Source organism: Pteropus vampyrus, unplaced genomic scaffold (genome assembly GCF_000151845.1).
Source record: "Pteropus vampyrus isolate Shadow unplaced genomic scaffold, Pvam_2.0 Scaffold53, whole genome shotgun sequence".
Classification (NCBI taxonomy): Eukaryota; Metazoa; Chordata; class Mammalia; order Chiroptera; family Pteropodidae; genus Pteropus; species Pteropus vampyrus.
Genome location: NW_011888834.1, coordinates 232,551 through 304,639, shown reverse-complemented (window position 1 = coordinate 304,639; position 72,089 = coordinate 232,551). Strand labels below are relative to the sequence as shown.

General features: G+C 35.4%; 1 protein-coding gene and 1 pseudogene across 1 annotated transcript; both read right to left on the bottom strand.

Annotated features, from left to right (window-relative positions):
• Positions 1–14,913: 14,913 nt before the first annotated feature.
• Positions 14,914–42,171, bottom strand: HPGD (15-hydroxyprostaglandin dehydrogenase). Its single transcript, XM_011360252.2, has 7 exons — positions 42,053–42,171; positions 41,629–41,752; positions 38,398–38,504; positions 31,135–31,231; positions 19,596–19,672; positions 17,139–17,302; positions 14,914–15,867 (listed from the first exon to the last, which is right to left on the bottom strand). Exons 1-7 carry the CDS (start codon positions 42,143–42,145, stop codon positions 15,729–15,731), a joined length of 801 nt encoding a protein of 266 aa, XP_011358554.1. The 5' UTR covers positions 42,146–42,171; the 3' UTR covers positions 14,914–15,728.
• LOC111739769 lies at positions 24,119–24,237 on the bottom strand (annotated as a pseudogene).
• Positions 42,172–72,089: the final 29,918 nt, after the last annotated feature.

Sequence of the window (72,089 nt, the reverse complement as noted above, 5' to 3'; positions counted from 1 at the left end):
TTTAGTATTTTTAAAGCCTCTTGACTTTATCTTTTTAAAAAAGTATATATAGTATATATAGTATATATAGTTAGACCAACAGGCAACAGGTCACACAGTTCTTTCCTTAGGTGATAATTATGGAAAGGAAAAGCAAGGATCTGATTTTCAAAATCAAAATTATCCCTATTACGAAGAAACAAATCACTCTCAGAGGGAAAGTAACCTTAATTGGTGCAACCTTCTGCTGTTATTCAGAGGCCTTTGAACTCTGTTGCTGAGGTCGGTACCTTATGAATTGGCCAATATGTAATCTAGTGGAATGAACATTAGATGTTAGTGGGAGACTTAGGTTCTAGCCTTACCTCTAGTCTAGGCTTTAAGTATGTCACGGGAACATTGGGTAATCTATTAACAATAAAAACAAAAACAATATGCAGAAATGCTTTAAAAAAAAAGACTTTTAAACTCAAGATATTATCATTATTATTACTAGAATAAGAAAATAAAACCCACTGCTATGATCTCAAAATATTTCCTCTGGAGCTTGATTTTCCCCAATGTTTAATGAATGTTTTGGTCCATTTCCCTAAAAACGTGTGGGAGAGGCAGGAGAGAAATAGAAGAAGGTAGGTCCGTAGGCCATCCAAAGTAGGAAAATAAAAAATCGTGTGTCTACTTTGTTTCTCTTATACTTACATTCAAAATCTAAAGCTTGCAGCTGAGCCACATAAACTATTTATAATTTTTTTTTTAGATTTAGAAGTTGTTTACAGATGCTTGTGTAGCTAGAAAGGTAACAACAATAAATTGTGGTGAATCCTTTAATGTTGAAAATATTGGTTTTATAAAATATAAATATATTCAGTATTTTTTCCACATAGAATCTGGTGACTTCTGTAGTTTTGTTTTGGTTGTTTTTCCTCTTGGAAATATGCTAGTACATGGAAGATTAGAAAATATACTGAGAATTTATTTCTTTAAGATTTTAACTAGACTTTGGGTGGTGAACACACAATGGAATGGACAGATGATGTATTATAAAGATGCACACCTGAAACTTATATAATGTTATTAACCAATGTCATCCCAAGCAACTTAAAAAAAAGACTGTTAGCAAATATAGCCATATTCCTAAGCTATCATTTAGACAAAGCTTCTGTCTTTGAGGAGAACCCTTCAGAAGGAATTAAAAAATAAGTTCCTGAGTTTGCCCCATGCCATTTTTTAAAGTTCTTTCTGATAAGTACTTCACATATTTTCCAGAAATAGGATTCAGATTCAGCTGTAAGAATGAAATATAATTATCAGCTGGTCATGAGGGCAATTGAGAATGGTGCGCAAGTAGACTTACTTAATTTTAATTTTTTGGCATTATGCTTCTAAATGTTTTTTTTAGAGGTTTATAAACAAATTTAAATTGATCTGTCTTCTGAGTCTAGGATTCTCCATTACACTCCATTTGATATAGTGACTCTAAGTTTCCTTTCTGGATTACGTTATTGATTTCTAGGGTAGGAGTGGATGTGTGGGATAGGGAGTAATGAGAAAAATTAAGACATTGCATATCCTGTGATTTGATAAATTTTAATATTTCACCAGGCTTGGTCTACTTCTGCCAGAACCCTATGAAGGAAGACAGGTTGCTGGCAAATGAGCTTATGTGAAACTTAGAAGCCTAAAATAAATAATGTAATTTTCAAATTTCCTGATTAAACAAAATAAAAACAAAAGGTTAGAATCTCAAAACTAGGAATATTTGATATTGATCTACTGGTATATCGGTACTATGGGAATGGGGGAAAAAAAACCTCTCTTTTTTTTTTCTCCTCTGGTTCTTTTGACTGGCTGGATAATCAAATCAAGACACATATTAACAATAGAAAAGTCAAATTTAATTTTGTTTGTGCACAAGAACCCTACATACTCAAGAGTCAGAGATCCCACACACATGAGAGGTTCTGAGACAGAAAGGGAAATTGGATATACATGACATTCTGGGGTAGGGATGAGGTCAGGTACTCGGGTCTTCAGAAGATCATCGCAAGGAGAGCATATGTTTAATAATTGGTAGTCCTCCTGCCATATAGGTATGACGAAAAAGATTCTCTCTGTTAATCTCTTATTTAGGGCAAGGCTCCTCCTTCCAATTCTTCTAGATAGACAAGGGGGCAGAGCAACAGTATTTTCTCTTGAGCCTACTGTTGCCTTTATTTGAGAATAATCCTCATATTACTGAGACACATCTTGGGATGGCTCATTGTAAACCCCCACAGTACCATGGTTCAAATGAGGCTTGAAAGGTGTTGTTTTTTTGCTTTTTTTGTTTTTTTTACCTGAGAGTAGATCAGAACCAGATAAACAGATCAGAATTTTTCACTTCAAAATGATCGTACATGGCATTAGTTTTTCTTAATATTGCACACTAAAGAGTTTTGTTGATATTATACATTTTTATAAAATGTTAACTCAAAACCAAATGGTCAAGTGGCAGTTTTACATCTTAATATAATATCTTCTCTCTTTCTCTCTCCTTCTCTGTTAGAAAAAAAAATTTAAAACATATTTTTAAGATTTTTATTTTTTTAGGGAAAAAATATTTTTCCCAAGGTGATTTTCTAAAGCTTTTTTTTTCCTTTCAAATATTTGGAAACCTCCCTCAAATCAAATAACTTTTTATTCAATATCTTAGAAAAAAAGGTAAAGATGTAGTTCATAGATAGCAGAATGGAAGGGAAAAAAAGGACCCCATTTCTTTTAGAAATGCAAAGTTTATTAAATAAGAGCTGAACCAACTTTAGTTATATCTGGATGCAATTCTAATAGTTAGTCACTGCTTTCTTGCAGTGAGACAATTAGAAATTTTTCACAAAGCTGATTCATTTCCAGTTTGGATGGAAAATGCAGCAGAGAGATCATGCAAATATCTTGTAAGGATAGATTGCCAAGAAACCCATCGACCGGCAGGATAAGAGAGAGGGAGGAGGGTAGGGAAAGGGATTAGGAAGGCAAATGACGAGGTTTAAAATGTGGCACCTATTCAGTTTGTTTATGACAAGTTTCTGGCTTGAACTCTCTTCTAGCTCTAGGTTATGTTCTTCGTCAATTGTTGGTGTCAGCGTTCATACTCATAAATAAGTAGCCCAAACATTAGGATGTGTTTTATCAACATTCCCTACATCGACTGGCTCTGGAGGAAATTAAAATGAGTGGGGTTAGTTTCTGAATAACGTTTATTACTTTACTCCTTTTTCCTCACCCTAAGCCGTTCTTACGATCTCCACTCAGATCTGCCTTCTTCTGGAGGTTTTCGTGGTCTAGAACTCTTTCTCCCACGCCTTTTCTCCACCTAATAAAGTTCGTATTCCATTTTCTGAGGGTTATGTCTCTGCTGGAGTTAATCTGCTAAACTAATGCCTGCTCATTTGTTTAAGAATAAATGATTGTTCTGTCCTTGCCCATCTAAGATTATAATTTTGATTATTAAGATCTTTCAAAGCCTTATCTTATGAGTATACCTAATGTTGGATATTTTGTGTAATAAGGCAGCTCCTTAGTAGAGAGAAAATTTTAGACTAAACAACCCCCAAATGGTTCAATTTCCTTTCTGGGCATAGTTTTTTAACAGGACTTTCAAAGTTGACATCAAACATTTATAAAAAAGCACTTGATTGACGACTACATATATACAATATCAAAGCATGCTTAGTTCTAATTATCTTTCTGGTTTTTCCATCCAATATTCTTGAATCCATGAAATGCTACAGTGAATGAAAATAAAAAGTAATGATCAATTTAACCTTCACTATGTTCTTATATTCATTTCCTGGATAAGTCCACCTTCCCGGATGCTTTATATATTAGTTGGGATTTTTTGTTGCAAATAACAGACCTTCGACTCAAATTAGAATAAATAATAAACCAGATTTATTGGCTCACATATCTGAAAAGTCCAGACATGTTTTGATTAAGGCAGTCTCCCCGTTTTCTGTGATTCTCTTGGCTATGCCCTCTTCTGTATTCTGGCTTCATCCCCAGGTTGGCTTTCATCACATTCACAAAATGGCTGCCAGTAGCAACGAGGAAAACGTGTTACTTGACTCATATCCAAGGGGAGAGGTCAACTGGATTCTTTTTAAAAGTTTTAGAATAAAAGTCAATATCTTTTAACATCCCATGAATGTAGATACAAAGGTAGAAGTGTGGGAGCAATTAGTGGCTGTGTATTTTACTCTGTATACAGAAGCCAGAATGTAGTCATTAGCATGATATTCGAATCAAACAAAGTCATAAAAGATATAAAGCTCTAATAGATGTAACTTAAATCTCAAATATAAAAAAAAGTACAAAACCAATTAAGTGGTGAGAATGTTAGCTAAAGTCTCATGTGGCAAATTCCGTTTATTCAGATCAGATGGAAATATTAAACAATGCCTTGAGCCTGGTGTCACTGGCAGGAACAGTATCGACCTAACGTCCACTGTCTCAGGTCTTTCATGTGGGCTCCAAATCAGGTCAATAGCAATTTTAACACACTGAGGTGGCAATACCAGTTCTTCTTTGAGTAACACGATTGTCTTGTAAGGTTTAAAATGAAATATAGAGATGGTCAAGCACATCATATTAATACTTTATTACAGTCAGTCCTCACTTAACACCATTGAAAAGGTTCTTGGAGACTGCAACTTCAAGCAAAACAATGGATAAAAAAACCAACTTTACCGTAGGCTAGTTGATGTAAACAAGAGTTAAATTTCTAAAATATCTCTAATCACGAAAACATTATCAAACTTCTAAATAAATACCTGAAACACTTTTAATACTAAACATTGACATAAATGTGTGCTGCACATGCATTTAAGAAAGATTAATAAAAACGAGTAAAATCATGATTTTCCAACTTTATTACTATGGTTCAGGGTCATGGGCGGCTGGATCCTATCCTGGCAGCTTAGGGCATGAGGCGGGCACCCTCCTTGGGCAGGATGCCCTTCCATTGCTGGGTGCATACACGCCACACTCACACTCACTCAGACTGGGACAATGTGGACATGCCAGTTAACGTGACTTGCACATCTTTGGGATGTGGGGGGAATTGAAGTCCACGAAGAGAAAATTCAAATAAATAACAAGAAACGGCAATGCTGATGCTTTTGGAGGTCCAGGGACCAGTTGTTTTTCCACTCGATGCAGTTCTGTAAGATATCTTGTTGTCCTTATAATTTCTTTCACTTGTAATAAGAGCCCGAGTTTTACTTTTTTTTTTCCTCTAGAATCTCTTCTGCAGAAATGTGGAATACAAACTAGAGATAATATCTTTTCTAGTAATAGTAATTCTAGGAGAGCCAGAAAAAGCCCTCCTGCATGGGCATGATAACACCCAGAGTTTCATTCCTGAGCTGCCATCATTATTTTCCAGATCTGTCAACTTACCTATTTATTAAAATAAAGTGGATTTCATATTTGATGCCTGCCTCATGTGGATGTGAAGAAAATAAATAATAAGCTTCATAATTTTTTGAAAAGAATGATTCTAGTTTGAGGTTACTGGAATTATAGATATGTTTCAATAATCTCCCCAAGGTAGTTTAAACTTCATTTATTTTCCAGTATTGGGATAATAATGGTATCTGTCTTATAAGATTGTTGCAGGATTTGAAAGGAAGTTCATGGTGTCTGGGACAGAGTAAGCCCTCAATAAATATTATCTAGGATCCTGCTGATGCTTTTTAAAACTTTGTATGTGGCATCTAGAACACCTGTGAGTTGCTCTTCCTCCTTCCCATGTGACACTGCTAATTCTGATCCTGACTGTGCTCCGTCTGTGCTCACCTCTATATCTCCATTGTTACTGCATTTAATGAGGACTCTGTCCTCTCTCCTACAGAATTTTGCAATATTTCCCCACTTAGTTACCCAGACTTTTAGGCCAGCTCTCCCCTATTCCATTCTGAACCCACCTCAAGATTATCTTCTCAAACACAAACCTGTTCATATTACTTCATATTAACATCCATGGAAGGTCTCCTGTCACCAACACAAAATGCAAACCTCTTAAAATGACACACAAGATGCGTCATACAGCTTTCAACCCTAAGTTCTATGCTGAGCTCATAGGGAACTGATTATAATTTGTTGGACTAATTATACTGTTTTCCTCTCTGTGGAACATCTTCCCAAACTCTTAAAAAGCTTTCAAGGCTGGGCTGAAGTGTCTCCTTTTTCATGAAACCTTCTTCTTCCCTGACCCCCTCAAGCAGAGTTTCCGTTGTTACTTCTCATTCAATCTCATGGATAAATCTATTACAATCTTTATAACGTGGAATGGTGACTGCTTTTCCTCTACATGTTTGTTCCCCAAACATGATTGCGAGCTCCTTAAAGGCAGTTATGTCACCATCTTTGGCTCCTTGAAACAAGATGACTATTCAATAAATGTATGAAAAATTGAAGGTAGAGTTATCAATAGTCTTGAAATTTACTATATTAAATGTAATTTAAATTTAAAATTAAATTAAATTTAAAAATTTACTCAGTAAATATCCTGTTTAAGAGCTTTAAGAAAATTAACTTTCCTCACAAATTTCTCTTCTATTGGGAGAAAGGACTGTTTTTGACTATAGCAGAGCACTAAATTAAGGTAAAGTGATTTCGAAAAAAAAAAAATTAAAAAAAAAAGTAAAGCTAGTATCTTTAGATAGTGGGACAGGGAAGAATAGAAAAGTATTTCATGTTTGTTTTAGTTTTTTTACATGCAGGTTAAAACATCATTAAAATATAATGTTGTCTTTGTCACAGCTAAGCTGAAATACAGCAGAGTTGATTGACTACATCTAAATTAAATGAGGGGACTTTAAAGAAGGGCTAGTTTCCCCTTTATTTACTTTTTGTTTCCATGTTATAGTGAAGAACCTCAATAGAGATGGATACAGGGAAGCTTACAATTGAAAATTACTTTGGGGATGGCTCAGCCTCTTCTCTCTACTGTAAAATGCTTAAGTAGACAAGAGGCTACTTAATGAAAAAAGACACTAGCAGTTTGTCTTGGAAACCTCGAAAAATGAGTAGCCTCTTAAAAGACAAAGTTTTATCAGAGATTGCCATTTCTATCCTTTCTGGCTTTCTATTCATCAAGTTGTGTTTTGTGTGTGTGTCCATCTCTGCGTGTGGACAGCTGTCTCAATAGTGTTATTCTGCTTAGTTTTTGGTTTTGTTTTTTAAAGTTTCGAATGTTTTACAGCAATGACAAAAAACACAGAATTGTTTGGCGTTCAGCCTTCTTCATGAATCACTCACCACAAATTGTAATAAGATGAAGCAAGGTAATGGAAAGCAGAGATCATCACTACTCTGTTGCACTGTGTGTGAAATGATACCGGGAGACAGAGCGACCCAGCGACCCAACAACCCTGGGGCCTGGCGTGTGATATTTTAAAACACAAGAAAGAAAAATTGTCCAGGGTAAAGTCCTGGGATGAATGGACATTTTTAGATTCTGACTGAACCCCGCTCCACCCACCCCGCCCCAAACAGTTCAAATCAATCAGCAAGTCATAAGCACTTACTATGTCCCAATGAACTACTGAAAACTACAGAAAGGCCTGCTTTTCTTAGGCGCTATGATTATCATATAAAAACTTATTCATTGTTTCACTGAATCTGAATCGACGATTACAAACTTCTGTATGCATACAATTAAATTTAGAAATCTATTCTTTATGTTTTTATACTAGGCTAAATATGAAAAACATATTTCTCTGAAATTCATTCAAGTCCCTTTCTTGTATCTTTACCCGAAAATGCCCATCATCCCTGATTTTAATTTTCTTCCATTTGCAGGATTCTAGTCTATCCATCCCCGTTGTACTCTCCCCTACTCCCTCCCAAGAAGACTTACAGATGAAGATAAAAAGAAAATAGAGTAAGCAAAAAGTAAGGGTGGCATCTGGAGAAGACTGTAACTCGATCAGGATTGCTGGTGAATCGAGATCTGATTGTGAAAGGCCTGGAATGTCTGTCTGGAGGTCTGGACTTCAAGCCTTTGGATAAGGAAGCTGAAGGTTTTGAGGTGAGGAGTGACCTGATCAGAAGTATGTGTTAGATTACACCAACATGGTAATTAGGGTTAACTGACAAGGACAGACACTGAAGGCTGGAGACTAGTTATGAGAAAAAATCAAACTACATTAGCACATGTAAGATGTTATAAGAACTTGACTTTGGGCAGTAGAAGTGGATCAGAGAAAAAGGAATGGGAAAAACAAAACATCCTAGGCTAGAAAGATCCAATTTTCTGACTCAGTTTTACAAAAGGCGGCACATTCCCCCATAAACCCTAGATGTCTGCTCGTGTGACTCCTCTAAATTTATGAAATTTTCTCACTGATAAGATGTAGGAAGAGTAGACAACAAAAAAGATCAATTTTATGGTAATGCTTTAGTGGCCGTCAGATAAAGATGATAAAATTTACTTAAAACCTACACTTGAAACATTCTTCTTACCAAGAAAATCTCCCACCTCCATCCCTGTGGACGGAAAGAAGAGAGCAGACCACTAATCAACTAACATTTTGTCAGCTCTTTGGCACAAAATTTGAATAAAATAAGCCCTGGATTGATCCAAAATTAGGTGGCCATTGCGACTTGTTTAAAAAGGTCCTTGCCAGAAACTGAAAGTAGGCACCTAGCTTGCTGTAAGATGAGGTAGCAACGAAGTAGGGCCACACAGTCTGGAAACTCTCCTATCAAAATACTCCCAATAATAAAAAATAAGAGAAACTGGACATGAACAAAAATTAGGAAAAAGCAAAATAGCGAATGAAAATCATAATGACCCTTTACAATTCAGGAAAGTAATACCATGAGTGTTTTTCACTTGGTATAAACTTAACTGCAAAGACCATTACGTAGTATTGTTGGGTAGAAACACAGTTCAAAGAGATTTAAAGCTCTTTTGGTCCAACTTCCCACTTATGCAGAAATTCTGTGTACAAGATCCTTAATAGGTGGCTATCAGCCTCACCCATTTCAGTGATCAACTAATTTTCTGCTTGAAGAGCAAATGTATTTCATTTGGAGTATCCTAAGTCTGATGGTACCTTATATCACATCCCTGGTACCTCTGCTTATTCATAGTTCTAGCTCCTGGAGAAAACTATGTCTATTCCATCTTCCTTACAACCACTCCAATATGTGCAGTTTTGTATACTTCTCCCATTACACTTAAGGTAGAATCCAAGTCCTCTTAAAATGTACTTAGACTCAAATACAGTATCATAGAAGTTGTCTGGTTAATACAAAAAAGAGTGGAAATATTCGAGTGTTTGGGGAAACTTACATTTTTTAACACAGCTTAGGATGTGTTAGCCATTTAACAGGTATTTCATTCATTCATTCATTCAGTGATATCTACTTGATGCACACTAAGCTCTATGCACTGTTTTACATACCGCGAGTAGATGGAGAACAGAAACACAAAGTTCTGTTTCTATAGAGCTTATATTGCGGTAGAGTAGAAAAACCACAATGAAGTAAACAAATAAACAACCAAGATAAATTCACAGAGAATCAACCATATGAAGGTAAAAATAAAAACAAGGGTGATATGATAACCTAGGTGGGATAGCTAAATGGTTAATTTAAAGTGGTGGTCTTGGGAGGCCATGTTGAGGAGGTAATATTAGAGCCCAGCCATGTTGAGGAGGTAATATTAGAGCCCAGCCATGTTGAGGAGGTAATATTAGAGCCCAGCCAATAACATGCGAGAAGAGAGCCATCTGGGCAGAGAGAGTGCAAGGGCCCAGAGGGGAGAGAAAGTTTGACACATTCAAGGGTCAGAGAAACCAGTGAGCCTGGAGGGATGTCAGAAAGGCGGGGAGGGAAACCAGGTGAGAGCGCAGCAAGATTTCGTTTTAACTGCAGGGAGAAACCATTGAGGCTTGTGAAGAGAAGTATGGGGTGATTTATTTACAATTTTATCACCCGCTCGCCCATTTGTTTTCTAGTGGGTCTCTCATTACATGTACTGTTTTTTCTTTTTTCTTTCCTTTAGACTCATCAACTAATGATTATTATTCAAATGTCTTCTCTATTAGCTTGTTAGTCATACATTATTTACTAAGCAGTCTCGATTTATTAGTATCTAATTTTAGTGATTTTTACCAAATCCTAGAAAATATAAATAACTTGGAACACTTTAACTATTCACTCCTTGATTTTTGTGCTTTCATATATTTTTAATCCCAGAAGTCATTATTTTCATTGCTTAATAAATTAAATATTTTTATTTCCTCACAGTTTTTCCTTTTTCATTACCTTTTATACCTCCCTGTATTTCTCTTCCTCCATCTGGGGATCCTTTTTGGTGCCTGAAAAACTCCTTGTTTGTATTTCTTTGAATGTAGATGTGTTATGACAAATTCTGTTGTGTTTTTTTTTTTCCCTGAAAATATCTTGTTTATTGCACTTTTAATTTGGAATGTCTTCTTTTCTTTTCTTTCTTTTTTTTTTTTACTGTCTATATAGAACTCTGGATTTTTTTGTTTTAGAACTTTAAAATATTATTTTATTGTCTTCTGACTTATGTAGCTTCTGTTAAGAAGACAGTTGCCAATTTTATTTCTGCTACTTTGAAGACATTTTGTCTCTCTTTCCCTCTGGCTGGTTTTCAGATTTTTTCATCACTGGTTTTCAATGGTTTTTACTATCATTTGGCAAAGTGTGCTTTTCTTCTTGTTGTCATTTGTATTGTTTCTTAAATCAGAAGCTTAAATTACTTTTGAAAAATTTTTGAACATTACTTTAAAATTTTGTTTTTGCCTTGATTTCTTTTTCTTCTTTTCTAGAACTCTAATAATGCCTGTTAGACTGTTCTAAAGTCCATATTTTTCCCATGCTGTTTTGTTTCCTCTTTTTTTGTTTTAGTCTATTTTATGTTTATTTTTAATTGAATGCTAGCAATTGTGTATGAAAAATTACAGAAGCTTTGGCTGATAATTTTTCTCCAGAGAAGGTTTTCACTAACTTACAGCAGACAAGTAGAATAATAGTACATCAGTTAAATTTAATAAGGAATTAAACTCATTTGCATCTGAGTTTTAGTGTTTGTAAGGCTTGGTCTCTATTTCTGGTTTGCCCTTATAAAGTGTAGATAATATTTTGGAGGCCTCGAATGAAAGCCTGAGAGATTTTCTATTACCTCACCACTGTAAAGGGCATCGGTTTGTTTTTTTCTACCCCACATACAATACTGATGAGAGCTATGCTTAGCTTTTCAACCTGTTAGTAGCCACTTTATACTTAGTTTGTCTACTACTCAAGCCAAGCTGCTTGTGAATTGTTGAATGGCTTGTGGTGAAACTGGCTCAGATCTTTGGGCTTTCTTTTCCCTACTTCTTTTCTCTGTATAATCTTTTCCTCTCAAATTCTGGAGTATTGATAGTCCTAAATTCCATTTTTTCCCCTAGCCATGTAATTTTAATTCTGTTCTATTTTACTTATCTGCAGCTTAGTGGCCATGCTCTGCTGAGTTTTTCAGCATCTCTGTGATTTTAAAAATTGACCTGTGCTTCAGTGGAAAAGTAGTGAAGCACCACACTCATTTTAGCGAGTTTATTGTCTCTCCAGCATCTTAGTCTTTCAAATTCTGATTGCACTGGTAGCTTTCCTATGCCAACAATGAGATGATTGTTTGGGGTTTTTTTTTTTTTTGCAATTATATTTTTATCTGTCCCTTCCCTGCTTTCTTCCTTCCCACTTCGCTTTTTTTCTTTCCTTCCCTCATCCCTTCCTTCCTTCCTTCCTTTCTTCTTCCTTCCCTCATCCCTTCCTTCCTTCCTTCCTTCCTTCCTTCCTTCCTTCCTTCCTTCCTTCCTTCCTTCCTTCCTTCCTTCCTCTCTCCCTCCCCCTCCCTCAACTTGTTTTAGACTCTACAAAAAGATAAGACTCAGAAATGTTTTCTGCATTAAAGATTCATTTAAGAATAGTTCTGCCACAAATCACAAGTATAGTATTTCATCTCAAGCCTGCTTATCTCGATGTACTGCCCTTACATTGAAAAGGAAAAGACGGGGAAGAAGAAGTGCAAAATAATATATATCAGGCTTAAGAATTACGATTACTGACTATTAATTATGATTATTAAAGACATTTGGGTGTTTTTCAGGCAAATGAAATTGACCTCTCTTCTTTCTTCTCCAGTCCACTGGCCGGAAGTGAATGCTTCCAAAGCTGTAGACGGTGAAGATACGAGGCAGAAGGATCCAGAAAGAACCCCTTTATGGAAAGCTGCTTGCTGAGTAGCAGCATTGGATTCTTGTGTGAGCAAAGAAAAAAAAATTCTATTGTTTCAAGACATGAATTTCAAGGTTTATCCAAATCCTTTGCTACTCTTATCCAATGATTACAAAGGATACATAGTTATAAAAATCATTTGGTGGGTACAGGAGCAAAACATTTGAAAGTCACTTATCTATTCCAATTCTTATATGTATATACATATATATCATACATATATATGAATTTAAGGGCAATGAAATAAAAATTTACTTAAGTTTATACATTTAGATTTTAGATAATGGTGACCGCTTAGAATGCAATTGCTTTAGGGCTACTTAAATCCAGGTATTTACCAATTTATTCTCTGAACATTTAAACTTAGCAGTTGAACCCAAAGATCTGATAGAATTTAATAAGACTGGCGACATGTTCTGATATTATTGTATCCTCTATAGCCTCTGTACAATGATGGTGAGATAATATTTCTTGAGTACATATCTAAAGTCACAGTATAAGACAAATATAACAAATGATCTTAAGGATTAGTGATAGGAATTAGTAATAAATTCCTACATCTCTACACTTAAAAACATAAGCTGTTACGTGCAAAATGACTGCAGGGTCATTAGCTATTGTGGAACTAGACTCCAGAAAAATCACAGCATTCGGATGGACTTAGAGCGATACCTTTATTCCTGTCTCTTAAAAATAAGTTTTAATAGGTGCTATGTAGCAAGCTCAAATATATGATTGTAGCAGAGAAAATATCAAATGTATGTCATGCCTGGCATTTCTGGTCTGTTTCCAAATCCATTCCCTGTCATTACGCTGCCAGCTCTGTATCACAAGGGGCTGACCCTGCAAACTACATTTTCCCAACTCCCATCTCAACTGAAACACGCTGACAGGATACTGAAGGGCAAGCAGATGGAAGATATCAGGGTAGTCCTTCCTCTTATTCTCATTTCTGGCAGTGGCTGCCTCCTTCAGGGTCCAACTCCCACCAGACAGCCCTGCTCTGTGGTCTCAGCTTTGCCTGGCAGCCTCCCCTAATGGTTCCTGGGTGTTTGGTAATCTCCTGAGTCCCACTGATTTGGAAGTGATGGTGCCTTCCTGCCGCTGGTGATAAAAATCATGACAGAGACTTTAACCAGACATAATCAATTAGGAGGGTCTGTGGGAGGAGGTAGGGCTTATGGTAGGGGTCCCCACAGTCTGTGTTATCACAAGAACCCTATAGGAAAAACTTTTATGTTTACAACAGAGCTCTATCATTGTAACCATCTCTTCCCTTCTTTAAGTTCCTTCTTCATCTTTGTTCGAGGTCAATGTGTGCATGTGGCTCACCATGTCTGCATACATTGAATTGCAATCCTTTCTGGTTCCTGAAAAAATCCTTTTTGGTGGTGGACTACCTAGTTAATTCTGTTCTGCAGTTGACACTGGGTTGGATCATTATCTCACGTATAGCTCTTTAGTTCTTCCAATAGTTTTGTAAGCAGTTCCCCTTATTAGATTCCTTCAGACTTCACTGCTGTCTTCTGGACCAGACCTTAATCAGTAAATGTCTGCGCTAGTATCTATGTAGATTACAACATATTGAAACGTGTGTATAAACTTTACCAAAAAAATTGTTCAGCAATTATTTGTCGAATGAGTGAGTATATGTGGAAATGTTACTTGAAAACTGAAGGTGGGGGTATTTTAATGGTTCAAAGTTAAACTTACAAATTCCTATTTAAATTTAGTGTAATTATATGCTGCTAATGACACATTAGTATGAAGAATTAGAAAAGGTGTGAATATATTCGAAGAGAAATGTAGGATTGAGATAGTAACAGCCAGAAATTCAGAACTGAAGGGAGTCTAGAAGCAATGACTGTAGTCAATGTTAAAGCAAGTAGTTTTTGAACCTTTTTCACTTTGACTCACAATAAGAAATATATTTTATACTGAGAACAAACACAATCATACACGCATGTGATCCCTACTGTATTCTTTATTCATTTTCTTCTCTTTTCTTCTTCTATCATATCCTATCCAATGTGTCGTGACGTATACAGTTTGAAAAACATGAATCTAGGCATGTTAAAGGAACCATGATAGTCTCTGAAAATTTATCTAAAGGATTAAGGCATAATTAATCCTTTATGCACTCTTTGTTTCCTCTACAGTAGCTGTCCCTTGTTTTGTTAGTTCAGTCTGTAATCGCCCACTTTGCAGCAATGACAGCATAACTTTCCTCTTGGAAACTTTCCCTTTCCTTTTCTTAGTCCACAAGGTTCAGGACAATTTCCTGCACCTCTCATGTCCCCTGCCATTCTCCAATTCTACCAGCTCTGGGAGAGGCATGTCATTTGGTTCTGGTCAAGCCATCTCTCTGACTATAAGGAATGTCTCAGTAATTGCCACCTAAGCTAAGAAAGGTCAATGACCCCTGTTGCTGAAAACAAGTTCTTGTTTTGGCTGGTGAGAATCAGACAGTGGACGCTGGAAGCATCACGTGGGGGAGAGCTGCCTAGGAGGGAACCCAATAAGAGGAACGAGATGGAGGACTAATGACAACATCTGTGACTTTGGATCCAGTCACCTCTTCTCATGTACCAGTATATGTGACTTTTGAAATACTAATGTAAGAAAATAGCTATCCGTCAAATATTTAGTATATGAAATGACTTAAATTTTATTAAAAATTTACATTTTCAGATCTCTTCAGTATTCTAAATTTATTAACAGAGGAAAAACAGACAGAAATCATCACATAATTATTTGCATCTTAAATGGTACTACAAGATGGGAAAAATAAGTTTGTTGGACATTTCAATGTCGTTATCAAGTCTCAGTCTTTTTTCAGTGTTCACATATGTTTAGTTTTGCTTCTCTGGGTGCCCTACTTCATTTATTAAGAAAAATACATTAGAAAAGAATACATATTATTTACATTAGGATTTTCACTGGAAAATACAGTTAAGGAAACTAAGACTCCCCCACCAAATTTAATACTTATTTTTTTTTATCATCCAGTATATAGAGATCTCATATAACATTCTAGATTTTTAAAAGATATTTATAGAAGATAAATTTAATGTAAATAACTTTTGAAAATATAAATCATATTTTTTTCAGTTCTACTCAGTATTCCATTTTAAATGCTTGCATAGTTTATTGAAAAAATTAGTTCAAAGCACAAAGAGTATTAAAGGCAAAGCAGAATATTCCTTGAATATCCTTTATTTTAATCCTTACTTAGACTCTGAGTATCAAAATTTAGCTTTGGCCAACATCATATTTTTATAGTTCCTAATTTTGTATCCATAGACTTAACTAATCATTTAGAAAGAAATTAACATCAAATGCATAAAGGGAAGCTTCGAATGATAACATTTCATTTAAAAAGCTATATTCGAATGAAGATATGGTCTGCATATAAGTCACGTGTGCTTATTTTCAGTTATGGCTGATATATAAGATGTTCACTGAGCTTTTACATGACATGGAATTACATCGTAGTCTTGAAAATGAATTCCCTCAGAAACTGTGATCTTCATAATAGCACCATTTAAAGCATCATCTTCGATGAGTGTTATTAAGCCGTTGGCAATCATCGATGGGCTAAAAGTAAAAAAAACATTGGTGTTTTAAAACTAAAGATGAGGCATAATTATCACTTCGTTTTGATTATTTTTGAATAATCTATTACTTTTAACATGTCATAGGAAAATGTATATCATGAAACTATTGCTACTTCCATTTTTATTTAATTAGGTATTAATTAAATCACATGATAAATTCAGTGGTAGATTTCCATGCCCAATCTTCTGTCATTTTGATGGGAAGGATTTATGAATTTATATTTATTACTTACATTGCGAAAATGACTATTTTCTCATCTTTATCCTATCAGTAGATCTTAGACTTATCAGAAATATTATTAGAGTAGAAATAGGAAGAAGTATAGCTAACATTTATTAAATGTCTATTATTTGTCTGTTGGCCATTTTAAGTACTTTATGTGTGTCAACTTGTTCGTGGACTTTCAAAAGTCCCCTAAGTTTATTTTAGTATTATCCCTATTTTACGCATGAAAAAATTGAGTTTGACAAACAAGTGCATGGTCAGTGGTGGAGCCAGGGTTTGATCCCAGATGGTCTGGTTCCTTCAACATGACACCAATGAGTTCATACTGTGAAGCTCTTATTACTCTAACTCAGACATCGTTCACTAAACATGTGCGTTGATCAATTGTTTCTTATGTAAATCGTTGAAGCTGGGGAGCCATATGAAATTTCACAAAGCGTATATGTGAATACTGCTTGGAATTTGGCAGATAAGGTAACATTACTGCCATAGGTAACTAAACATCGCCTTTTAAAAAAAAATTCTGATTGACTCATGGACAGGGACAATAGACTAGTGGTTACCAGAGCGGAAGGAGGAGAGGGGAGGGGGGAGGTAGATGGTGTAAAGGGGGTCTAATATTTGGTAACAGAAAGAAATCCAACTATAGGAGGTGAACACGCAGTATAAATATAGATATGCCTTACTGTTAAAGTGTACAGCTGAAATTTATTGAATTTCGTTAACCGATGTCATCATAAAAAAATTTAAAAAGCATAAAAAAATAAAAAATATCTGATATGGCTGAAGGTATTAATGATACATTGTCTATATCTCAAAGCAAAATTCATAATGTTTAAACAAGCACATTCTATTCAGCAGCCCAGAAAAAGTATTTTCTTTCAGAGTTCACCAAAGCAAGACTTTGAAGCTTGCATTAGTTTCTCAAGTTGAAAGCCCTACTTTTCCCCTTTTTATTGCTTATGTCTAAATAGTACTTTGCTTTCTCATATAAAAAAAAAAAAATTTGGAATAGTTTTACTTACTCCAAAATCCCACAGTATTTCATCATATCCTTGATGTGGTCCTTATATTCTATATATTGTCCCATGTTCTCTTCTTTGTCAAGGGATTCGAGGATGGGAGTATTAACAAAGCCTGGGCAAATGGCATTCATTCTCACACCACTGTTCATAAGATTAGCAGCCATCTGCCGATTGGAAGTAGAAGGTTGCAAATTTCAGTAGTTTCGTAAATGTGCAGCATAGGACAAACTGATAATTAAAGCTGTTTAAAAGACTTTTATGTGAAAAATACTAGTCAGATATCCTTCTAACTTTATAACATTGCCAATGTTAAGGTTGGCTGGTAGCAGAAAGTAAAAGAATATATATATAAAGTGCTGAATTAATTCTGAAAATCTCACCTAATTAATTTTTTAAGAAATTAATACTGCTGGGCAACCCCTGAAAATACTTATTATCTAAGCTGCTCTTATCTACTGAACTCTGCAGGAACCTGAAGGTAAGAAGCTGAGACTTAAAATTAATATCCCAAATTTTCTTTCCAAGATCGAGGTTGCATAACAGAAGATATCTGCCCAAAATATACCGTTGGTGAAAAGTTTTAGGACTTTGATTCTAAAGACACTCTTAACTATCTGGAAGACAATTTGAGTATTTTCAGACTAACGTTCTTTAGCTAAATTTTCAACCTACTGATTTCATTTGAACCATTTTAAAAACAAAATGTAGTTGATTATTTGAGGATTCTATTTGCTTACTTGCTAAAATTTATTTGTAACTCCCCCAGATCAATACTTATGGAGCTTTCGGGGTCATTTGTGGACAAGCACACTGAGAAATATAAGCTGCCAGACACAGATGCTGCCACTGAGGTCAAACAAAACAACGCTCTGTTTCCTTGTTTCGGCTTCTCTAACTATAAACAAGTGTCCTTTTCATGGAGTATTTAGTCCTTGTTTTTCTTATTTTGGGGCTTTCTGTTGGTGATTTTGCTATTTAAAAATGCTCCCTTCCCCCAAGCATAGTGCTGAAGTACTGTCTAGTTCCTAAGATGTGTCTTCTAGAGAAAATACAAGGGTTAGATCAGCCTCACTCGAAAAGCGTAAGTGCCGTTGGCCATGAGTTCAATGTTAACACAATACATAATAAATGAGATATCATTAGACAGAAATCACATACAACTTTAAGTAGAAATTCACATATGTATTGACTGGCTGATCAAAATGTTGTGACCAGAGGCTTGCAGGAACTTAACCCTATATGTCTCCTAGGAGTAATGGTTCAGTATTTTCTAATTCTCTCAGTGTTTGCAAGTGATTTTATAGAACATAACTACCAGAAATAAGGAGAATTGACTTCACAAGTTGCCTATCTTGCGATTGTAAATATGAAATTTCTGGTCTTTAAGATTTATTTTGCTTTTTAATAGCTTTACGTGTGCATTCAGGTTGAATTAAAGATTAAGTCTTTACGAATTAAATAAGAATTTTCAATCAATTTAAATTAAGGTTGTAGAGCTGCTTATCTTTCTTTTTGATTGAACATTTACTGGTCACGCATCTGTTTTCTTCAGCCCTAGTATTCATTCGACTGTTACTATTTTTCTCTTCATTTGTCTCTGTCTCACCGAGACTAACCATTGCAGAGATCTCCCAATGTCCTTTACTCTTCTACACTTGTCCTCTCCAACACATTCCAAACAGCAGCCAGAAGGTCTTCTTAAAATGGAAATCTGATCTTGCCACTTCTGTGTTTTAAAAACCCATTGAGTAAAATCTAAGCTCATTACCAGGCCCCGTAAACCTTTCTTGGTCTGGCTCCTGCTTACATCTCTCGTTATTCTTCATCCTACTTTCCCGCTCAGCAAGCTCCACTTAAGCTATCTTCATTCCAGTTATTATGAAAAGGCAAGCATTCCCATTTCACACTATCACCGCATGCGGTCAATTAGGTCTAAAATATTTTTCTAAGCTCTGTACGCCCTTCATCCTAGGCTCCATGGAGACGATGTCCTCGACAACCAAGTAAATCCTGCTCCACGCCTCCAGCCCGCCCCCACGCTCTCTCGCTCATTTTAATAGCATCTTCAGTAAAGGGTAATGTCTGGAACATACTGCATATTCTGTGTAAGGAAGCCTGAATTTAATAATTTTTAGATTTGGAGTCAATTTTAATAATAACTATCTTTCCATTATTTAGCCTTAGGATATTTTTCAATAACATATCTGTGTTTAGAATCTACTTCACTTTAAAATTATCTGCTCTTTACTGGGTCTTTTATGTGATCTGAAGCTATTTTTTATAATAAAAATTGAAATATAATTTTTATAATAAAAATTGAAATATAATTTTATTTTTCTATCTTTAACCTAGATATATTGAATTCTGACTTCATTCTCCTCGACTTTATAGAACTCATGTCACACACACACACATACAGAAAGAGAAAAAGAGAGATTGTGGTTGTTATAACCTCACCGCTGCTGAGCGTGTGAATCCAACTACGCCATGCTTTGAAGCACAATAAACAGGCAGTTGTGCAGAAGGTATGAGCCCTGAAACAAACACAGAATTTAAACAATTTTATTAAAAAATAAGCAGACAAAACCCAATAATTGCTCTATAAGTGAATAATTTGTGTCTGTTCATTTCTAAATTATTCTAGCAAATACACTAAAATAATCACCAGATTACTTTGTAAACCCACTAGTCTCAGCATAGTTTTTCCTTCCATAATCTCTGTTATACTGTCTGGAATTTATGGTGGGCAAGTTATAGCCTGGGGATACAGACAAGAGTGGTAACTAAGTTTTTTTTTTTTTTGGCTCCCTGACTTTCTGTCAAGAGAAGTCAATGTTATCTAAAACACAAAGAGAATCTAAATCTAGTAAGTTACCATCTAATTTTCAGTTTTTAAGTCAGAATTTTAAAAAGGATATATTTTACAATTTAAAAAGCTTCCAAATGGCTAAAGGAGTTTAAATTGCTTTAGTGGAATTTGGAAATTATTATTTGCCTTCATTTTAAATTAGTATGCATTTTCCTGTCACCAATTGCACTGAATGGTGACTCTAAGTGTTTAAGAAAATTAAAAGTTAACTTATTTTGATTTTGATCATAGTAGATGTCTAGACCTTCTCACTCTATTCTCCATCTGTTCAACAGTAAGCCTTTTAACTAGATCCGTTTCTATATTTTGATTTTTAACTAATTTCTTGAATTAACTCATTTCACATTTTTTTAATTTCTCTGAGTCAAGAAACAATGATCCTTGATTACTCTAATGTTATGAAAATCAAAAGTTATGCTGATAATACTCAATTATTCTGCCGAGGCACGCTCATCCCCACCCAGCTAAGCAGTCCCAGAACACCACCAATCAGTTGAGCGTGTTGTGCCAAAGTTCAGCAATAAACGTAGATCTTTGCCACTCCCTGGGTGCCTACCAGGTCTCAATTTATACAGAGTGCTCGCTCAAGAGCAGTTTAAATCCCTGAGAATGATAGTTCACAAATTGTGTGTCCACCCAATGATTGCTCAGTACTGTAACACATGGTTCTCGTTCTGTTTTTAGGTTAAGTAAAATTTGTAAGTGAATCAAGTTCAGGGTGTCAGTCAACAACAACATGATGTCTGCGCAGGGCACACAGTTGCTTTTAGGAGCTCGAAATAAGGAAAAAATGGGTGCACCAGTCGCTGTTTTGTCCTCTCCTTAAAGGTTTCTGAGACAAAGGCAGTGGTTGTAGGATGGCATTCATGGACTATGAGATATGCAGAGTGAATCCTCATCAGAGATAAGCTAGTTGACACAGTCAAGAAGAGCACAAGAATGAATTTGGAAGGAATTTTTGTTATGTATGTGGAGCTATTGACTTCTGAACCCATGTCACAGAAGTGAAATAAATCAAATACTGTCACGTTGCTTCTGTTTAAGAAGCAAGTACAAGACACATACTTCTCTTTAAAGATACAACTGGAAATGCAACGGGAACCTGAAAGAATTTGTGTGCATTTTAAAAGTGGCACTCGGTTTTATGGATCTTGGTGTGACATTCTAATCCCATTGTCACTGCTGTTCTGCAAAATGTTTACTCTTGCTTTCACTTTCTGACACTAGATCAAAGGCTGCATAATTAATTTCAGACATGCTGAAATCAAGCATCCTTTTTTCTTTTTTTTTTTAACAGCTTTATTGAGGTATAATTGTCATACAATAAACTATATATATTTAAAGTATATGGTTCGATACGTTTTGACCTATGTATAAACCCATGAAACAATGACCACAATCAGGATAACGAACAAATCCATCACCCTATGTTTTCTCATGTTCCTTTGTCATCCCTTCCTTTTGCTTGTCCCCTGCCCGTAAGCTACCACCGATCTGCTGTTTTGTGTCACAATAGATTAGTTTGCCTTTTCTAGAAGTTTATATAAACTCTTTTTGTCTGACTTCTTTCACTCAGGATAATTATTCATCCACGTTGTAGTATAACCAGCATCTCATTTCTTTTTCTTTCTTTCTTTTTTTTCCTGAATAGAATTCCACTGAAAGGTTAAACCATCAATTGTATGTACATTCACATGTACATACATCAATTGTATGTATGTGGCTTCTTCTCAGGTTGGGCTTTATTACAAATAAAAAGAATTCTATTTTTCAATTGTTTTATTTAGGCAAGTTAAAATTAATTTAGTTAGAGAGCTTTTATTTATCTCCATTACATGTAAATTTTAACTGTTGCTTCTTATGTTTCCAACAGGTAGGGTGGGTTAATGATTTGCAGTGCTGTCCACAGTTGCCAACTGACTTTGAATGTAAAGATTAACTATCTCTGCCTCAGTTTTCTGCTTTGAAAAGAGAGGCTACTTGGAAGAAGAAAAGCTCCTTTGTAAGGCTTTTTCTTTTTTTGACAATGATTTTAGTGATGGTGAAAATGTTTCAGAAATCCAACATTTTCAATTGGATCCCAAGACCCATTTTTCCTTCACAAGTATGTTATGATTGCTACTGTGGTGCAGCTTTGGTACATTTCTATTCTTTACCTTAAACCCAAAACACCAACATATAATGTTGTTTCTGTATGCTTCAAATAAAAAATGTGTTCCGAGGCTGATAATAAGCGCCAGCACTTAGAATTGTGCCGCGTGTGTGTGGTATGACTCTGGGAACACGATTCGTATGGTAGTTGGTATAAATGGTGCCCCTAATGTTCCTGCAGTTTATAACCTGAACAACTACAGGGCAACCCTCTCTGATAGAGGAGAATGACTAAGCAAAAGAGACAGAGAAGGAGGAACCAGTGGAAGTAGGAAGATAAGCTAAGCATCGTGTCCTAGAAATTAAAGATAAAAGTATTTTAAGAGACCTATCTTAATGGTCTTAATGGTCAATATTATCAAGTGCAGAATCGAATAAGAATCGCTCTCTTTGAAATAAGAACGTGAGTCAATATCACTCATCGAAAAACAGTATCTCTGTTGGTCTCACATCTTTCCCCAGCTACCACACCATTTCTCTTGACAACAAAAAGTATTCAGAAGAGTTGTTGTATTCTTCATCTCTAGTCTGCATCTCCCATTTGCTTCAAAACTCACTCTAATCATGCTTTCATATGGCCATTCCAGTTAAACAGTCTTAGGATGGTGGTCAATGATGAACATCTTGCTCAGGCTAAATCTCTTGTCTTCATCTTGCTTGACACCTTCCTCAGCAGCGACCTACATGGTTAATTCTGCTTGAAATAATAAGCCTTGAAATACTTGCCTCTAATAGTCACGCGTGTCCTTTTACCTCACACTCACCCACAGCACCTTCTCAAGTTCTTTGCTGGCTCTTCTCCCTTGACCAGACCCACGAATAGGCTGGAGAATCCCAGAGCTGTCCCTGGCCCTCTTCGCTTTTCTATGCACACTCTTTCCCTAGGTGCCCTCATCCACTTCTGTGGATGAAATTCATTCAATATTTCTCTCCTCTTTCCCCCATCCCTGTGGTTCTTAAATTTCAATTCTAGATCTCCAACTAGGATACCTAACTCGGTATCAAGGTCCAGTTTTCTTTCCTTTAGTGCGTGCTAATTCAAACAGTTTTATAAGAGTGGATTCATTTTAGAAATATGCGTTTGGTACCAATTACGTGCCAAATAAAATGAAAACATGTTTTAAATATAGTCAATGGAAACATATAACACAAATGGGAGGACCACCATTTTACTAGAATGTAATTTCTCATAATATTTAACCATTTAAAAATGTCCTCTTAATTATAGCACAGTGGTTTTGGACTCTGGGTGCCAGACTGGCTGAGCTCAAATTCTGAACCCACCACAATGAGCTGTGTTATCTTTGGTGGGGTAACTGCTATGTGTTCCACAGTGTTTTTCTTTCATGAACTACAGGACTAACAATAACTACTGTGAGTCCTGAATGAGCTAATGTACATGAAATACTTAAAATAATGTCCAGAATATAATAAGCACTACTATTTTGCTATTATTTTTATAAAAATAGAAAGTTCAACAGTTTTTCCTTAAGATGAAACATTCTCAAAGTCTCGTTTCATTGACTTGTGCCTACTTATCTCCATTGTGCCTTTTTATGAAAATGTATCTTTTGCACAAAAAATGCCACAAATCTGGGTCAGAATCCTAACTTGGTTTGGTTTTTGAACCTTGGCAAACTGTGGACTGTTACTAACCCTAGTTCAAAAGGATTTATAGAAGTGCATTTATTTAGGATCTATATGTTTAGTACCTTTTAAGTACAAAGTATATTGAAGTAGCATTTAAAATACACTCTATTAAAATCTGTAAAACCAATGGGAGGACCCCTGGTGTAGGCGTAGGGTAGCACACTTCCTTGGTTGGACAGTCAGATCACCTGATCTAACTTCAGGGAAAATTTTTTTTTTTTTTTAGGTGAGGCAACCCTTGGTTGACCTCACAGATTGCAAAGACTTTGTCAGCTTACACTCTCTTCTTTTTTTATTTTTTTATTTTTTACACCTACAGCACCTGGTCTCCCTAGGTGGTCTCCCATCCAAGTACTAACCAGGCCCGACCTTGCTTAGCTTCCGAGATCAGATGAGATCCAGCTTGTTCAGGGTAGCATGGCCATAGACTTAGGGGAATTTTGTCAGTATAATGACTACAGGCCTAATTAGTTGCAGGAATTAATTTGGGTTTTTAAAATCTTGCAAATTAATTTCCATATGCATAGGAACTTATTCTGTCTTCATGTTAAAGTATTTAAGAATAACAACAAAACAGGTCTGTGACAATGAGAAAGCAGTCTCTAAAGAAATGTCTTTTTGTTTAATGTTGTGAGGAATCTTTTATTGTGCTTAAAAATAAATACTTTAAATTAAAAAAAGAATAGATTTTTCAGCACTTATTCCAGGTCCAACATTGTGCAAGTTTACCTATAGAATTGCAAAATGGCTCTCTCCGAAATATAGCAAGTCTAATTAGTAACAGGGTTGTTTCCGTCATAACTATAGATTTAGAAAAAAACATTAGAGTGAGAAATTCTACCCACGAAACAGAGAAATATTTTCTATAATCATTCAGGGTAATAACATGAAATGGCTACCGACTGATAATTATATAAAAAAATTAAATGCCTAAAAATTACACAGGTAATTATAGAACAAATAAGGGAGCCATTTAGAAAAATAAAACATAATTTTCATTTCCACATTAGTTCTTCCATCTTTAGTATTCTTTCTATCCATATTTACAAGAAATAACTTTAATCTCTACATCTCATAGAGGATACAGAGCTCAAAAAGATTTTGTGCAAAAAAACTGAAATCTGCTCAGATAAGGCAACAGTACTGAATCATCGAGCATATTTTCTTTTAAACAGATAGAAACCTTGTAAAACAGACTATACAGAAGTGCTAAGGAAATTCAACTTAGGAAAATAAATTGAGAAGCTAAGACAACTGATCTTTATCCGACAAACTTGAGCTCAGCAGCTGTGCCAAAAAGTAGGAATCTGAATCCCTCGCATTATCTTTACAGTCAAAAAAGAAACTGTCTACCCATCTTTCTGTTTTTAACTATCACTTCTCTAATATGAAGAAAAAAGGGGAACTACTGGGAATCTATTTATCTATGTTCATGAAGAAAGCTGACTGAAGTAACTGGCAGACTTCCCAATTTTTCCAAATAACAAAAAAGTTTATCCGATACTGCTCTTTCCTTCAGTCATACACAAGTCATACACAAGTCATAGTTTAAAGTGTGACATGACATAAAAAATGGCATAAGCTTTCATAAAATTACTGTACATCTATAATAAAAATCTTAGCAGAAAGGTAATTTTAGGAATTGATTTTGTTAATTCTCACAAACTTGTTTCTAGCCTTCCACCAAAATCCTCCTTCCCAAAGATTCAGTCACTGCCTTGCTGTGATCAAAGGAAACTGAGATGAGCTTCCTAGCACTGAAAGACTATCCCGAGGCAAACGGGAGGCCGGGAGGCCGGCTCCTCAAAGTGTGGTCCAAGGACCAGCATCAGAATTTCAGGACACATCTCTAGACCTACTGAGTCAGAATCTGCATCTGGACAAAGTCCCCAGGTAATATCTATTTTAAATTCTAGAAGACTATTCATTTTCTAATATTCTTTTCTCCCCCAAAGCTAGGAAATTCTAAATCTTTTACCCATTCCTCAAAAGGCCAACTTATAAATATTTAATCTTTCCTACTGATTCCTTCTAGTCTGTGTCTTCTTAATAATTTTAAGCCATAAGACAACAAAATGGACACCATGGAGAACTTTGCCAGTGCTAAAGAAGAAAGGTGGCTCACATATTCCTAACAGTTGGCAGCTGCCCAATTAAGATCCAGATAATATAGGTTCATCCATTCTATGACATACACTAAAATCATATAGCAAAATAAAATTGCTTTTATCACTATGGCTAATTCTCACCTCACTTTCTAAGTTATATAGCCTGTTTGAGATTAGTTGTTCAATTATAAATTGAAGATTATCAAATTGACTTCTATTGCAAGGACTTGTGGAAGTCAAATGTGATAACATGTGGCTGATAGTTTATCACAATGCCTGGAACTTGGCAGGTGCTAAGTAGGTTAGGCTTCCTTCTTTATATCAAGAATAGTGGCAGAGGTGGTACAAAGTAATTTTCTTACTTTGGGCCTGGATATGAAGGAAGTTATCAATATTTTTTGCCCGAAATTTCTGGTCTATTGTAACATTCCAATGCTCTTTAGGACATGGGAGTCCTAACACTTTGCAACTTAAGTGTTTAAGTGGTCTATGCCATGCTAACTATTTAGTTCTGTCATATTGATATGAGACACTGATAAGTATGTAAATAAAACTCAAGGTAGAAACTATACCTAATAATTTTTATATTCCCATTTCTTTTCTGTAAATGTTCAACATATGTTTGATTAACTTGAATTTGTTATTTAATGTGATAATTTTAGCACTTCCAAGCTAATCATATTATTTTAGATAAAACAGCTCCAGTACCTATGTCACTGGACTGATATTTAAAACATACTAAAAAAAATTCTATGATTTTCAAGTATTTTCTTGAGACTAATATTTTCAACTCAGAGTAAATAGGGCTCTCATGGGATCTCTCACAAAATGCTGCTGAGTGACTTGTCAACGGCACAGAGAATGCCCCAGTGGACACCAAGACCCGAGAAGCTGAGTATGGAGGCAGGTGGATGCAGGCCTGGTAGGAAGATTCCTTTTTCTGTGACTACTTCGTCCTTCCCACTGCAGCAACTAAGTACACTTGACTCTTTTGGGATGTTTTATGGGAGCACAGCTGTTTAATTATATGCATTAAACCAGCCTTCGCTCTTCTGTTATTCCTTCCAACTTTTTCTTTTTTTTTTAACAGTTAAAGACGAATGGGACAAAACGAGTGCAGGTTTATATATTATGTTTACAAACAAAAACTCATACAGAAGAGTCTATGTGCTTAAGACGATGAGAACAACTTCTGGGGCTTCAGGCTGGAGCACACCCTCCCCTCAGTGTGCTGAGGAATCACTCTCCACTTTAACTACTTCTCTGTTTGTTAAACTTATTAATTGCATTTGATACTCAGTCTGTGTCAGTGGCCATTACTCATTAACTTCTCTGCTCAAACCTATGTGTTAAGGTTTTACTATGATAGTGAAGGACTCCACCGAATCTATGCAAGAGATCACAAGGATAGACTCTGCTTGAGCTGAATGCAATCCTCAGCTATTTCTTTAATAGGGGGAGCAGTAGAGGAAAAACCAAGAAAAATCTGTGAGGAAGGAAAGTTTGGAAAACACAAGTAGCAAACATTAGGAAAAACTTTTCCTACAACTTTGCCAATTATACATCAATAAAGCTGGGGTGAGGGGGAATACTTTGACCCTGGAACTCAACCAACATGTTATGACTTCAAGGGTATAAAATCATTGATAACATTTCTGAAGAAAGTGTGAAGATGGAGAGGTCCGCATTTATCTTCTATGACTACAAAATCTTGAATTTTTGTCAAACTAAACTCATGGAAAAAATAGAAGCTTTTGGTGAGCAGATAAAATACAAGACAGTATGTTTAATACTCTTTCTGAAATGAAGGCATCTTGGTGATAAAGTCCTGGGTGGACAAAAATAGCAGTGGCTGTCCAGGTTGGTAGTGGCAACAGGTGACAGTGGCAACAGGTGACAGTGTAAAGGCACTGGGTATGGATACTGAGCATTTAGAAGGGAGGGCGCCTCAATCAAGTAGAAGGGACAAAGACAAACTATTTAACCATTATAAGCAGAGTCACCCTGCCTGTGAAGAGGACTATCAGAGGGAGAAACAGCTCAGAATGCTGTGATATTCATTAAACTGTAAGAGTACTAGATAGGTTATTTGAAACCAAAACAATCTTATCATCTAACTTACACCCATTAATTGTTTTTATCTGCATGATCAGAAAAAGATTCACACATGGCTCTAAGATAAGTAAGAAGAGAATTAACACCCAGGGCTCCGTAGTGTGATAAACCAAGCTCTTAGCCAAGAAAGCAGAGTGGATCTCTAATTGTAATCCTTAAATTGCTCTTCTCAATGGCGTGTTTTGACTTGTGACTTTGGTAAGCATCTCAAGTGTTTTCAGGGCTTTACTCTGTGTGTCAAATGGGGCCAAAAGCTTAAGATTTCACTAGAAGTTTAGTAATGTTTAACATTAAAGCAGTGCCCAGGAGGCCTGAGGATACTAGCATATTATACTGGCTTAATCAAGTTCTAGAAATCCAGTTTCTTCTACTTCACAGGCTAAGACAGACATGGATAGAGAGACAGATTAACAGACTCATAGATAGAAGAGGTAAATAATCTGGTGGTTAAGACATAAGTGGTCTTTTATTAGGCTGCCTGCACTGTGAATTCCAGCTCTACTGCTTCCTTGCTATGTAAACGTTGTGCCAAGATACTGAACCTCTCCTGCCCTCCTCACCTACAAAATGGAGATTCTAGAATCTACTTCACAGGGTAGTTGTGAGTTTTAAATTAGATAATGCATACATACACCGTGTTTAAAATAGTATCATGTAAACAGTGAGTGCTCATTGAAAGTTAATTATATATTTAAATCTTTTTATGGGATGAAAGGCAGTACTACATTACATTTCTCTATTCATGGTCTTTAGGGCAAGTAAGCCCCCTTTTATGGCACAGAATCTCTCCCAGAAAGTCCTAAATTGATCCAATCCCAAGGCCTTCCAGCCTTCCTTAGAAGAAATCATTGCCTCCAGTGATAGAGGGCAAGGGGCTCCCTGTATACTTAGTGTTCCCGATGCTCCAAGCTTTGCTCACTCTCTTAGCTTAGAAGAAAAGCCATGGAATTGTCTCTTGATCACTACTTCAGGTTCTTTTACATTTATATTTTTAATAAAATAATGAAAATATTTTTTGTCAATTCTCCAATCATTTACCTATTTTGTCTCTTGTGGTTTTATTTCAAAATCATGTAGATTTTAGCCTTGACTGTTTGTCTTTAGGGTTTCAGCCTCCCAGAATAAATTTTGGTCCTCTCTGGTGCTATTCATCTTAAATAATGCCCATGCTCTTGCCTTTTAATGTATCCTTAGAACTGAAATGTTATAATTTACAAGTGGATGTCATATTAGGCATAATAAGCAGATTATCCTCAAAAATTTTATAGAATTAGGTCTATAATAATTGGAAGGTTGCCTTTTTGTCTTTAAACACCCAGAAAATGATTCTATTTTTGAGGATTTCTAAAGAAGGAGCTTTCTAAGTCTCCACTGGTGGCAGGTTTATCGTGGTTTAAGGCCCATCTGACAATGATTTTCAGAGGAATGAGAAAAATGCTGAGAATCAGGCACTGGTGTAGTCACAGGTCCCTCCAAACCTCAATCCCCAGATATTACAGGAGCTGGGAGGTGGAAGACAAGGTGAGGGTGGGAGGTGGGGCACCTATTCTTAAATGACCACTCTAACTGAAACCAACTGGATAATTTAAGAAGAAAGTCTCACTATTTTTGGACATGAATTGTTTAGACTTGCTGTCACTATTGAGCAGACTTCTATAATTTCATAATATTCCTTGAACTATTCAAGAATCACTGATTTTTTTTTTTTCCCTAGCATTTTAAAAGTACAGCATCTGGCTAAGTTAACTCCAAAAGTTCCTGACAAAGGTTTATAGTTACTGCTGAGTAATGTGACATCAGTCGATATTAAATCATACCGACCTGAATAAAACCTTTTGGATTGCATAGTGTGGCAGAGATCGTTGGCTTTCCACTGAAATCCACTGTGTCCTTAGGAACACAGCTAGGCTATACATTTCTCAGACTCTCTCGTAGGTAGGTGAGCCATGAGATTAAATTCTACACTGGGACGTGAGCAGAAGTGAGGTCTACCATTACTGGGTAGGGATTTTAAAAGAGCAGCTCTGTTTCTTCGGGGTTCTTTTTCTCTTTCTATTGGAAAGAAGGAGTCCACCAATGCCACAGTGACCTTGAAAAGTCCATGTTGAAGACAGTAAAGCTTCTGCCAACCTCATTTTCCAAATGACTCCATATGCCACTTTGACACAAGAATTACTTTGAGTTTAAAGCACTTAAAGAACAGCAAATGCAAGAAAGCCACTCCGACCTCTCCATTTTCTTCATGAAAGCAGGAGCTAAAACTCTAATGTGAAAGATGCCCTACCTCTACCAGGTAGAAAAAAACATTCTTATCACCAGAGATTGGAGTCAAGGCTGAGAGAAATCTATACAAACAGACCTGATTAAAATAAAATAACGCCTATCTTCCTTTAATCTCGCTGTACATTTAAGTTACTTTCCCACAATTGCTTCTCTTTATTCACCCTAGTTTACAAACACTTAGGCCTACCCACTTCTTTGAGTCTTTATTTTCCCCTCGAGGTGTTCCCACGTATATGTAACAGTCTGTATGCTTTTCTCCTGTCAACCTATCTCATGCCAACTTAATCCTCAGGCCCAGTCAGAGACCCTGAGAGAGTAAAGGTAAAATCTAGCTGTCCCCATAGCATATCCCAACTACTATATCTGCCTTCTTTTAAAATTGCACATTATTAAAAAAATAATAATAATAAATAAAAATAAAAATAAAAATAAAATTACATGCTTTTACTAAAATCACATGGGAGTAGAGATACTTGAATTTTCATTTTGTACTTTTCACTTTGTCAAAGGTGCTTTCACATGTGTTACTGCTTTGGACTCTCACAGCAACCTTTGAAAAACAGTAACTCTGAAAACATACATAAATTTTTTAAAAATAGTATTGCAGTAAGATAACAAGTCACAATTTAAAATAATAGAAATAAATGTGATTCAAACTTTTAATATTATGAGATAGAAAATTCTATAGAGCCATTAGAAAAACATAAACATTAAAGTTTCAATTTAAAAGTTGAGTTGATGATAAATCGACTCTGAAGGTTTACTTTTGTGGCCAAAATTACTAAGAAGAAATCATTATTAACATAATTAGTGCTCTTACCTGCCATAGACGACATATTGATAACGATGCCACCTTCACCTCCATTTTGCTTACTCATGTAATCCAGACCCAGGTAGGTTCCACTGATAACAGACACCTAATCCAGAGGCATAAACGGGAAAAGTAACACAGCCATTAGACTTTGTCATATAATCACACACTGATGTTTTTATTTCTAGCCCAGATACTTAGAGAGATTTCTGCAAATATTAGGCCTATAAAAGGATCTTAAGTGGTTCTTTATTTTTATTTTTTTAAGCTAGTCATTGGACCTAGATTCTCTTTTGTTTGTCTAAAATTGTGGAGTTTATCACATTTCTGCAAAACTTTAATTCATTTAGTTGCCCGATCGAGATTTTTTTTTTGATAAAGATGGTATCCCAGTGGTGTTTTGTGAACTTTAACTCAATTTTCAGCATCTTCAAGAATTTGATATACTCCTTTTCTTTTCTAAATATTGGATTGAAAACTTATTTACCCTTTTTAGAAGCACATGGTTCCCATGTCTGGGGAATCCACATTTATCTGCTCTGCTCTTGTTGAATTCTCTATGATCTTTCAATGCATAGTAGTGGAACCCCTTAATTTCCTACACAGTTTTTACTTGCTTTTTTTCCCCCTAATAAAAATTCTATTTTGCATTTACATCTACATCTTCACCATGTAATACAGAGGAAAGTGATCCCCCAGCTTTATTATAGACACTTATTATTCTAATTCAGTCATGGAAATCCCATTCTCCTGCCAGTGACTGGTCCAGCATGTGACCCATTTCTGGACAATGAGACTTAAGGAGCAGCTAGCTAGGGGTGGGGTCTGGGTTGGGAGGGGTGCTGGAAGAGCAAGCTGATGAAAAAATTTTCATTACTCTTAGGAAAACCAGAAAGAAATCATTACACGACTCCTTTTTCATCGCTTTGTATGGATGCAGTGGCTGGAGCAAACTGATATATATTGCTAGCATCCTTACGATGAAGCCAGCATGGAAGATGGCAGGTGGGAGAGATGAAAAAGGACTGAGTCCTGATGATATCACTGAGCCGTAGTATCAAGCAGTCCTGACACAGCGGTCCTGTTGTGTGAGTTCACGTCATCGTCTCACCCAGTTTGAGTGGAAGATTTGCTGTTACTTGGACACATGGTCTTTGGTAATGTCTGTCACTTAATTTTGTTCATCACTGCTTGCGACTCTCCTTTTGATGATTTACTATGTTTCACTATTCATCTCCATATGTAGCCACCTTTTCTGTTTTATTTTGACATTAAAGAATTTACCACCGCCCAAAACAACGTGTGATATAAAATTTATATTTGAAACCCTGTTTTTCCCTTTTAGATTTAAGAACTCCTTTCCCTTCCAACTCAGACTTCTAAGCGTGCAAATCTTCTTTTGACATCTGAATACCTACTTTTTTCATTCTTTACAATATTGCAAAGAAAACGAAACAATAGATAGTGAGTGTGGAACTGAGAGCACCTATTAGTGTTTACCTTCTTTTTATTTTAAAAAGTCCTTTGGAAATTTTCTTGACAGGTGTTCAGAGTTGCCTCTCTACCTAACAGGAATTCTGGAACGAAGAAGTAAATTGAAGATTCTATTCACTTAAGCCATGTGTCAGTTTGATATTAAGTAGGCTTAGGGAGAATGAGTAAAATCTCTACATGATTCCCCTTAAAATAGAAACACAAAACATTAATGGTTCATATAAGTAAAAAAAATATAGATGGCTGAAATTATTGAAGTCAGTGAGATGCTGTTAGTTTCTGCCCAGATCTCCAGCATGTCCGAACAGAATTTCTATTTACACATATTGGCGCTATGCTTTTATTCTCAGGTATTTACAGTTTTGCTGACACCCCACATTTGTGTTTTCAACATCTACAAGATGCAGCTAGATAGAAAGTTTGGGAATGTGTAAGCTTAATTTTTAATTTTTTTTTTAAAGCAAAATTTATTTCCAGGTCTTTTCACTAAAGCATTCCAGAACTTAAAACTACTCTCATAAATTCCCCTATACTGGTAATAATTCCCCAGTAATAAAGATAAATGGACAGATGGTAAGAGCTTACTTGTTTAACTCTTCTTATCAGACATCATGTCTCACTACAACATTTTTACATACATATGGATGTATGTTCCTACGACATATAATTGTGTGTGTGTGTGTGTGTGTGTGTGTGTGTGTGTGTGTGTGTTTGCTGCAGAGATTTTCTAATCTGGCATTTCCCTTATCTCCCTCTACTCTGGGGTTCCTTTTAATTTTTTTATGATTCTCATGCCACACTAACTTTTTTTTAAATTCTGTCACTTAAATCATGAAACTTTGCCTTTTAGTTTCTTGTCTTTTCTCCAACCAAGTTCTCAAGGAATATGCTAATAAACATGACCATTTTCTTTTCCAAAATCCTTTTACCTCTTTCATTTTTTATGTTCAGTCTTTTTCCATTTATGCTTGTTTAGAGGATAAATATTGTCTTCGCCCTTGCAGAAGCCACTTATAATCTAGCAAATTCTGCCTAACTACAATAGTTCAACTGGATCTTTAGATACGATAGAGTAACAATAACAAAAAATAGTCACTAATTTAATTTGTAATCAACATCTTGGGAGCCAAGAAAAGGGAGCACATGTGACAATAATGTTTCTATTCATTTCTTCAACTCTTCATTTAGAAGTACAGTAGGGTAGAGAAACCAACCTCATACAGAAACGAGATCATGCGAATGAAGAAAATGTAGGTTTTTATACTCAGGACGAGAAATGCAATCTATTGAGTGAATACTAGGTAGTAACGATTTTCTGGAAGCGTCATACAAATTATGGTTTATTTAAGCTTAACTATTGTTAGAGGTTATCTTCATCTTTTCACAAACAGAGAAATTCAAGATCAGAGAAATATAATAAAAGTTCATGAATTCTAAATTCAGGACTAAAATCTAGTTTTGACTAATTCTAAATGCATACCTTTCCAAATTCAAATCTTCAGTCATCTCTTGGATTTCTGAGGGGAAAAATCACCACCAATAGCCATCTACTTATTTATTTATTTATCTATCTATTTATTTATTTATTTATTTATTTATTTATTTATTTATTTATTAAGTTTACTAAGACATTCTATATATGTTAATTATACGTTCAAATTAGATTATAAATGCTACTTGGGTGGGGATGAATTATTTAGGTTTATTAAAGCTTCAAAATGTAAAATAAGTACATTACAAAATGTCCTTATCAATAGTTGAAGTTCAATCTACCTCTGCCCAGTTGCCAGAGTAACCTTTGATAGTTCTACAAAGACTTCTTTCTAAGCATTCCTAGTGAGCTCTGAGCAGCTACCACAAAGGTCACTGGGTTGGTTTCAGATTAAAGAGGAAGTACAGAATGACTTAATGCAAACAAAAGACTGGGAAGAGGTTTACAATCTCTTGTGTGGGAGGAGTGGTAAGACTGAAGAATAAGGAAGAGATAAGTTTGGTAAAAAATAAAAGGAGAAGGACAGATAATAATGTTTGACAATACTGATGTATTAGGAAATCATCTAAATATTGTATTAAAACACAAAATTGAATATCCATGTATGTAAAATATCATAGAATGTCAGTTTATTCATCCAATAAATTTTAACTGAACATCTACTCTGTACACACAACAATAATTTTCTGCCTTGAAAGAGCTTATAGCATACTACTATAAATTACACATGTATAAAAATAATTCTAAAAAAAATAATTCCAATAAAATTTTAAAACTGATACATCCTGTAAGAATGGTATAACTATGTTGTTTGAGATTTCGGAAGAGGAAGAGATATGTAATGAGGTCCTTTAACTAAGTGACTACTTTCTGACATAGACAGGAACATGAAAACATGTGCCAAAGAACACACAGAATTGTATGAGGAGGCCAATTACATTCAGAGTGGAGTCTAAAAAAAAATATTATATAAACCATACACAAATATTTGCAATATACATATAGAGATAATCAAGTTGGAAAGACAATGATTGGCCATACTCTAATCTACTCTGGCAATGGACGTCCTAGGCAAGAGGGGAAGTAACATGTTTTTAAGTTACAAACATGGGTAGCAAAGGTTAAATCTTGTTCTATGTAAAATTAAGTAAATGTCATCAGTCCCTGGAGTTAATTAAGCTAAGGAGTCGCCTATGTCAGCAGAGTCCAAATTAAAATAAGAGCCAGCTAAATTTCAATGAGGAGGGGTCCACGAGAGTGAATTGTAACCAAAGGGATCAAATAAAATTCCCCTGGTCTTTCAGAATTTTCTATGTTCAGATAATGTAGGAACTTCCCAGCTTGGAACAGGTGTTTATTCGCCTGGGCTACATTCAGACAAACATGTTCTCTTAGTTGGATGAAGACAGATAATTTGAATCCTATTACCTTTGTGATAATGTTTCACAATTCACTATTTGCTTGTTCCTTATAGTAACTCTAATTATTGCACACTGTTTTCTGACATCTGATTTCTCAGAGGAAAGACCCGGTAGGTATCCATTATGAGTGCACTGGATAGAGAAACTTTATATGCTAGTGACCTTTATCTATAAATATAACCTTTAACTGTAGCTATGTATTACTGATGAAACTATTAAAAATATCAGTAGTGATGCTAAAGAGAGAAAGTTGCCGCACGATTTGTGCTTTTTCACTAGGATAGACTGACTTTAAAAAGTCCTGTCGCTATGTGATTTTAGGGAGTGGAATAAGTTTATAAAAGCATTCTTAAAAATTTCTGAAGCTCCCAGTTGGTTGTATATTCATTTTTTATTTTATTTGGCAATGAAAATATGTAATGAAACATGGTTCACAATGAGTCCGGGTAACCACCAAAGATTAAATATATAATATGCACAGTTTTTTGTACTAGCAGAAGAAAATTAAAGCTATCTAATGGAATTTAAGGAACAGAAAAATAACAAAAACAAAAAGAAAAACAGTAAATATAAAACATGAAGTGGGAGAAATAAATCCTAATGGAAGAGTGAAAATAAATATAAGTGGCTTAAATTCACAAATATAAAAAGCAAATGTTCCCAGATGTGATTTTAAAAAATAAGATCTTATCCTATACTGTCAGCAAGAGAAAAATTTAACATAAAAGATTATTTACATTTTCAAAATAACCTAATAGAAAAATATATCCTAGGTAAACATGAACCAAGAGAAAACACAGGTATTGATTTTATATATGGAAATACAGAATGAATCAAAACATCATGGGTTGCAAATGGGGATACAACTTAAAAAAATCAAAGATCAGTAAATTATAATCAGCAGCAGTTTGTGCTCCAAACATTACTGGTTTATAATAGAGTCCAAACTGACAGACTTACTGAAATGGTAGGCAAATTAACACTTGTCATTTGAGATATGATCACATTCTGTTCAAAAACTGATGGATTAAGGAGATAAAAGTCCGCAAAGGAAAAGTCAAACTTAATAGGAATATTATTAAAAAAAAAAAGAAGCTACTCTTATTTATAATAGAGATACAAATATAAAATTAAATTAGGTATAACTAAGCAAATTCAATGGTGTATTAAACATTGATATACCATGGTAAAGTATGTTTAGCCAAGAAAAGTAAGTATGGTTCACAGTTGGAAAATATTTCATTTTATTTCACGTACATTACTAGCCTAAGTAGAAGAAAATTATAGAACTGTCTTTTTTTTTAAATGCCAGTTAATTTTTTAAATTTTTTTATACTATGTATACATAATTTTTTTTAACATTTTATTTTTTTATTTTCCCCCTCTCCCCTCCCTCCTCCCTAGAACTGTCTTAACTCAGGCAAAGCAGCTGTCAGCTTTCTCTAAACACACACACACACACACACACACACACACACACACACACACACACACACCCCTCAGAAAGACTGTGAGGGAAACTTATCGAATAGATTTTAAAGTTATCTTGAAACATACTGATATCCAGGAACACTTGAGACAAGTTTTGAAAAGAACCACAAGCAGGCTATGTGTACTTTAAAATAGTACTTTTTGTTTTCAGTTAAGGGATTTTAGGCGTCTATCAAATTTGAGGGCAACTTTGTACCTTTATGAAAATGGTGCTTACAGATTCAGCTCTTTTGTGAGCTAGTATACTTTTCATTACTCCCATCAATTTATTATACTCCTGGGAATATCAATTCAAGTCAAACATTTATTGACTAAGCACTATCTTCAAGATATTATGCTTATAACCGAGAGGGGAACAAGAATGAACATAACACAGTTCTTGCTTTTAAGGAGTTTATAATCTCCTAGGAGGATATCATGAAGTAAAGGGCCACTTCCTATATGTTTATTCACACACAGTGGTCCCTCTGTACTTCACCCATGCCTGCTTTCCAAGTGAGAATGATCTCATCCAGGAAAGGGTGACCCTATGCACAGCTCAACTGGGACATTTTGCTTCAGCCAAGGTTTGGGTTTTACTAAACTGCAATATCTTATGTCAAGTGTATTTATAAAATGGAACAGCCAAGAGACTTGTGATAAAATGGATAAAATGGAAATTTTATTTTCTAATTCTATATTTTATAATTTAAGTAAGAGCTAAACAGTCATCAAACATTGTGGAAATGACACACACACACACATACACACATGTGCATACAAACATATGCACCGATTTTCAAGATAAAAAGCTTAATCATTACAAAGTCCAAAAGTCATTGTAGCCTTGTTTCTTGTTATATTCCTGGAATTAAATTAAGATTTATTTTTTAAATAAATAAGTTAAGACGGGGTTGGCAAATGTTTTTTCGGTAGGCAGGATGGTAAATATTTCATGCATTGCACATCATAGGGTCTTTGTCACAATTATTCAGTTTTGCTGTTGTAGCATGAAAGTAGCCAGAGACAATGTTTAAATGAATGACTACAGTTGTTATCTTTTTTTTCAATCATTGAAAAATCTAAAACCTACTTTTAGCTTGTTGGTGGCAGGCTTGTTTGGCCTGTGGGACATAGTTTGCCAACTCCTAAGTTATGTAATAAACTATGTTCTTTTTCATATTTCCTTTCAATATTTTAAGACAGATTTATTTTCATAATTAAAAGTCTCAAAGTTCTTCCTATTTGTAAAAGGAAATGCTTTTTTTCTAGTTTTCTGTAACTTCTCTTTTTCTATGTCATTGTATTGTTTCCATGAATATAAGAACAGTTTTTCCTTTAAAAAACATCACATTATTAAAGAATTTTAGGCCATGAACTAATTTGATAGCTTACCAAATTAATTTGCAGCGTTTTTTCCCAGTTTTTCTCATTATTCACTCCAGCATTATTGACCAATATGTCCAGTCTTCCAAAGTAGTCTACAGCTTTTCTGAAAGTGCCTTAATTAAAAAAAGAGACATTATAGATATATCATTACTCTTCATATATACGTTTAAATCATATCCCATGCCATGAAATAAATTTTCATTTATTCATTCTGATAGTGAAAATTACACTCTTAGACAATGACTTAATGACTTGCTCCTCAAAGCATGGTGTGTGGCAATCAGCGTTACCTGGGAACTTGTTACAAAGGCAGAATCTGTGGCCAACGCAGACCTTCTGAACCAGAATCTCAACTTCAGTAATATCCGTAGATGATTTGTATGCACGTTAAAGCTCTACAAGCAGTAATTTAATGGAATAAATTTTAAAGAACTGTACCTCCTAAGCTAAGAGTTCTTGGAAGTCAGTTGGGCACCCAGCATCTCTCTGTCCCTAAGAATTATCGAAGTTCTGTGACTTAGACTATGACAAATATCCTCTTTTTAATATCATATTATCCTCATAAAGCATCGTATTAAACACAAGTCTTCTTGGGTATTCAGAGCTATTATGATCATTTCAGGGAGTTCTGATATCCTAGTAAGTAAAATCAATTTTTTATTTAGTTGATTTGATTTGATTACTGTAACTTCAATAAAAGTTACTATTGCATTCTTTCTTCTGTCTCACTATTACTACTTTGTATTACTATTTCTTAGAAAAACTATGTTCGACCAAGGAAGTTTGCATACGTTCTATGCAAAAGTCACTCATTCCATTGCCCAACCACAAATCCAGCCCTTGGAAATCCTCCTAAGCCAATTCCTACTAGGCTTTACTACGTTTACATTGAAAAACACACTATTTCTCAAAGTTGACTTTTACATGGTTTTACTGATTGAAACTGTTTCCGTGGGCCTTTTACCATTGGTTCTAGTTTTATCACTTTAGACTACAGATAACAATAGTGGTTGCTCTTTCAAATGACCGATATGTGTTCTCCGGCCTTGGGACCAACATGCGAGTTCCCTGAAAAAAGTATATCTGCACAAACTTTACTTTGATTCAAATAAAATTACAGAATTATTAATAACAACCGGACATATCGAGAAGGGCATGGATTAATCAATTTCCAAATAGATAAATTATTAAGCAAGTTGTCAAAAATAGTGCCAAGATTTTTTAATACATGTCCTTTATGGTGCCCTTTACCATACCGGAATGGAAAACAACAAAATAAAAACTATTTAATTTTCCATGGGATTTTTAAAATGAAGATCTCACATTGATTCCAGAAAAGGTCCTCCAGTAGAAAACACCTAAGGAATACCATTTTCTTTTCTTTTTTTTTTCCATCCTAAGAATGTTCTACTCTTCAGAACACCACATCTATCTTATAGGAAATTAGGTTGTAAATATGTGGGTTTAATTGCTTCTTTAATTTTCTTTCCTCATTTTGGTCTCCACTGCATTGCTGATATTCTTCCCTTATCAATGTATAATACACCATCTTCTTTCTGACATACCACTGAATTCTAGGCCCTTACAATCCAGCTCTTGCTGACATTTATATGCTGTGGTAATCTTTATAATTTACCTAAACTCTGTGTTGCTTTTTTTTTTTTATTTGAAAAATGAGTTATGTCTTGGTCATCTCCAAGAACATTTTCACCTCTATATTTTTATGATTTCAATGAAGTCTCCCTTGGCCATGGTCTAAATTGCTTGGTCAAAAGTTATAGGCAGCATTAAATCCTGAAATTGTAAGAGTCAATGCCACATTTTCCTTAAGTGCAAATAAGTGCTGATGTCCAGGCAGCATGTGAGTTTCTCATGACCACACACATTCTCCTGGTCACTCATTATGTGTCTGAGTTTCTTTCTCCACAGTTGTTTATCCTTAAGGAATGTGTCTACAGCCAAGGTATTAATTTTAAATACAGAAAAGCAAAACAATTAATGTGAAATGTCACATGTGGAACTACATAAAATCAGACAGAAATAGCTTCCAGATGATCTATACTGTTTCTTATTCCAACAGCATGGATGTTTAAGATCTGACTCCAAAATATGTGCAATCAATGAACTTTATCCTCTGGCAAAATATGTTCCACCAGCGCAGTGTCTACAGATCTCTCCTACTCGTGCTTATAATCCATATCATAGCTCTGTATTAGCGTTTCCAGATTCTAATTACATATCTTCTTTTAAAACAATTTTCCTTAACTGTAGGGGGACTCTCCGTTCGAACATGCCACTCCATTTTCAGTCTCTTACAGAATATCCCAACATTTTCAAAGAAAGTCACATTTCAGTGTTCCTTTAAGACCAGGAGTACCAGAGCGACTTTTATGGAAGTTTTTCTGTTCCCTTGATTAAAGATGTGCCTAACAACTACTAAGTTTTTCAATACAACTTCATTAGCTACAAATATTTTATTCTTCTATTTTTCCTAGAAAAAAAATGAATTTTTTCATGTAAATCTATTGGGCCTCTCTATATGACCAAATCTGTTTATTGTCTACACCAATATTGTCCCTGATATTTCACAAGTAGATTGTTCTATTTTAAGTGAGTAGACGGAAACAGGAAAGCATTGAGGAAAGTCTGATGGAAACTTTTCCTCTGCCATTCTAACACTGCAGTACAGCTACTATTATTTTTAAAGTACCCTCTCATAGGGGAAAAACCAAAGAACATCTGGTTTAAAGCACCTAGCATGTCCGTGATGATATTCCTTAATCCTGCATTCTAGTACATTTAAAAGAGAAACACTGCCACATTTAATTGTCACTGGACTCTGTGTCATCCAGCTTTCTGGGAGAAGTTGTTTGCCACAGTCCCTTAACCTACACTGAACTCTCCAAGTTCCATCTGCAATTTCGATGATTTAATAATTACTGTAGCAGCACTGTCTTTGAATACACAAAGGAATTTTGATTACATTATGTGCTGCCAAATGACTAAAATAAAAGAATTTCTCAAGCTGACTTGGGTTTTCCCCCATTCGTTTTTATGGCTATTGGGATGTCAGCAGGAAACATAACACTCTGAGCTATCCCTTGTAGCTTGGAAGGAGCTGCTCTCCAGGAGGAGGCCAAGCTGTCTGCCCCAGGGCTGGTTCTCTGGCCCAGGGCTGCCTTCAGGTTGTTGCTTGTTCAAGGCTGTTGCGTTGATGGCTTGATCTCCCTCTCTTACCTCTCAGTTGGTCCTGGTCAGCCACATCGCACTGGATAAAGAGAGTCTTCTGAGATTCGAACTGCTCATCCAGGGCAGCTTTACACTTCATACCTGCTTCAAGATTCCAATCTACCAGCGCTACCTACAGAAAGAGGACAGGAGCCCAGGTACTGCGCAGCTCGTGAAACACACACACAGTAAATAAAACAGCAAGATGCTCCTTTTCGGGATCTGACATTCTGCAACTAAAGTTGGGGTTCTCTCCCAGCCGCTTTCGAGGTCTGCTCGAGACCATCGGCCTCACCAGCTTTTCGAAGTAGCAAGGTGGGCGCTTGAGATGCAACCTCCCTATCTCCCCGGGAGCCCCTCGGCTTGTTGTGGGAAGTGGGGAGCGAGTCTCGGAGTGAGCAGACAAGTTTCTGCGGCACGGTGCCGCTCTTACCTTGGCGCCTTTGTGCAGCAGCGCCTCTGCAATGGCTCTGCCGATGCCCTGCGCCGCGCCGGTCACCAGCGCCACTTTGCCGTTCACGTGCATGGTGTGGCCGTTGCTCGGGCAGTGGGCGAGCTCCGCGTCTCCGCGCCGCCGCGGCTTTTATGGTCCCGGCGCGCGCGTGCACCCCCGTCCGGCGCTCTGCTGCGAGTGGGCGGGGATGAAGCTGTCAAGCCAACGCCGGGGGACCCTGGACTGTGTCACCTAGCCCCGAGCGCTCGCAAGCACCAAGCTGCGCGGTTTGCCTTCCTGACTCAAAGCCGATCTCTGGTCACCGCCTCCCCCGAAGCTTTGGCTGCGTTACCGGCGCTGAGCAGACAAGAGAAGCAGAAATGTTATTTCTAAAAAAGATTGCCCTTCAGTGTGCTGGAGACCACCCCATAAAAGGAAGGCAGAGGAGAGGCTTGAAAGCTTGGTTTCCACCTCCTGCTCCCAGGTCCTCCGCTGCCTCGCACCCCTCCCCCCACCCCAACAAAAGCAAAAACAAAAACAAACGAAGCAACATTATAGGGATGTTGCTCTTTTACATCAGTAGTTGTCTCAATAACAGTAGTTGTCTCAATCTACTGTTATTGTCCGAATTCCAATCTCACGGCCACTGAGGTGGGGAAGGAGGCAGAGGCAACTAACACGACTGTTTTTTGATCGTTTGTGTGTTTATTTTTTTCACTTTGTTGTGTTTTTGACAAACTTCTACAGATTTTGGAGATGAGAAGTGAACTGTGCTCTGGCCCGAAACCCCTGAGTCGTATCATTTCAAAGCTGGGGCTTTGGGAAGCGTTTTGGCATTTCGGTTTCAGATCAGTATGGATGGCGTTTCACCTTCAGGGTGCTCCGCAAGAACCGTCGTCATTTACTTGCACAGGACTTCCAGCTCGCTATTAGCCTAGTGAATTGTTGCCTGGATGGAATGCTTACTCGTTGAATCAGACCAGATTTGGAGGCTCGGAATTAAGCATGGGACCGAGGTTCCCTGCCCTCCAGGAACTTGAGTGTGTACCGAGCTGTGTGCCGAGATGCGGTTAGCCAGGGTTATTTTGCTGATCTAGTCATTTTTTTTTTCCTTTTTTCGTGTTATCATTCGCAGGCCCCATTTCTTTTCTTTTTTTTTTTTTTGGAAGCTCAATACCACCTGTTAGCATTTGTTTTCATGAACAAAAGAAATCTAAGCACTGCAAGAGATAACCTTTGTGTGCTTCCTTGCTGCTTACAGGAGTCACCAGGAAGGTGATTGGCTCAGCAGGGGGGACCGGCCTGGGGAGCCTGTGTAAGATAAATATTGTCAGTAAGCTACCGAAGCAGGTCTCCAAAGTGGATTTGAAATTGGATATTGAAAGAGAAACTAAGACAAGGAGAGAAGATTTATATTCTGTGATGATCATTAAAATTGTAATGCGAAGAGTAAGTTGAGGGATCATATTGAAAGAGAACAGCAGAGAACAAAAAGAAAAAAAAAAAAAAGAGGAAACGAAAACCCAACACAGGACATCGAAGAAAAGGAACAGCTTCTTCATCAGGAAAGAACAAAAGAGACAAAAGGAACCACTGGAGTGACACAGGAACCTGTTGGGGATGCAAAACGTTACATGCAGCACATGTGGGGAAAAAAATAGATCCAGGATGAAAGCAGTGGTAAATGATGCAAAGTACTCTGATGAGCACAAGGAAAAGAAGGATGGAAAAAAGAAATACTTTGAATTTTTCAGGACAATAAATAGTGTGACTGAATTTAGAAGGCACAGTAAATATTAGTTCTAACTAATTATTCTGAAGTATTAATAAATAATACATGTGCGAAAGAGAAAGATGTGAGAAACAGTTTGTGTGTTTGTTTTTAGCATATAACAAAGACTGGAATCAAAGGCGTAATTTGTACCTCTTAATCCTTTTCTTTGTTCTCAATTTCCACTGCCATGGCCTTCATTCAGACCCTTATACTTTTTCCTGTGTAACGAGGGCAGTTAGCCTTCTGATTTACTTCTGTGCACCTAAATTTCTTAAATCCAATTCAATCTCCACAATCCAAGTCCTCCCACTAAAAGTCCTAAAACAGATCTGATCATGTTTAAAATCTTTAAAATATTTAAACTCCAGGGCATTGACTAGGCGACATTCCATGCCCGATAACCTTGTCATAGCCCCTCTGAATGTCTTCAAGGAGAGCTATGTCTTTATCTTTGGATGTCTCCAGCATCCAGCACAAGGCTACCCAAGGTATGTGTTCGTACAGATAATTATGAGGTATGTGTTAGGAGAAGTTGAAAACTTTGAACTCGATGGTGAGATGTCTCATATAGCATGATTACCTTAATGTGACTTTAGAATAATATTGGAAAAACACGCTGGTATGATATTTTTGAAGAGGAATGTTTTGATATTTAACATTTTACATTAAATGTACATAGCGACTTAAAAATGTCTACAGGACATTATGTATAGTATATTCTAAAATCAAAAAACACTCGACCCAGTAAACACATCCCCTCCCATACTGCGTGTTTTGATATACATTTCTCGGCTTCTATGTTCATAGTATTAGTCGGTTTCATTTGCATTAGCTATATATATATCTATCATTCTGATTTGTGTCATTAAAAATGTGATTCTTAGCTAAAACTAAGTGAAATCTGAAAAAAACGATCATTTATGTAATTTTGTGAAAGCGTTCCTGTTTACAGGTTCTATTTTATTTAGTTGTTTAAAGTTCTTTCAAAATGAAAACAAAAATGCAAAATTAAGTAACAAATAAAAAGGGATAATTTTTTTCTTTCATGCAATTACAAGTACTGGACAGAAAAAAATGATTTACTCAGAGGCAGACATCCCGTAAAGGTCACAAGCGGAAGCAGACCGCTTGGGTTGCAGTCTAGCTCCACAGCACCAGGCTATGTGACCTCGGGCAAGTTATTTAGCTTCTCTGAATCTCGGTTTCTTCATCAGTAAAATGAAGATGATAATAGTACACATTTAAAAAGTTGTTATGAACACTGTACGGAGTCAAATAAATATGTCAAATACTTCGACCAGTGACTGGCACATTGCACATAGCAAGTGTTATGTAAATGCTGTTATCACTAAGCACTATACATATATAATTGCATTTATTATTTACAACCAAACTGTGAGTTAGTTATTATTGTAGTCATTTTACAGATTAGGCAAACAGGTTTGGAGAGGTTAGGGAACTGGGCCTAGATCACTTATCTAGAATGTTGAAGGAGTGGCTTAAGGAGTGGCTGACTCCTGAGTGGCACATTTTTTAAAACATATTTTGAGATCATTGTAGCTGAGCAGTACTTTCAGCCGTGATGGAATGGTGATTTCTTTAAGAACTACAAATTAAAAATAGACTTAAATTCAAATCAGAATTTCTTGATCAAATATACGTTATCACACACAGCAGTCTTAGTAGACTCAGTTCTGACCTGCTAAGACAGACCAGTCTTAACTCGATTTACCTTCATCCTGTGCCCAGGAATGAGCAGACGCCCCATGATGCACCAAGTCACAGGCCCCAACTCACACAGAGACAGATCAGTTATCTAATTAGTATAAGCTACAACAGAGAAGCTGACTATTCTTGTATATCTACTGCGTTCTTGTTCCTTTCGTGTAATGATATTTTACTAACCCTGAAAGGTAAACATTATTGTTATTCCTGTTATTACAGATGAAGAAAGTGAGGCTTATGGAAGACAAGTGACCTGTCCCAATACTTTGACACTCTGAATTTGAGCAACAATCCTGGGTTCAAAACCACGTCATGTGGCTCCAAAGCCTTTCTTGTTTGCAACACACTCAGCCGTCACTCTGAATTTTAGCAACAAACCTGGGTTCAAAACCATGTCATATGGCTCCAAAGTCTTTCCTGTTTCCACCACACTCAGCTGTCTTAGACAGATATATGTTCAAATGCAGTCACTTCCTCTTTGCTAATTGTATGATCTTAGTCTGATTAATCAACCTCTGAGGTCCTAAGTTTCCTGAACTGTTAGGTGGAGAATAAATTGACATTCTGTGAAGCACCCAGTATAGTGCCTGGCACATATTTGGTGATTGAGAAATTATTATTATTGGGTTATTCTTAATGTTAATATTTATTTCTGGACTTAGAGATACAGACTAAGTAAACAATGGGAAAACAATGATGATAAGGATAGATTTTCAGCTCCAGAATACAGAGGAGATACTCTAACTTTTCGTAGTGTATTAGTTTGCTAGGGCTGCCGTAACACAATACCACAGATTCCGTGGCTTCAACAACAGAAACTTATTTTTCATGGTTCTGGAGGCTGGAAGTCCAAGATCAAGTATCGATAGGTTTGGTTTCTTCTGAGGCCTCTCTCTGTGGCTTGCAAATGGCCGCCTTCTCGTTTTGTCCTCAAATGTTTTTTCTTGTGTGCATGAGTCCCTGGTGTCTTCCTGCCTGTTCAAATTTCCTTTTCTTATAAGAACACCAGTCAGATAGATCAGGGCCAACCCCAACAGCATCATTTTAACTTAATCACCTCTTTAAAGGTCCTATCCCCAAATATAGTCATATTCTGAGATCCTCAGGATTAGGCCTCTAAGAGACGAATTTGAGGGTTGGGAGCACAATTCATCCCATAACAGAGAGGTTTTCCAATTTGGATGTAGAAGCTTTTTATTAAATAAACTATATTTGGAGACATAAATTCATTAAAGCTTGAGCCAGTCTTGTTACTTGTATTTGACAAGGCATCACATATTCTTAGGAATGGTAAGAATTGGAAGGCAAGAGAAATGAGAAAAGAATTGAATGGTCAGGGACACAGCTGCCAAATTGTCTTGTGGCGGTGATCTGTGATGGACAGTAGAGAACAAGAAATTTCTCTCTTGCAGGTGACCTGAGGATTGAGAGAGAGGAATCTCTGAATAATTGCTATACCCCGTATTCCAATACTGGCCGGCATCATCTGTGAACGACTGCTCTAAAGTAACTTCTACTTCATATTTTAAGAATATATAATTTGTACAATTTATTCAACGAATGATTTTTTAGGGATCAAAGATATATGCTGCACTAGCACATGAAGACATGCAGGAAATAAAACAAGTATTCCCACCTCAATGGAGTTTGTAACCTAAGCTGGCTAGGGCAGCAGACAATAATTTGAACACAGGCAGTTGTATGGGAGCATGTGTCAGAGAGACTCAATTGAGTGAGGTAGGGTCAAGAGAGACAAGACTCCTGTAGGAAGTACTCTGTCTTATAAAACTTGACAGATATTTAGGAGTAGTCCAGAGAGGAGGGGAAAGGGCAGTGCAAACTTTCAGAAGCCTGTTGCCTAGACTTTGAAGAGATTTTTTGTAAGACATGATTTTCCACATTTCATAAGTTCTTAGTTTTAAAGGTAGTCAATTTAGTAGCCTTTATAAATTAAGGTAAAAAAAAAAAAAAAGACATACACAAAACAGTAATCAGTGAATCTATTTTTAGTTCTGAAAGTTAGAGAACATAACAGAAAACCGGATTCAGAAACTTATAAAATCTGTGACTTAGATGTCAGGAGATGCCCTAGTGTAGGCTGATGTGATTGAGCTCTGTGCGCATATGCAACTCAAATTCTTAGTTTTCTTACCTGTAGCATTAGGGCTTGGGTAAATAGGAGAGCCCAGATATGCATCTAAGGGAGCTACTTGTCCTTTCTTCTTTCAGCCTCCTCCCCTGTACTACTCCTCCTCCTCTTCCTCCTCCTCCTCTTCCTCCTTCCCTTCTCCACTCTCCCCTTTCCTTTCTCCCCTCCCTCTTCTCCCTTACCCCCATATTCTTTCTAAGCCAAACTTAGAATTCCTTGCAAATAGAAAACAAAGTTTAAGAGTAAGATGGAGGAAGAACTACTACTTCTAGGGGATTTCTAGAAGCTAGATCTATTCTTCCCAGGGAGTACATTTTGTGCTACAAAGCTATCTTCCTGAAGAGAACTAATGGGATTTATAGGTATTGCAACATACCCAGAAACTTCACATCAGGCTAGGAAGCTGAGTGTATTACGGGGTTCAGGTTTACAGTGCCTTGATATAGTTAAATAGATATGCAACACTTTCCTGGAATATGTTTCCAAAATAGTGGTGATGATGATGATAATGAAGGTGGTAGTTATCATTTATTAAGGACTTACTCTATAATAGGCGTTTTACTTAAAGGTTTACACACATTATCTCTTTTATTCCCTAAAAATATGCTATATTACTATTTCTTCTGATTTACAGAGAAGGAAAGTGAGGCTTAAAGATATTTAATCAATTGTCTGACTTCATACCATTAGTAAATGGCAGAGCCGACCAATATGACACCACCCTTGGTCAGCTCTGCCATTTTTCATGGTTCTGGAGGCTGGAAGTCCAAGATCACTAATACTATATACAAATGTATACATATACACAAATGTAAATATATATATAAATATATATAAACATATATTTACATTTGTGTATATGTATACATTTGTGTATGTATATATATATATACACTTTGTGTATGTATATATATACAAAAGTGTATATATATACATACACAAATGTATGTGTGTGTGTGTATTTGAGAGTCTGCCAAATTTTATGATGCTCATTATCTACTACCATTTGTTTCTGATTTTTGTTGGAATGAATAACATTTCTAGAAGACATTGTTGATACAATTACGCAAATTTTAGAATTGTATGGTAGAAATGAGATCCTGGACATTGAGTAACTATATGATTAGATGATGTTGAGTACCATAATTTTTCTGAACTGAGTTTTAGATAGAAGAACTGGAAGGGAAGTCTTCCTAAATAGAAAAAAGAATAGACATGGATTCCAGCTTACTACTTACCAGCTGCGTAACCAGAGGCAAGTCACTTAATCTTTCTTAGGTCAGTTATATAAAATTTGAGATGGGGATGATGGTTTTTATAACAGTGTCAACAGGAAAGGTAAGTGATAAGATGTATGTGAGAGTATCTAGCACAGTACTAGGAAGCTCATTAGATGCCAGTTGATCCCAGGGAGTTCTTGGCAAAGTTGGAACACATTTCAAAAGATTGGCTTTTAGCAAAAGCTTTGGAAGAAGGAGGAAATAATTAGATGAAATTAAGCCCCAGATATTTTGGAAAGGTTTCTTGATAATTTTTATATGAAAGAAACAGGAAAAAGAATTATAAAATAAGAGTGATTATGAGTAATGAATGAAATGAAATTTAAATTTTGCCATAAATAGGCAAATATAATCTCAGTCGTTACTGTGTACTCGTAGATGGCAGTCAGAAGCAGAATATGGCAGGGTAAGTGTTTAAAAAAAATAGATCTGAAAGCAGAGACAGGGGTTTAGAGAACACATGCACAGCTGAAAGTCCAAGATTCTAAAGGAGAGATTATTCAGGCAAAAAAGAAGGAAAAAGAAAAAAATGTGAAATTTCATACCATTTTTATACCATTAGTATTGGAATCCAGCTTGGTTAAATCAATTCAATTTAACTTAAAATTATTTCTCCCACTTATAGTCACAGTGCTGGTAGCAAGGATTTTTTAAAAATGATGAAACGAGTCTTGACTTTAAACAAATTATTACCTCATGGAGATGAGTAGAGCAGGTGGGCAACGCTACACAGTGAGAAGACTCTACAGTGGTGGGGTGGTGAATTTTGTCTATTTTCAAGTGAATAAGCAAAGCATGTGAAAAATACTTGACCTTGTTGTCAGTTTTGACTATCTGAAGATAGATGAAGCGAAAAAGGAAAAGTATGACTGTACTGAATTCTAATTCAAATGGAAGAACTGATTTGTACACTGAGATTTTATAATAAATGGAACAGCTCAGTATTCATATTGGCCAAAGAAAGAAATGCCGAAGTTAAAATTTTAGTCTTCCAAAAGCCAGATTAGGGAAAGTTCAAAGAAAATATGAGAAAGAGCTCATGACTAGGGGTCAATATAAAGAAATATTGTTGGAAATATTCACAAAGTTCTGCTTTACAACGGAAAGTGGTCACTGTTATAGCTACAAATTCGAAAAGCATTCTAAAAAAGCTAATAAAGAAAACAGTAATAAGTTCCTGGACAGGAGGCAGATATCATAAGCTTAGACTTAGCTAAGGCTAATGTCCAATCCCCCAGGGAAGCCTCAGTCATTCACATCTGGCACCCCTTCTGATTGTGCAGTGTTTGTGCTGTGCCAGTTAATGTTTTGAATATCAGCACTATATTAAACAGATATTTATTTGATCTTTGTTACAAGCTAGTAGCACTGTATTTAACAGATATTTGATATTTATTACAAGCTTGGGTCAGTAGTAAGCCTTCCTGCCTTGGGTCAGTACATAGTCTTCCTGCCTTCATAGAGTTCACCATCTAGTTGAAGGAGACAGAAAAATAATTATTGCAGGTAGTGATAATCGATACAAAAGCAACAAAACAGGATTGAGGTAGAGTGACGTGGGTGGGGGAAGAGGAAGGATTCTGTGAGATCCACGACTCTAAGGAAGCAACATTGAAATTGAGAAGGGAATAAGAAAGAGCTAGCTACGTTAAGAATGGTAGAAGAATGAAAAGAAGGGCCTGAGATTTGAAGAGTTTTATGAACGTCAAAGTCTGCCATGAACTGAGATTTCTAAATCATGGGGCTGGTAATAAAATGCCCTTTAAAATATCTGAAACAAAACAAAACATTATATATATGCATAAAGGTGGAGAGGAGGTAGAGCAGTTGATGCAACAGATGCTACTTGAGTATCCACAGTTTCTATGATGCTATTTTGTTTGTAGTCTCCTTTACCCAGGAGAATATTATTTGAACCAGAAAGGACAAAGCAGACATGATCTGAAAATCACACAAAGTTTTGAAGATTTAAAGGCATCGCGTGGATATTTTTAAAATAAGTTTAATATTAATCCACACATTCTTCAATGTCTAAGCATTTTCTTTGGCGATTGAAGAGCTGCTATGAAAAAACTTAGAAGAGAATGTGACAGGTGCCACATTATCTTTCAAAAGAGAAGTTAAGATGAGGCTCCGGGGAGTGGGTTTGGGGAAGAGGCTAGCATACCTAAATTCCAGAAGTTTTAGTGGGATTACTCTGACGTCCATCTCCAGCATAATTTTATGCTTGAATATCGAATCAATTATTTTTGAGCTCTTAGTAATTTGGAAATTACTATAATTTCCAAACCGAAAAGTCAAATAAGCAAAATAATTCTAGATTTCAGAAAGACATATGAAAAAAAAAGTGTGTTTAATAGCTTGCTTTTTAAAGTTAACATTTTTCAAATTTCATTCAGTTTCAAAAAATACACAACTACATTAGAAATGGCAAAAGTATTTGCCAATAGTAACATGCGATAGAATTTCATAGTCATAGTTCTAACTTTTTCTTTTTAGAAATTACATTCCAAGTTAAATATACAAAGCCGATGACAAACATAAAATGTTTTTAGTAAATGGAATATTCGTTTTTGTTTGTTAATAAACTAACAAATTCCAAATTTGCCTTTGAAGAGTATAAGACAAGATAGATCTATTCATAATAAATAGTAATATTTACATCTGGTAAAACAGTGACAAGATGTGGAGTTAAATAATATACTTCAATTTGTTATATATAAAATTATTTACAGAGTTGCAATCTATCAGGACAATATTCTAAATGTTAATGCCTTCTGTCATCTTCACACATTGTACAGACTCCCTGAATACGCACATTCATTCCTACGACATCAGTTTTTTCTATATGTAACCGTCTTCAACTCTAAAGCCCACTTCTTGCACCTGAAATTCCACCTATATTTATCACTCTCCCCTCCTCGCCCCTAACAGAGCCCACAGAGTCAGGTCCTGCTCCCATGTGCCATATCTCTGTGAATTGTGGCATTGTCTCCCCACTTTCCCAAGTCACAGACCACAGTAAGATTCTTACGCTTTCATCATCTTTTCTTTCCTTTTCTAATCTTCTTTCTTATTCAGTCTACTTCAACTCTGCAATGTTTTCCAATTCACAATGAAAGCAATAGGTTGTGGACAATTTCTACTCACCAACGACCTTAACACTACCCATTGTGGTAGAAATAATTGTACTGTATTATAATTGTTCACTTGTCCCTTTCACTCAATAAAGCACAAACTCCTTAATGGTAGGAACTATGTGATATTCTTTCTTATATTCCTAGCTCCTCACACATGGCCTGGCAGTTAGTTTGTAACTAAAAAAACAAAATTATTGAGAAAATAAGGATGTCTAGTTAACTTCTAATTTTAAATGACTTAATTATTTCAGTATCTTTGAGTTTCATAGTATTGAACACACAATAGTGGAAAGTATATATTGGGGTAATATTTTAAAGATTTGTCTTGGTAAAGAAGATAGACTAGACATTATAGATTTAAAAATATACAGTTCGAATATAGTCTATCAGCGTATGTTATAAAAGTTCCACTCAAATAAATACTGCTACTACCACACATGAAACCCTTCCTTTGTATGCACATATACTTTAAACATTAGCAGATAGAGGGTATGGTTGCTGACTGCAAGAAAATATGTTTAGATGTTGAGAAAATCCACTAAGGAGATACTTGCCTTGCCAAGTAATGATTATTGGCAGTATGTCAGAAATGTAAAGAATCTAAGAAATTCAAACTGCGGGCTTGGCCAAATTGATATTAATATGCTGACACTAGAATTTTTAAGTACTCTAATGGCTGTTATAATGTTGAAGAAAAAAAATTTAACTTTGCTCAGTAACTTGAAACAAAATCTTATTAAACATCTTATTTTTTAATATATTTCTTGAGTGAATAGACTTGAACTTTTAGAAGTTTTAGGTTTATAGACAAACTGAGCAGAAAGTACAGAGCTCTCATACATCCTACTCACTTCCCCCACTTGTTTCCACCCCCTCACATTCCCCTTGTAATATCTCGCATTAGTGTGGTATATTTGTTATAACTGGTGATCCCATATTGATAGATTACTATTAACTAAAAGTTATAGTTTACACTGGGCTGATTCTTTGTGTTGAACCATTGTATGTATTTTGTATGTGTATTCACCATTACGGTATTGTACAAAACAGTCTTATTGCCCTAAAAATTCCCTGTGCTCCTCCCTTCCACTCAACCCCTGGCAACCATTGATCTTTTTATCATCTCCGTAGTTTAGCCTTTTCCAGAATGTCATGTATTTGGGATCATAGCTTTTTCAGGCTGGTTTCTTTCACTTACCAGTATGCATCAACACACTTTCAATGAATGTTTGCAATGTTCAAAGCATTGAGCTAGGAGCTGGAGAAATAAGAATTCATCCCTATCATAAGTTCATCATCTAATAGGGCAAATAGATATGTAAATAAGTAAATTATAATAGATGTGGCAGTTCAGGAGTCTTACGAAAAATATAAGAGGTAGCACAATAGAAAAAAAAATGAATAAATTATTTATTGGTGGGGGTTCGTGGAAGGTAGTTTAGTTAAGCTTCCCAGAGGAAATGGTTTCTAACATGGATCTGAGAGATGGGTAAGATTTTGCCAGCATAAAGAGTTAGTATTCTTTAGTTTCTTTATTTTAACAATCTCAGGAATCATTTGAGCTACATACATTTCATATATGTAGCCACTTGAAAACCACCTCCCTTCTATAGATCCCTGATCCAATGTAGGATTATATTGGCAATATAACCTGGGCATATGACAGAAATAAGTGAGCATAATTTAAAAGACTTTTCATAAATAGGCAAATAATGATGTTATTGGCCCAATCTACTTGTACTTGTTTTTCTGTTCATGATAATAAATGTGTGAGCAATATAGCTGGAATTAAGGGTGTTGTCAGAGACTGTAAAAGAAAATCATCTGCCACACACTGAGACTAAACATGTGACCTTCAGTTCTATGCCAGAATAAACTGTCAAATGGTTTAATGGTTGTTTGTTCAAACACGAATATATGCACATATACACACAATATATATCCAAATATATTGCTGATTTTTCCTTTAGGCAAATTTCTATTCTGATAAAATTAATACATTAACATAATTTTCGAATCTTTAAAGTTTTTTTAAAAATTTCATGTCTCCTTAGTATGTTTTGGGTACCTGCAATTATGAATGTGAATTGGATGAAGACACTCAATCAATACTTCTTATATGAAAGCATAAATACAAGGTTTATAATCCAGAGAATGAAAGATGTGAAACTCAATCACATTGAAATATTTTTTTCAAAACATTTTGATACTTCCTATAATTCCTTATTTACACCCTCTAATTTAGACTATACAGTCTGGATCACTGCAAATAACTTTGAAAACATGAGGGGGTCTTATCATCAACCTGTTACTTTAGGTAATTGAAGTAATAACACTTTGGGTTATTGTGCACAGTAATCTTACAGAGAAATTTGCAGAGATGAGCCTAGTTTTAATTGGCTATTTGCCTCAGAGCTTCTGAAAGACTCAACCTTTAGTCATGCTTTAAATAAAAAGAAATGGAGTGTCTCAAGTCATTTCTTGTATTTAAAACATTTGGCAAAAATGTGTTCCAGGGTTGTTAAAACTGATGTGTTCAATTTTGGCAACTTCTTTTGTCCTCAGGGTACATTGTAACATCTGCTGTTCCATATGCTAATCACGAGAGGCCTTGTTTTATTATTGGGTTTTTTCCTTTTTCAGTCCTTAAATGTATATGAAAAATCAAACTCATACAAGCCTTAGAGTGAATTAGATATTGTAAAATTATTTTTTTGTCCAAGTACGGGAAAAATACATTTTTCTCTTCATTTATATCTAAAGCATGTGAATTGGACACCTATAGAATAAAAAAAAAATTTTCCCCACACAAAGACCTTAATAAAATAAATACATTTCCTGAATCGCATCGTTGAAGAAAGTTTGTGATGACTTTGAGGGATAGTAGAATATGCCACCCCAAAATATATTTTTTGACATAAGAATTTTTTGAGCCGAAGGCAATAGAGATACAGGCATAAGAAAAACTCTCTGCACTATCACTATTTTCCTAAAAACAGGAATAAATTTGTGGCGGTGTACCTTCTCCCCTCTCCGCCAGCAGGAACAGAAGTTAATCATTGGAGACAACTCCAGACACTTATCAGTCCACAGGCAGCACCGTGAGAATTTATATAACAAACTTTGCTAAAAATAGCCCTTACCTAAATTAGCTTCCTGATGTATTTGCCTTTTCACAATTTGCTTCCCCTAGAAGCTCGAAGTCTTTTTCTTTTGTCTTGCTACTTCTCTACAGAATTACCGTTTTTAAGATGCTATATAGAACCAAGTTCTAACCATGCCTTTGAGTTAATCATCTCTGGGTGCTCCCATGTGTATGCACGGTGTACATGTTAATGAACTTCTCTTTGATTTTCTCTCGTTCATTTGTCTTTGTCTCATTTACAGGACCTCAGCCCATGAACCTAAAATCGATAGAGGGTAAAGAAATTTTTTCTTCACCTACAACCTTAACTCCCATTGACATGCCTAGAGTAACAGTTCTTAAATTTCTTCGCAGACCTGGGCATTTCTTGGATTCTCTGGCTGGGAAAGACTAGCCCCATAAAGCACAGATAGGCAGAGTGAGCCCTTGTGCAGCAGTGTCTGTGCTTCCAGAACAAACAGCTGTTCTTGTCTCACTGAGCTATATGTTGAAGAGAAATTACAAGCCTCTTAATTGCTAAGCAAAAAGTCTTGAGGTTTACAAAGCAACTTCTCTCATTATTACCCAGGGAAACAAGTATGTGCTTTAATACAAGCATCCCACAGTCTCAGTGTGTGTGTGTGAGTGTGCGTGCGTGTTACGTGAATTAAACTTCGTCTAAGTAAGATTTCAGATGCATAGTTTGCTATAGTGTCATATATGCATATATACATATATTAAACAATTCAATATTATTTTGGTTATTTAGTAAATTTATTAGGGTAACATTGGTTAATAACATTATAAAATTTACAGGAGTACAATTTTATAATACTGCATCTTTAGGCTCTATTGTGTGCTCGCCACCTACAGTCTTTCTTTCTGTCACCATGTTTTGACCCCCCGTCCCCTCTTCATCCTCCCTGCACTGTCCTTCCCCTCTGGTAACCACTGTTTTATTATCTATATTTATAAGTATGTTGTTTGTTTTGTTTTTTCATCTGTTGCTTCTTGCTTTATAACCCACAATGAGTGAAATCCTATGTTTTTGGTCTTTTTCCATTTGGCTTATTTCAGTTAGCATAATACTTCCAAGATTCGTCCGTGTTGTAACAAGTGGCAATATTTCATCTTTTTTATGGCTGAGTAGTATTCCACTGTATATTTGTACCACATCTTCTTTATCCAATCAATTGTCAAAGGACACTTAAATTGTTTCCATGTCTTGGCTATTGTGAATAATGCCACGATGAATATAGGGGCCCATATACCTTTATGAATAAGTGTTTTCCAATTTTTGGGGTCTATAGCCAGAAAAGGAATTGCTGGGTTATATGGTAGCTATATTCTTAATTTTTTGAGGAAGCTCCATACAGTTTTGCATAGTGGCTGCACAAATTACATTCCCACCAGAGGTAGGTGAGGGTTCCCTTTTCTCCACATCCTTTACAACACTTGCTATCTCTTGTCTTATTGATATCAGCTACCCTAACAAGTGTGGAGTGGTATCTCTTTGCGCTTCAGATTTGTGTTTCCCTAAAAACTAGTGAAGTTCAACATCTTTACATATATCGATTGGCTATCTGTATGTCTTCCTTGGAAAATTGTCTACTCAGGTCCTCTGCCCATTTTTTAATTGGGTTGTTTGTTTTGCTGTTGTTCAGTTGTATGAGTTATTTATACATTTTGGGTATTAGCCCCTTATCAGAGATGTTACAAATATCTTCTCTCATTCGATTGGTTGACTTTTTGTTTAGTCGATGATTTCTTTAGCTGTGCAGAAGCTTTTGAGTTTGACGTAGTCCTATTCATTTGTTTTTCTCTTATTTCCCTTGCTTTTGGGGTCAAGTTTACAAAAACTTTTCTCAGACCAAGGCCCATAAGTTTAGTGCCTATATTTTCTTCCATGTGTTCTATAGTTTCAGGTCTTATGTTCAAGTCTTTAATTCACTTTGAGTTAATTTTAGTATATAGTGTCAATAGCAGTCTAGTTTCATTCTTTTGCATGTGGCTTTCCAGTTTTCTCATCACCAGTTATTGAAGAGACTTTCCTTTCTCCATTGTATGTTTTTGGTTCCTTTGTTGAAAATTAGTTACCCATATATGTGTGGGTTTATTTCTGGACTCTCAGTTCACATCAAAAAAAAGTAAGAGGCAAACTAAATCACTACAATCTATAATAAAGAGGGCAAACTGAGAAGGTGCTGAGAAGGTTGAGAAGGTGTTGACCATGTAAAGCGCAGGAAAGTTTCGAATGAGCTTTTTGTTTGAATAGATTAGTGCAATACTAATAGCGAAGGTCAAATACGACAACTTCCAAAATTCTTTACTTAACTGTCAGGTGTAAACAGAGAGAAAAAGCGAATATTAGAAAATCAAACAGATGAAAGAAATTGAGGAAAGGTGAAAGGAGAGGAGGACAGTGAGCTCTCAGTAATGTTAAGTCATAGAGCAGTCTAGAAAGAGTGCCAACAAAAGTGCTAGGAAAATATCAAGTAATAAATGTATACGATCTTATAAATGTGTATATTTGTTGCTTTAGTAATCCTACTTCTATGCATCTGTCTCAAGACATTTTTAGAAGTGCGCGCAAAGGTGTCTGCACAAAGAAATAATTTTCAGTGTCCTTTATCATAAAAACTGAAGCAACAAAATAGAAAAATGGTTTAGAAAATTACGATGTATCCATACAGTGAAATAATATGCAACTGTTGAAAAGTGTGTTATAAAGTAGCATGTCTCAACTTTTGGATCTCAAGATTCTTTTACCCTTTTACAAATTAAAGAGAACCCAAGAGAACGTTTGTTTTTGTGACTTATATCTATCTATTCAATCAATATTATTATTCTAATGGTATAGATCAACTCCGGTTCCTCTTTACTGTAATTGGAACCGAGATCACCAGGCATAAAGTAACAACTTCTTACATGTGCAGATAAGCACAGAAACATAGCAACATATGCTTTCTATAATGAGGAGGAGGATAATTAGTATAAAGCTTAAAAAAACTTCCTATATGACTTACCACCAAAAGTTGACTTGAGAATTCCAGCTTAACGCTATGAGTTAAGCTGCCTCAAAACCTCAGAATCAAAACGTAAATTAACATACTGTTTTTTCTTTTAGAATCTATCAAGATATTTCTGAAGAATTTATAAGTTTCTATGCTAGAATGTATTTCAAAATAAGGACAGATCGTAATGAATTTCTTGTTTGCTACTTTATTTTATTATCCTTGTTTCTTGTTTAGCAATAGCCTAAACAGGCTCTGCAAGATGCTCACAAAATGGTTCCATGGGTGCAGCTACAGGCTAAACAGGAATGTAGAGAAAAGAACTACAACAGGCCCTGCTGGTTTCTTAAAAGTGGCCCTGCAAACTTGAAGAGGCCTTCTCCTTAGGAGACATGTGCTTCCGAGCCAATCAACTAGTGACACTGTCAAGCCTTCTTTCAACTCACTCCTCTACTTGGCAGGATTTAGTCAAATACTCTCAGTGCTGTGAGGAAACCATCATTATCCTAATTCAATCACCTTGTTAGATTCCTCATCCCATCCTCTATCCCTTGGGCAGCGTCCCTCGGTATTATGGACCAGGTCCTTAAACACCTTCGGTAATGAACCTCCCCAGGCTCAAACTGTTGTAAAGTTGTTTGTTAGGTTGAACAGCAAGGTATTTCCTAAATAAAAAAAGATTTACTGTTCTAATTCTGTCTCCTGGGATGACATAGAACAACTCTGCTCCTTCTTCCTCATGTCATTCTTTGAAATACTTGGAAGCAACCATGATATTTTGCCTAAATATTCTTGTTTTCTTATATTTACAGTTTGTCGCAAGTTTTCAGTTTTCTTTACAATCCTCATCATTTTTCTCTGGACATATTTTGAATTAAATAGTTTCCCAGATCTGCACACAAAATTCTAAAAATATGTATGCCGTGTATAGGGATAAGTAGTCTCATCAAATTGTACATTTCTATGGTGCTTAGAGTTAAATAAGTTTCAAGTATTTTTCAGATATATTTGTTATCTCTAAGAGTATTATACATTTTTTAGTATTACTTTTTAGTCAATATTTGAATTTTAGTCCTACATCTGTGCAATCTAACAGTTGATACAATATAACAACCCAAAGATACTTCTGGATCTCGAATTTTTCATTTAAAAACTTATCTATCTTGACCAGCTTATACGAGTTTGTTTTTCTTTTGTATTTGAAAGAAGTCCTGAAGGAGTGCTCCATCCATTTCTCACAGGTAAAAGTTATGCTGTAGGCTTATGGCTGGTGCCTGTTCTCATTTTTCGATGCCCCTGCCATGCCAGTTCTTAAATATTTTGAATGTCTCCCATTTCCACTTTTAGATATATGTCAAAGGGATTTGACATAGTGAGGGATAGATTTATTATAAAACATCAGAATGATAGCCATATATGCTCTCCTCTAAAATGATGGTGAAAATAAACCTAAAAAAGCTATGTCATCTATAAATACACACATTAAAGAAAGACTTGAAAAAATATCTGTAATTAGCCAATTTTTCTGGTTTTGAAATAATGATAGTTACAAAAGCCAAGTGTTATCCAACCTTCAGGAATACATCTATTTGATCCTTTAAAAAAAAAGTTTATCTCTTTTAAGCAAAATGTGTTATTTGAAATGTTGAGTCCTTTCTGTGTATCTTGTTCAAAATGTAAAACAATGCATTGTTCTCAGCTCAAATGGTTCTCTGTGACTATCTTCTTTGGATCTTTGTCCTTCATACAGTTTTGAATCCGGATACGTGATTTTCCTGCCAGAAGTTAATGCTTACTTCCCATTTGTTTTCATTTCCTGTTGCCTTCAGAGCTCCACAGAGAAAAGGTGCTCTATCTGCAATCTCTAAAGTATGTGGCTTTCTCAGGCAGATTGTTTATTTAATGAAAAAGGTAGAAGAGAGGTCCACTCTATTTGTTTAGAGTTATATAAATATTCTTTAAAAGGAGGATTTCCTCATTTATTCCTCTTTAGCTTTCCTGTTCAGGGAGAGTTTTAAATGCAACTTTCATAACTATATGATGACAATTTGAGTTACAATTTGATAATTGTACAAATAAAGACATTGGAAATAGGGAAGGGAAATGGAATAATAATTCTGAATTTCTCTTTTTATAAACTAAAAATGTAGGATTATCACATATATATATATATATATATATATATATATATATATATATATATATATATATATATATATATATATATATATATATACAAAGCCAGTTTATCATTATAAACCCACTAATAAAAGCAGCCTACACAGTGCTATCATAATAGCTCAATTTGTATGAAAATTATGAAAGAAGAGACTTATAAATAACTGTTTTCTATGTCAGTCTTATAGTTTTATTTTCCTATCTCACGTTCTCCCTCAGATGGAGTTTGCTCACCAAATTGTAGTCGCAGTTAAAAAAATTCTTTAAAAGATAACAGAATAGAAAAATACTTTTGATCGGAAACAATTTATTTTATATTCCCCTTAACATCAAACAAAACTTGTTTTAAGAGTAAATCTTATTTACTATAATGTCTATTACTATTATTTTCCACAGAAGAAAAAATCTAAGAAAAATAAAATAAAATAATAATAATAATCTAGCAGAAGATGTTAAATGAGATCAGTGTTAGTTCAATAGATATCAATAGATACCATGTTTTCTTCTTTATTGAAAAATCTCTACAGTTGTCAATGGTAAAATCCTTTAATAATAAGTTTGAATAAAAGAATGGATGTTAAATCATTATGCAAAATCCCTGAGAGTTAGTTACCAAACTTCATTTACTCTACAAACACTAGCATACGAATAACTTTAAGGCACCGTTGTGTAGGAAGAGAAAAAATGGAGACTGAGTCACGAGATGTAATTCAGTTCTCACAAAATTACATCTAGTTTCTGTCATTTAATAACATGCTTATTAATCTAGAGTCCCAACTGATAGTATAAGTACTGCTTAGACAGCATTTTTATTACTCAAGGGAACTTTAACTTCTACTTTTTCTTTACTGAGGAAATAAATGTACTTTTATTTTTTTTTCAGATCGAACAATTACATTGAACATTGGAATTCCTGAGAATAGAAACATGTATCCTTTTATATCATTTTGTCCAATTCTGAGTCAAATATGTTATGATAATAGTCTAGATTTGTGTCGGTTAGGCATTTTTATACTGTTGAGGCTTGAATTACATTAGGGCTTTTTCATTTTACAGGGTGAATACTCATAGATCAGTTACTGATATTTTTTTCATCAGTACATTTTTATAATATATTAAACATTCCAGTATAAAATAATGCAGTGAAACCACCAAAATAGCTACACTAGCTTAACTTCATTTTGTCTTAGTTACTTAAAGAACGGAAGGCGAGATTCTTATAAATTCTTATCTAAATCATGATACCCATAAATATAGATGACCTTGTTTAAGAAGAAAAGAAACACATTCAAATCACAGTGAAACAGCAGAGAATGAGAAAGAGAAAGAGAAATGTCATGGATTCAGTCTTATTCGAGGAACACATCATGTTTCTTATAAATAGTACTAAGAGATTGTCAAGAGTTTTACCACAGCTTTTTGGATTCTACCAGTTTTATTCTGCAATGAAGTCCATTAATTATTCTGTTATTATTTTTATTTAGAATTTTGGATGTTATTTCTAGGAGAGTCATAGTTTGAAGTGCCTCAAAATCTTCGAACTCAGAAAGGTAAAAAATGTTGCTTTAAGTCAATATTGTGATAAAAGCAAAATAATAAGCAAATAAACATTGAATAAATGTTAGATAGACTTAAGTAGTTTTCATCGTGTTCATCTCAAGCATACATTGAAAACTTAAGCTATATTAACTTATGTAGCAAATGTCATAAAAAATTATTGCTCTGGAATCTTCTTCTTGATTCCTTTAGGCAGAACCACATCTGAAACAATCATGTGAAAGTATTTTTGGGCAAAAAATATAAAGAGGAAAGGATTTTACATATTCCTTCAATGACTGTTCCTATTCTGCTCAACTGTACTGTCCAGTCACGTGTCATCCTTTTTCAGTCATCTTCCTTTTACTGTAAGTTAAGACAAGTTAGTGCTTTTTCTTTTATCCTCATTTTTGGGTCGTTAGTTCACCACCGTTGTGTGCTAGATGGATCTTTGACCAAGATGGCGGGTTCTTCTCTGTTTTGCTCCTCTAGGCAAAGAACTGTAACTGCTTGAGCCTGTTGCCATAATTCTTTTTTATCAGACCTTTCATACCCATGAAGGTTTCCTTCTGTGCTTTTCCGGAGTCCTCAACATCATTCAGAAACTAGGGTTACTTATCGCTGATATAATTGACTGCCTTTATTTCCCAGTTAAGATTATCTTAATAAGATTTTTCTTCACAACTTTTTTTATGATACCTTTGAGCTATTTCCATATACTAGTTAATAATTTCATAACTTTTCTCTTTGCATTATCTTAGATTTTATGACAAAAAAAGAAAAGTGAATTGAAACTGTGAATTGAAAAAAAGAAAAGTGAATTGAAACTGTGGAATAAAGCTCAGGGTGTTTTTAAAGAGGTCTATATACTACTGAGCTTCTTTAATTTCAGATTATAAAGATTGTTCTTTATTTTGCAGATCTGAGACCTTAATCACAGTACTTTCATTACCTCAGTAAACCTCCATTAAACAAAATATTTGCAACTATTGCTATTAACAATTAGAGTATCAATAATATGGAGTGATGATTGTTGCTATATAGGTAAATTCAGAAGCTGCTAAGGCACACACATAAAAAATCTAATCTCGGATTTGACTTATTCCGAGACCGATTTGAAAATTTTGTTTAAATTTCCTGTCTCTAATGGATCTTTGAGTGATGTTTATCGCTATAAGTTAGAGCCACTAGGTTTAGACAGAGGGAATTCCTCATTGACTGCATCTCCTCAATGAATAAATACAGCAATTCACACTTTAAGTCGATGGTATGTTCTGCCATTAGCCCATAGAGCAAAAGCCGTACTCTTTGAAAATTATCGAGACTATTTTACATAGCTCACAAAGTACACAGACATGGTTTCGTGTACAAAAACACCAAATAGTAATAGCATGCGTACGGAAACTACTAAGTTAGACTAAAGGAGAAAACTAAAGGAAGATCTATAATGTATATGTCTGTTCATTCAAACCAGCCTTCTTTTAAGACAGGCATAAAATGCCTAGCAGAAATGGAGATGAGTGAAAGACTCTAACAAGAACTCTGCTTCCTGGTACTTTTTACTATATTCTGCTTTCACAGTAAGCCTTATTCATGCCAATAGTGTTGTAAAGATTACAAGAGACAGTGTGATCACATCTATGCATATAAATGAGATGCTGGTCAGATCCTCCAGAGAGGGAGGAGGTTAATTGGGTAATGTTACAACTTCACTGTAATTCTCTTTCTTCTGAACTATCATATCTTCTTATTTGTAGTTCCTGCATGGATTACTATGTTCTCTCTTTTGTTTATTAGTTAGTTTTGTATTTGTACTAGCTCTCCTGGAGCGTCTAAGCCTTATGTATATTTATGTATAAATAAATGCTTGTTGAATAGCTGAATTAATTCATCACCTACATCTTTCTAATTTATTCTTCTACATTCTAGTCTATGTCCATGTTCTTGTTTTCTTTCTTTCATCATTTCTATCGTTTTTACCATATTCATCATGCAGCCCCTGCCTTTTCTCCCTCTCTTCCTCCTTCTCTTTCTCTTTCTCACCTTCTTTTTTATTTCCTTCCCTTCTCAGAAACTTTTCTTCTAGTTGATACTATTTCAACTTATTTGATTGAACACAGGTTTCACATAGTTTAAAACAAAAATTTTGTGTTTTTATAAGAATTTTAACAGCTCATAAAAATTTTAGCGCAAAGAATGCAACCATAAACTCACCACCCATCATTAGCATTTGTGAACATTGCTCCAGCTATCTGTAACAGCCTACCTGTAGATGAATGGCCCAATGGACAATACAAACAAGAGCAGGGCCGCCAACATTTGCTGGCATTGTTAAAAATGCTTTCAGTTTCTGTTCACTTGATTCTTTCTGTGAAGTCGTGATTATTTCTATCTCCATTTTATAGGTGAGGATATTGAGACTCTTGGAAGTTAAGCGACTCACCTAAAGTCACACAATCAGTAGAAGTTGAGTGAGTAAACAAGTGCCCTTGGGTTGGTGGGAGAAATTAGGGAAGATGAAAAGGCAGTACTTTTTCTTTTTAATTAAAAGACAATTATTTTAGAGCAGTTTTGGTTTCCCAGTAAAATTGAGCAGAAAGTAAAGAGAGTTCCCATATACTTTCCTATCTCTCAGCTTCCCTCATTATCAACATCCTGCCCCAGAGTTGTACATTTGTTACAATCCGTGAATCAATACTGACACATCATAATTGCCCAAAGTCCATAATTTACATTAGGATTCACTCTTTCTGTTGTATAGTCTATAGGTTTTAGCACATCTATCCACCATTATAGTATAATAAAGAATAGTTTCATTGCCCTACCAATCTCCCGTGCTCCACCTGTTCATTTTGCCCTCTCCCCTAACCTCTGGCAACCACTGAGGTTTTCACTGCCACTATAGTTTTTCTTTTCCAGAATGTCGTATGATTTGAATCATACCGTATGTAGCTTTTTCAGATAGGCTGATTTCACTTGCTAATATGCATTTTCGTTTCCTCCATGGCTTGTCATGGATTGACGGATAACATTACTTTTGAATGAGAAAATTTTCAGGAGCCATTGATAGCAATATTTTTATTTCACTCTGGAAAAAGATGTAAATGTACTTTTTGAAAAGAAATTTTACTAATTATTTGGACATCTCCTGCTTCCTCAATAGAATGTGACCAGGAGAATATTAAAACTATGACAGATTAGTTAGTTCGGAAGTCGAATAATATAAATGTGATAAAGATGAGATTATTAATTTTGATGTAGATTCACTGGGTAGCATAAACTATTAAGTAGTATCTGTGTAAGAGATGTACAACCCTTTAGAGAATTTTAATAAGAGTTTGTTTGGGTCGGAACTGATGACAATTGCCAGGAAGCAAGATTTCAAATGCTTGAGAAAGACAGTTTTATGGTTTCTTTTATGCATTTGATATTAAGAAGGGAATATAAGGAAGATTGCAGGAAGGTGGGAGAAAGAAAGGTGGCGATTAGGTTACAAGATGGTTAATAAGATTCTGTGCCCTCTTGAGAGTGGTCTCACTTATTTCAAAGGTCTGGTAACCCAGATGCACAAAAACAACAACAACAAAAACCACAGAGCTTGCTTAAGGCAAAGATAAATCTTTTACTAAAAAAAAGTTATATGCCTGGGATTGACTACCCATTGTGACCCATGCAGTTAGAAATTTATGATCAGATCACCCTGTGAGGTTACTTTGTGTAGAACCCCTTTTTCATCGATAGTACGTAATTAGTTTTTATTGTTGGTTAACTTTTGTTTGCTGCAAATGAGAACTAAACGCATGCTTACAGAATTTAATTGAATGAAATCTAACAGTATATTGCCCAAACAGAAGAGAAAGGTTTAAGTGTTATTCCCCCCTCCCAAATTTAATTCAATTATACTTGCATGAATTTTCAAAAAACGCTTTTTTTATAATTTAATGAAAATGCAAGGTAGAGAATTAGGACAGGCATTGGATGTTCATGATTAGATAAATATAACTATGGTGAAATCTGTCACAATGGGAAAAGTGTTCATCTGTTTTTCTATGCTTTAACTCTTCCTTTAATGAGAATCAGACTCAGATTTTAAAGGAACTTAAGATGTCATCAAAATCAAGGAAGTATGCATATTTTATTACTATTTGACTGAACGTTTCTCTTTTCAACTGGTTGTTTGGGCATAGATATTAGCTATGATACTTAGTAGGAATTGTGTTGATTCTAAGTCATGGAATCTGTTTTTCGACCTTGCTATTCTCAAGGAACTTAATCAGCTAGGAGCTTGAGACAGATCACCACCAGAAAACTGAGTATGTGGTTACTGTCAACGGTGAAGACATTTTTTTCTGAATATATGTATGTAAACAAAGAACAGACTTCTAGTTCATCCTTACAATTGCTTTAAGAATAAATTCAAATATATGTACTAGAGGCTTGGTTTGTTTTAAAAATTAGTTTCAAACTTCAGTTACCTGAATTTACTTATTCCCGGTCTTCATTTTAAGGCAAAATTCAGTCAGTATTTAAGTCAGATTCATCAGACACACACGTAGCAATTGTGTAACATCAAGCAAAGGTATTAAGTATAATTTATGAACATTAATCAGTCTAATAACAATTGTCCAAAAGAGCCGGTTCTACACAGAGCTCAGTTTATTTTAGAGAAAATAAAATAAGAAAGATTAAATGACCCCAAATGACCTCAACTTCTTCAATTTCCTATGTTATTTTCTTTTATAAAATATTTATACATCGAGAATAAACACTGGGTGGGGAAACTGCTGAAATCAGACAACAAAGTCATACTAATCTGATGATTATAAAGGGATGCAACCAACTGATAAAGGAGTTGAGTTTTATTTACATATCAAGACCATTGCCATCCTTTTTAAAGCAGGCCAGATTCTTCTCTGGTAATTAAAATAATGCAACTCTATTTTGCTTTATAATTTTAACTTCATATGATGAAGTCCAAAGAAATAAGTTTGCTTTGATTCATAAGTGATATGTGTCCCCATTTATTTAGAACTTCTTTAATTTCTTTAATTTACACACGTATTACAATCCTATAAACTGATCATTGGAATACGGGCCTACAAAGAAAGGCTACTAAATTTTTCCTTCAGTATCAGAGAAATTTTTGAAAGGCACGTAAGCTTTCTTCAGACTCTTGTTGGAAATAGGTGATCATCAGGTGAATAAATGAGTTTAGAGAGAAAAGAAATACAAAAGCATTGGGTTGTGAGTTAGGACTAAACATTGGAATATTTGCAAGTAGTTACGGTTTGACATATTGGAAATCACTGATGCATACGGGGACTGTGAACAGAGATGTGTGGCTAGACCCTTGTCTTCTGTGCTCCTTGAGAATAATTGTTTGTTTGTTTTTTCCCCTGTGAGCAATGGGGGGCTATTGAAGGAATTTAAACAAAGGAGTAACAAGCATGTTTAAAAGATCACTCTGAAAGTTGAATGACTTGTTTAAGCATAGTAAAAGATGTTTCTACTTTAACATGTGTAAACTCCTGGGGGAAACAGCTCCATATTGGACTATCGTGTAAACTGTATAAATATTATATTTATTTTTGTTCCACTTAAACAGATCTTCCTTTTAGCATTACAAAATACATTTTAGCTTGATTGACATCAGACTCTGGTGAGCAAGTTTAACCCGAACCTCTATACCTGGTTCTAATGTTATCCATATTCCCTATAATTTCAGTTTTCAGCATATTGTCTTTAATATTTAACTACACAAAAAGATTTTATTGTTTTTCTTTTGTTGTCATTGTTACTGTTGTTTTTATTATGCTCAGTTATATAGATAAAAAAGGAGTTCTATGAAAAGTAATCTCACAGGGTGACCATAAATTCCTAACTGGGCAGGTGGCGGGTAGTGGTGCTGCCAGCATGTTAGCAAAAGGCTTATCTGTGCCTTAAGCAAGCCCTGCCCATTGTTTCTGTGCATGTAGGTTAACGCACCTCCGAGATGCTCTTTTCAGACTCCTCCTTCTAAAGCATGAGCGCCCTCAAGAATGCATACAGTCTTTTTGACCATCTTGTCATCAGGTCCCTGTCTTGTTTTCTCCCACCTTCGTGTAGTCTTCTTTAAGTCTCCTCCATAATTCCCAATGCATAAAAGAAGCTGCCATTTCTAGGAAGCATTGTTCTCAGTCTGTTGAGCTCTTGCTTCCAGGCACATCTTCTGTTTGGCTCAAGTACATTTTTTAAAAAAATCCCTACAGATGTGGATGTTCTTATGTCGACAGTTATAAACTCCTTTATACATTTAGTAACTTAAATGAATCTTCCCCTTGGCGCATTTCTTGTCGCTAATGCTTGCCCATGCTCAAGGCTGCCACCAGAGGTGTCTTTTCCACAATGTTATGTCACATAATTAAATAGTTTTGATGGTTTTCTATTACATCATCTCTTATAATTAACTCTCTTTATAGAACGAATTCATTTGCTTTTCCTTCTTAGGCTTTTTCACTCTAAGTGAGGCAACACTCATTCACTGTTTAACTTACTCCTGTACCGCAATCGAAGTGAGCATAGGAGGCTGAGCTTCTTACTGTTTCCTCGAATTCCTGTGCCAGTCTTTAAAAAATTGCCATACTGTCAACATACATTTTGTTCAACTTCTATAATCCAGGTGAATCTGCTTTATCACAGAGAGTGAAGATTGTATAGAAAATGTTGACAAGTTAGATAACAAGTGTTATTGGGTAACAATGAACCCAGGTTTAGAGGCAGTAAAATCTAGCCTTCTAAATTCCCAGTCATCTTTCTTTTTCATTTTTATCTTTCAAAGTTAATTTCTACTGTTTCAAAGAAGATAGCTCTATCGAGTTAAATCTTATTCCTTAATATTTTTTTCTCTTCCTATATAATTTATTTTTGTCGTGGACTGTCTTTCCTTCTCTAACGCTGAACATCTGGTTTCCCTAGCTGAGCAAGCTCCTCATTGACCTTAAGACAAGTAACTCTCTTTGCCACATCAGTGTCGATTATATCCTTCGAAGAAGGTGAAAGGATCTTTCTGATTAGACCCATCTCTTCTGTTTACCCAGGTACTTTCAAATCCAATGCTTCCTAAAGTCACTACAGCATCTTAGAACACATGGTTTTGGGCTAAGCAGTGGCGGTAAATTTACCAAGTTCTCTATCTTCCTTGCAAACATATTGCTTACCCTCTTTAATTTTCTAAACATTGTTGACTCCAGCATTCCGATTGGCTGTATCTTCATGATTAGTGAATAGTATATGCTTGCCTTCTCTTAATCAAATATTGCTCTATTTTTTTTCAAGTATAAAAATCTGGATTTATTTCAAGGATAAAAATCTGAGCTGCATCTTGATTACTGGAATGTTTTATTATATTCATTAACTTGTTTATACCCACCTACAGTTAAAACATAGTTTGTATAAAACATTTCCTAAAAGAAAAAAAAGTCTAGTCTTTTGAAACCAATTTTCTAATATGACTTCTCGAATGATTTGGTTCTAAAGAACTCTTCTGTTTATAGTATGAACAGTTGGTTGACATGAGGTGGAAAAATATGGAGATGTGTGTAAAAGTAATGAGTAGTTAAATTTTTTTTTCTCATGGTATTTAGGATAAAAGTCAAGCTAGGTTGCTTACTTTAGTGTGGGTTCATAATCAGAGCAATATGATATTTGTTGAAACTTTTAACTAAGTGAGACAGATTAAAATACAGTCAGATATAGTTTTACCTGAGACTAAAACAACTATTGTCAATAATAAATCAGCACTCTCTTTTGATTACATGCCTGTAAATATTACATTATATTTAAACAGTTATATTATTGTTATGGTGATCCAGTCTAGACATAGCGATATACACTTCAGAATCTTTTGAAGTATGCAAAACATTTTAGTCAATTGCTTAAGACATAAACAAATCATGACGATTTTCTACTATGGATCTCAAAACCATTTTAAATGAATCAATATTTTATGAATCATAATGGTACCCTCATACATTTAAAGCAGATATATATGTATATGTACAAAACACACTTTTAATCATCTACAATGTTTGGAGCAAATGTGGGTTCCCAGACATTTTGCATTGGAAACGATTGTTCAGTGTGTGAAGTGTAAATGGGACAGCAGGGTTTGGTCATGGGAGAGAAGAGAGGTGCTCACAACAAAAAATAGGTCAAAGTGAGGTAGAGGTGGTCAAATTCCTCTGTAACAAGAGATTGCCAGTTTTTAGTCAGACATCTGGAACCGTGCAAATCTTTCTTCTTTAAAATGACTTTTCTCTTCTCTTCCTCCTTGATTCAAACTGGCCTTGGTCTCACTTGCTCCTTTTCTTTCCTCGTCTTACATATTGCACCACCACTCCCTTAATCATTAAACACTGAGTTCAGCATCAAATAGTCTTAGGAACAAAGTCTCAGGTCCTTTGACCACAAAAACAGAGTTTTGATCGAACTAAAGATAATATCTTGCAGCTCCACACTTATGAAGGCAGATGACCCTACGGCATCCCCTTAAAACCAGACAGAATACTGCCAAGACTCGCATCAGGACCTGATGCAATGATCAAATACCTCTGCTCTAGCCCCGGCTAGTCAGTACAGTTCATGACCTAACTCTCTTAGCCATCATGACTATTGAGTTTTCCCCTATATAACCTATCCTCTAAAGGCTATCAGGGAGCCAGGTTCTTGAGCATTGCTAACTCACCTGTGTCTCCAGGCTTGGCACCATGTCCTTAAACAAACCTCTATTTTCTTTGCTGACAACTCCTGCACATGTCTCTTTTGGCTATTGACATGTGCAGGCAAAATGACCGCCTTGAGTTTAGTAACACATCCATGCATTTCGCATTTCTGAAACTAAGAATGCAATGGGCTTTCCGGTTAAAGGAGGCCAGGTCAAACTTTGAGACATGTTAGTCAGTTAATGCGCTGCTATGTATTCTAACTTCTATTCGTGGATTCTCTGTCTCTGGATAGAACCAAGGATTGCAATACTTTTGGTGATCTGTTGTAAGTTTGATCATATCTTAATGTTTTCTCTTCTGGTGGAGTTTTTACTAGCCTTAGCCCCATTGAATTGCAGTTAACCGAGCTGACCACAGATGACATTTTGCTACAAAGAGTTCGGGGTATGGCTCAATTAATGGAAATAGATTTGTGGCGCCTCCACATAGATCCAAAGAATTCTAGAAGCCAAGCCAAGTCAACCAATATGAGTGTGAGCCAACGATAAGTGAAAATAATTCCTTAGGCCAGTGAGTACTACTTAGCATTGAATAGCAACAATTTGATTTATATTGCCTTTATGTTTTTACCACATCAAAACTTCTATTTTTAAGAACTTTTTTTTTTAATATACTTTGAAGAACAATTAACAATCTCTTTAAAATAACTGAGAAAATGTTGGGAAAGGTGTTGTGCCAAATATTCAAGGCAAACAGCATAAGCTTTTTTCTGCCATTGACTGTTTCATGCTTTGATCTCAATAAGTAATTTGTTTTTTTCTCTTTTAGGCATTTAGGTTAAAAAATTTTAACTGCTTCAGAATGAATAATATCCCCACCTCCCTGAAAATTTCAGATGCTATAACTTTTCAATTTATTCCTCTTGAGATAGATATATTAATTTTGATTTACACTATGTCACTATGCATTTACATTAGATCACTATGCATTTAAAACAAAAAACTAGGGATAGATGAGAGTAATTGAGATCAGTATAATCTTCATAAATTCTCTTTCACACCTATTGAATTCTAACATACATTTTGAGAAACTCTTAAATGTAAGTATTATTTTATCAATAATATAGGAGCATAGAGAACATTCCTCAAATACTTAATTTAAAAATCCAGAAAAAAAAAAGTTTTATTTAACCAAGGTAAATAAGATAAAATGCAGTGCAAAGGACTTTAAGGAAAAGGCAAAATGTAAGATTATATTTAAGCTTAAGTTTTTTCGTAAGAAATGCTACATAAATTTTGAGAATTGCTAAGATTTTAGAAAATGTTAATAATTTGTTTGCCAAAGTAACACACACACAAATAAAGACTCAATCAAGAAAGTACTGAATAATAATAGTCTCTTGCCCAATATTCTTC

Excerpts from the sequence above, each read along its gene's own strand:
- HPGD (XM_011360252.2), bottom strand. The coding sequence starts at position 42,145 with ATGCACGTGAACGGCAAAGTGGCGCTGGTGACCGGCGCGGCGCAGGGC. Across the intron at positions 38,505-41,628 it reads TGACCAGGACCAACTGAGAG|GCACTTTCAGAAAAGCTGTA; the intron begins GTAAGAGAGGGA and ends TTTTTAATTAAG. Across the intron at positions 19,673-31,134 it reads CAATATGTCGTCTATGGCAG|GGCTCATACCTTCTGCACAA; the intron begins GTAAGAGCACTA and ends TGTTTGTTTCAG.